The following is a 72,089-nucleotide window of genomic DNA, read 5'->3' on the forward strand; positions in this document are numbered from 1 at the left end:
CTAAAGTTCCAAAATCAACCAACTACTCCATCTATCTATCAAAACTGGGATACAATCTGGAAACTTCTATAAGTCCCAATATTTACAAGGTGAAAAATCAGGTTTCCTCAATAAATGAATAATTACAAAAAAATGATAATCCTCCAAGTAGTTAGTCTCCGTGGGGTTTTTTGTCCAGCTTCTAACACTCCCCCCCTCCTTGCTCATGTCGTCCCCGACATGGCCGCTGATCCGCTTCTTCATCGTATAGTTTCACGCATCTTGATTAGTGATTCGTATCTTGCATGCAGGTTCATCATTGTTGGGCCGAAAATATCTGTGTTTATTGTGAAGAAGCTTGTGTAGAACGCTTTTTCAAAGGCCTGGAGGTGATAGGATGGTAGAAACATTATCCTTTGATACAGTACGTGTATCACCTCCTTGTAAGGCTGACCAGACAGATCATAGGCACATCTATAAGTATCTTGGAAGAAAAAGATGTTTTCTGACACCTGGCCTGGCTTGAATGTCTCAAATACTGCTAAAAGTGTTTTGCAGATTTTCTTCATCATGATGCACGTAAGGTCAGGTGAGCCAGTGAACAATTTGATGGAGCCCGTTAGGGTTTTCACCATGTATTGGACACTTATTCTCTCACCTGCCTTCAAGCTCGACAGCTTAGGGTAATTCAGCCAAGTGGGTTGGCTCCTTTGCAAGATCTCCTAGGCTTTTCACGTCCTGATCCTTGGTAGAGGACAAAAGCTAAGGTTGTCTCTGATATTTTTTGGTGCCTCTACCAAGTGGATTAGGTATTGTGGGTACATTGTTAGCCAGGCCTTCCTCCATTTTGGCTGAGAGTCAACAATTAGCCTGACCCCTTCTGGTTGGGAGGTATCTGCATTGTAGAGAGGTACATTCGGCTCTTCTCTTATCCGCTTATTGATGGTGGCTGCTTCATATTTCAACAATGGATATGGGAGAGAGGGTTGAAGCCATTCGCGCCTGAGGTTGCTGGCATCGATCTTCTGGATGGTCATGGACTTGAAAACCCTCTGCTCCCACTCCAAGGATTCCTTTGTTGTCTCTCTGATCTCCACCTCTATTTCTTTACGCAACTTTTCTTCCTTTTCTTGTGTTAGATCCTTTGGCTCTTGAGAGGATCCTTCTAGGATTTCCTCTTGCATAGGCATGTCCACTGGATGTGCCACATTTTCTAAATCGATGCCCTCATTGGCTGCTGGCCCTGTGCCCTCTTGCTCTCCTGCTTGATGTCCTCTCAACTCCTCAATCTGCTTTATGATTTTCTGTTTTCCTGATTCAGCTTCTTCGCCCATATTCACGAGGAGGTCATTTAATTCGGCGTTTATCCTCTCCGCCTCCTCGAGCTTTCTTTTTATACTTTCTACTTCCTCTTGCAGGGCTTTTTGGTTGTCTTTCGTTCTTGTTTGCATGACAATAGACCCTTCTGCCATCATCAATCTTTGCTTTTTCTCTAGAGTCAGCTCCTTCTGAAGTTCTTGCATCTATTCTTCATAGAGTTGACTTTCCGTAGTGATGTGAGTCGAGCTAGTAGCTCTGACTCTAGAAGGGGATGCCCGCAGCCTCTGGATGGTATGATATTTCACTTTGAGCTGGTCCTTGAGCGCAAGGACCTCATTCTGGCTGGCTTCTTGATCTATCTCCGCCTTTTCTTTGGCGTTTCTCATGGCTTCAACTTCTTTAGATTCCTCAGCCAGCTGTAGGGTCAGGTTATCCCTTTCCCTCTCGGCATCTATCAGTGATTTGCTGAGTTGCTGACATTCCTCTTCAACTCTTTGCATTTTTTTGTGATGCTGCTTGATTTTCTTCCTCCATTGCCTGGCATCTTTGCAGAGCCCTTGCTAGGCTTGCCTTTAGCTCAGCTTGTCTCTCTTTTTGCCTTTGGCTTTGTCCTTGCAAAGTGTCTACTTCCATCCTAATCTTCACTTCAGTGGCCTTGAGAGCTGCCATCTCACTTTCTGAAGCCATGGACTCCGCTCTCAACCCGGTTAGCTTCGTCATCACCACATCCCAGTCATTGGAGGGTGGGTGCAGATCCACTATATTTGTGGCCATTTCTTTTAGTTCTATTAATCGGATGCCTTGCATTTGTTCTTTAGGCCCTGTGCTTGCCAAGTCGAATGCGACTGTGGCAGCTTCTTCCTTCATGTATCCTGCAGCTAGCAGGTCCAAAAATGTGTGATATGAATCATCTGACTCTTGTTGCTCACTTCGAGGCTTAGCCTCTTCCTTTGGCTCCGGCTCCTGGCTCTACTCTTGCTTAGCCTCTTCCCGTTCTTCCGGTTTGTCTTCAACCTCTTTATCTTCTTGTGGAGGGCTGTGAGGAGGTGGTGAGGGCGGTGGGCTGGGTTTGGGGCTGGCCGGTAGAGATGTAGGCTTTCCCTTTAAATCTCTGTCTGATTTAGTTTTTCTTTCTCTCTCTTGGCTCTCTTGGCTCATCTAGCAGTTTTTGCCGTATTTGCTCCACTTCCTCGTCTGTGAAAGGTACATGCGGTATATTCTCTGATGCGGCATCAAGAATCTCAAAATTCTTGATATAATCCTTGAATCTGTCCCTTTGCACTCTTCGGGATGATCCCGACATAGCTTCTAGAGAAGGCTTCCAGAGTTCACTTAAATCACCTTTAAGGGCTCTCTCTGCTCTGAAGCTCTCCATCAGCCTCTCTAATCTTGCCGCTTTTTGTGACTTTGTTTCTTTCATCGGCACTTGGACAAACTCTTTCTACCCCTTCTTTTGCTCGGGCTTCTCTTCTAGGACCAGCTCTAGCCGTCTTTTCAGTCTTGTGGCAACCATTGGTGCTCTTTGTGGCTCGTCCTCTTTGTCTTGTTTTAGCCTCAGCCAGTCAATTTGAGACGGGGGGTCAGGCCATCTTCCTTTTGCGTGCAGTGCCCCATAAATCACCTTAGTGATTAGTTCTCCCGGAACAATATATGTTGGCTTCTTGTTACCCATCTTTACTAGGTTGTCATGTATATACGCTGCATAATTGATTATCTTTGGGGTGCCCTTCGTCATTGCCCAAGTGAATGTGGTGGCAATTGCACCTGGCGGCATTCTGTACTTTTGTGGCCGCTTCGTGCACATATGGAAGTATTGGTTGTACAATTGGCTCATGATTGCCACTCTTGGGTTGGCAATATCTTCAAAGGTGTAGTTTCCTTTCTTTTCATTGTACACCTTGACCTCATCCCTTCTTTTAGTTACACTATCCCCCTTGTTGGAGAGGTCTAGTGCATCTGCTACAACTTGCTCAGTGATGATTATTTCTGTTTCTGGCTTGCCTTGTAGATCTGTTACTTTGGCCACTCCATCTTCTTTGATGGTTGTCACTGTTAACCCTCATGACTCAAGGACACCCTATCACCTACGACGGACATTGTAACCTACGACGGACATTGTATTATTTATTTGGTAGAGTCAGGTACCGAGCTTGTCGGTCCAATAGGAAAAGGGTAAGAGTGATCGCCGATGAGAGGCGCACTCTAAGTGGAACATTCAAGGGATTAGTTGGCTAAGCATGGGCGCCCAAGTGTGAATGGGGTAAGCTCATATAAAAGTCAACTAAACCTAAAATTCACTCATTCTCTCATTTGTGCAATAGAAGAGTGCTCTTGCTCCATCTCCATCTCCATCTTCTTCTTCTTCACCTCCTTGTGTATGTGTGTATGTGTGTGTGTGTGTGTGTGTGTGAGAGAGAGAGAGAGAGAGAGAGAGAGAGAGTGTGGGCGATCGAGCATTACGAAGGCACGACGACGGTGAAGCAGTTGAGCACGGCGTAGCGGCGTCTCCTTCTTCTTCGCGGCGAGGAATCCTCCATGAAGCAAGCGTAGAGCGGTGAGTGACACACCATCGCCTTCTTTGAGCTTACTAGTTTAGGATTGTTGTGTGCTTGGAGCCATTTGTGGCTCGCACACGGTGTATCGGCAAGTTCCTTGCATTGACATGTGCAACATACGCGCACATTTTTGGCACCGCTGCCGGGGATTGCCGTGCATTAAGCTCGAGTAGCACTCTGTGCTTCTCCGTGGTGCAATTTCAATTATAGGAAAGGTAGGGAAGGAGTGTGTGTGTGTTGAGAAGAGGGATTTGGTGTTGAACTGTGTATTTTTTTTATTAATGGAGTTTTCAAAGGTTCTGTAAACATTCTCTGTGTATTAAGGTAGTTAGTTTTCTTTGTTAATAGAGATTTCAAAGGTTCTGTAAACATTCTCTGTGTATTAAGGTAGTTAGTTTTCTGTGTACAGTAAGTAGGAAGTAGATTAGTGAGAGTTAATAGAGTTTGTTAGTGTGTAAGAGTAGGTGTATTAGTTAGAAGTAGGTAGAGAGAGTGTGTGTGCGCTCTCGCGCAGGCCGCGGTGGCCTTATCCTTTATTTTTTTATTTTTTAAAAAATTTAAAATTTTTTTAAAAAATTAAAAGGTAGGACCGGGATCGGGAATATCTTCCAGATCCAAGCCCAGACCTAAGCCCAAGCTCACGCTCAGGCCTAAGCCTCAGTCGCCTTTTAAAAAAATGAATTTTAGCTTCACACGTAGCTAAAAATTGATTTTTTGAGGACCAACGGAACGTCAGATGCCTGAAAATTGTGCTGTAAAGCACACAACGACCCTTTAAGTGATACGCTCGTTTCGAGCTATCACACACTTCAATCAAAAAAATCAAACATTAAAAAAACATTCAAAAAACATCAAAAAAAAGAAAAAATCAAGTAGAAAACGGGGTGCAAAACACCCACAAAACAAAGCAAGTAACCTTTGAGGGTACTTGCCGACAGTTGTAGGGCACCCAAAGCACATGTATCTACGCTCTGGTCGTGTGCTAGAGTCCGAACAACTAGCTAGTGCTTTGATTTACGGGGGTACTCACTATCCTTCCACGCTAGGGTCTACACCCTCAGCGGGGACCCAAGGTAGTGCAACCCAAGACCCAAATATAGTGGCTATCGACTCTTCCTCTGACTATGATATTATGGAAGAGCATCTTACACAATGCCCCGGGGGAACAAATGAAACCGTGCCTAGCTAGGCCCAACAACCTGAAACTAGTGTTTTTAGCCGTTTGATGGAAACTTTTAGTAGAGCTACGCGCTCTGAACATACGGCTAGTGAAGTAAACGAAGGGGGTGGGGAAGTAGAATCACCATTCACATCTCCTGTAGACCGCGCACTCCCTCAGAGTGTCCACATGGACATTCTACCTACCTCATTTAATGAGGGCCCTACCGAGCTACCACCTTCCAAAGTCGCCTCTAAGGTAGCGGTGACTAAAAGTCAAAACACGGGAAGCAACAGTGCATCCACCTCATGACAACACTCTAGTACACCAAGTTTGGACGGGGTATTTCTCAATGAAAATTGGGAATATGACCTACACACGGAGACTTTGACCAACCTATACATGGACTACACATACCATGTGGGTTGGTTAGAAGTTGTACAATCCACATCTAGTGCCACTAGTTTAGAGGAACAACAACACATGATCTCCAATGTCATCCATAGGATTATCCAGTCCGAGAGGCAAAATCGAGGAATAAACATACCTTTGACGGGTCCTATGCGATTTTTAGACACGGGAAAAGGGAAACAACCCACTCTATCACAAATGGAGACTCCCCCAGTGAGTCCCATCGATCCCCCATATGTTGTTTCGCCAGGGGTCTCAATGCAATCTGAGCCCACAAGTGATATCTTTACTTTTCCAAGTCTAGCTCATCTTTCCCTTGATGAAACCACGGCTACCATGCCTACCCCAATGATGGGCATGCCAAGAAACACGCCATGGACCTCGTTTGTTAGTAAAGCACCGCTACATGGTAGCTCAATGCCTGCAACAGTACCTAGAAGTGTGTACCAATCGCATGCACCTATGGCTCACACTCATGTCGTCCCTACCCCTCCCATTGTTTCAACTACCTATGCCCCACAACCACAACACCCAAGTTCTTATTTCCATGGGACTATACCGGCTAGCATTAGCATGTCACATCCGACGTCTGCTATGCCTAGGGCCACTCATATGAACTATGGACCACCACATGGCACAACATCGTACCCAACGTGGAACCCAAGGGCTTCCTATGCGCCAAGCCCAATGCCAATACCTACTCCACATGTAGTCTCTGGAGCGCCTTCACCCACGGTGCCTGCTCACTTAGGTGACTTGGCAACATTTTCTCAATCTATTGGTCGATCTATTGCTGAGAATATGTGTAACACGCCTGATAGAGAGCCTAGAAGTAAGGCAGTACAAATAGCCAAGCTCACACAAAAATTTAGTGGAGACGGGGATGTGAGAAAGCATATCGAAGTGTTTGAACAGATATGCGATTCTCTAGGAGAACACAATGACCTACATAAGAGCAATGCTTTAAGCCTAACCTTAAGTGGAAAGGCTGGGGATTGGTATAGAACCCTAAGGGTGGAATAAAAAACAATTTACCCTACTCTTAGGAGATTGTTCTTAAAAGAATACATACGAGAGGGAGTACTTTGGGGTGTAGCCTCTCAGCTCGAGAAAGCCCAACGAGAGGAAGGAGAGTCGGTGAGAGACTTTATAAGTCGCTTGAAGCATTTGAATTCTCGTTGTAATCCAAATGAGCGCTTCAACAATAACCAATTGCTGGATAGATTCATTAGGGGATTACGACATGAGGATATCTACAATGGCCTAGTCATTAGAGGTATCACCACTTGGGAAGCAGTCACCACCAATGCGATCCAATTGGAGGATAATTTAATGATTTAAGGAGAAAGAGTGTCTATTGAGTCTAAATCTATTAGCTCACAAGCATCGGGGCATCAACCAATGACCCTAAAGCCTATTGCTAAGGAGCCAAAGATATGAGATGACTTTAGCAGATCTCACCAAGGCTATTCAAGAGAGTCTTAGAGACAATCGTGCTCCACAAAACAATCATATGTATCCAAGAAGGGAGCAACAATGGTGCTCATTATTCTATGGACCGCATAGTACCAGTGAATGCCCTACTTTTAGAGTAAAATTCAATGGGAACTGCAATGCATGTGGGAGGTATGGTCATCAAGCTAAGGATTGCATAGTATTTAAGCATGCGATGGCCAATAGACCAACCTTAGCATGGACAGACACACCTCGAGTGCCTGCCTTGATGCCGGCCCCACCTCTTGAACAAAAAGCACAACACATGGTCCCTAGGGCCCAAAATGTTGTTCAAACAACACCCTTACCACCTCCAGTGCTAGGACCGCAACCACCACATCCGAGAATCACTTATGTGAATCAAGTGGGTTGTGAGTCATCTATTTCTTGTTTGGAAGGCTATGAGGAAGATATAGATCCTAATATCACCTATGGGATGGATGTGCTTGAAGAAATTCCACAATACTACATGGAGGACTATTGGGGACAAGTCAAACCTGTATATCAAGTAGCTGCTCTTGCGGCAAGAGGCCAAAATATCAATTACACCGCTAAGAGACCACCTCTTCAATGCTATGAGTGTGGAGGTCCACATCGTGTAGCTGAGTGTCCTATTAGGCTACAAAAGAATGCCACACTGATGCAAACCAATCAAGCGAGCACGTCTACAATGCCGATACTCATGTGTAATCGATGTGGCATAGATCATTTGATTGCCCAATGTCCAAATAATCCAAATGCACCAAAGATCACGCCATTAAACTTGATTGAAGTTACCGAGGAGCCATCACCAAGTACACCCATGGTACCAGTAAACGTACTCACACGATCGATGCTCCAAAAACAAAATTATATTCTTGAGGAAAGAGACACGGCATCAATTGCCCAATCTCTGAAAAAGAAGAAAACACGAAGAAAGAGATCGCAAAAAGCAACGAAGTCAGACCCCAGCTCAAAGACCAACATAGGGACTGGTGATGACCCCATATATATGAACGACGCTGAAGAAGATTCTGATTCAGGTGAAACCATGGAGACCAAAACGACCACTAACATAGAAACCAACAAGGAAGATCTTCATGAGCCACAATGGTCAGGATCCAAAAAGAAGATAGGAACTTACCCAAACCCTACAGAGGAGATTGAGCGAGTCAAGCAATTAAGGAGTTTGGTAGAAGATACCCAAAGGGATCTAGAACCAGCACCTAGGAAGATCCAGATTACAGACACCGTGTTCCCTACGCAACAACAACCTCACCAAGTCCATAGACCCTTGGACATACCTAGTGTCATCCAAGAAGAAAGTGACTTAAATTCATGGGAAAGTGGGCGTACTCACTTCTTGATGGAAAGAATGTTTACAGAGGGACTACCTGATCCTATCGAAGAAATGGAGATCCCCTCTTCCCCACGTCAAGGGACTCAAGGCCAAAAGGCGCCGTTAAACATTGCCAAATTGATGGATTTCATGTCTTCAGAAGTTAGAACCACCATCATGTCCAAACTATATAAAGACCCCGAGCTAGTCTCATCTCTTCGAGCCTTCCTCAATGGAGAACTGAAGTTTGGGCTACCACAATTTGCACAGATGGATGGAGCTGGGGATATGCCAACAGAGGAGGAACACTTAGATCCACAACCCAACCTATATGAGAACCTTGTTATAGAAATACCTCTTAACAAGCTGGGACTATACCAATGAATCCAATGATGAATCCAATGCGACTATACCAATCACTACTAAGGGATTAACTGTGAAGGGAATTCTTGATGGTGGCACTGGGGTTAGCATTGTGACTAAAAATTGCTGGGAAACTATGGGAAGACCTCACCTTGCGACCACAACCATAGTAGTGAAGATGGCCAATGGGTCTATTGTTAAACCTATTGGGATGCTAGAAGATCTCAAGATCAAGGTCTTTGGACATAAAATAAGGATTACCTTTATTGTTATGGATTTCTCCAAACACACTATGGCATCGGAGATGATCTTAAGACGTCCTTTCATGAGGGAAGCAAAAATGGTGCATGACTGGTCTAAAAACCATGTCTACTTGCAGTTCCAAGATTCTGTCATTCGAGTGGATCTTGTGACGGGTCGAGCACATCCTCTAGGAAACAGGTTTATAATTGATCATAGATCTGACACCACAGTTCACTCGGCCCCATTGCAGTATTGTTACACGTGTAAAGCGAACACTGATGTTGGGGAAGATTCTCCTTATATGGATGTACTACCTGGGATGACTGAGTCGGACAATGTGGATTGGGTCCACCTAGCAGCAACCATAGACACTTGGGGACATAGGGGGACGACCTGGGTAACACCTGAGGGGGATAAAATGCCCGTACCCTTAAATATGCTACAAGCAATGCATATAGCTTCTGACAAGACTCATCCTAATGTAACGAAGAAAACATTCAAGTGGGTCCCTAAATCTTCTTTAGCGACCATGGCTGATGCTAAAAAATAGAAGCCTTGTAAGAAACGTACCGCTCGCTCCAAGAAAAGTAAGAAAACGTGGCGTTGGATCCCTAAACGACTATTGGAAGCCCAAGGAACTATGAAGGATGTTACGAGATTGGGCACCCTCCTGTTGTAGTGGTTAACTGCAATTGGGATAGCTGGGCGTAATGGTTAATTATGTGCTGTCTATTTATTTTACTAATTGAGTTGATGATGATTTTGTAGAGTGGAATGCGGGGAGTTGATGAAGAGGCGACGGCAATTATTCTTGGCCATTTTATATTTGCACAGTATCTTAGAACATCATTTCAATAAGCCACTATGGCTCTGTAAATAGTTGTAGTGGGAACTCCCCTTATGGGTCATGCAAGAACTAATGAGCTTCACTCATTTGCAAAAGTAAAGTGGTTGTAAAAGAGGGGCCTCAATTTTTGGCACCTTAAACTCAAAGTAATATATTAAATACCAACTCCACAGGAGAGGTGCCATGGAGTTTGGGGCTAGATTTAGGCCTTTCTCTTGCAGATTCTCTTCTCTACTCTCTTAAGCTATGGTTATTTTGCTGTGTACTCTCTAATCTAGTCCCCATCTCTTACACATCTCTTACACCTCCTTACAAGCTTGTCTATATCAATTCTCTGTTTACTGTGTGTGTGTGTGTGTGTCATAGTCTAGGTGAGTGTGTGTGCTTGGAAATTGGAAGAAGAAGTGGACAGTTTGATGGTGATGGCTTGAAAGCTTATGTTGAGTACTTTAAGCGGTCGATCTCCCCCTCTTCACCCAACAGTGGTATCAGAGCCTCAGGTTCGAGGATTAATCGGCACCAGATTTCAGTTTTAAGAAGGAGTTTTCTCTAGTCGACAAAACCCCAATTGCAATTCATCGACTTTGCAATTCAAGGATTCAAGGGTTCGTGGAAATTCGAAGTATAATTGATCGAGTTCACAAAAGAAAAACTCGATTGTTAATTGGTGGCTAATCGGCAATCAATTTTCAAATTCGGCTTCAAGACGATCAAGAACGGGTATGTTCAGTGGTTAAATTTAAGCACTAGTTAACCTTGCGTATACATGAAGATATGGACAAGACAGTGAGCTGACGCATAATTGAAAGAAGTCGAAAAGCTTAATTACAACTTTGAAAGAGAAGTTGAAATTGGGAACGAGAAGGCGGATTATGGTTTACTAAAGGAAAGAGAGAGCAAGAGTCAAAGCAAGCAGGGAAATTTTAGTCACATCGATTCAGCTTGTCATTGGGAAGCGGCATCGGAAGGCATAAACGAAGAGAAGAAAGAAGGCGAGAAATTTATGTGGGAATCTTTGCTTACACACAAAAATTTTTTCTCGATCGACCTATTCGAAAAAGCTCGAAATTGCTATCAACATGGATGCCCAAGCTGTGTGAGTACTTTTGCCTTCTTGCACTCGGGCCGAAACCTCCTCCTTTAGTCACCATGTGCAATTCTTTAATGGCGCTGTCGTTCTTAGCTTGAGAGAGCTCGCTGTCTTCAACTTTTTCCATGCAATTGCAATTCACACCTTTTAAGTCAAAGTGTGGCCATTAAGAAAGCCTCAAAACTTTACGCGTTAAAAAGTGAGGCTATTAAGCTTCAAGCCTCAAAACTTTACCTCTTTAAAAAGTGAGGCCATTAAGCTCCAAAAAAAACAAAACAAAAAAAGAGTGCCATTGAACATTAAGCTTAGAAGACATTCCTTACAAAGTTGCTAGATGATGGTAGTAGCCATGATTTCATTTCCACACGATTGGCACAACAACTATCACTCTCTGAAATTTCATCACCCCACAAGGTCAAAACTGTTTTTAATAATCAACGTTTTAATTGTAAAACTCAAGTCACTGTTGAAGTTTGCATTGGTGAATTCACACAAGCACGTACATTTTTGGTAGCACCATTGCATGGACTCGATATGATTTTGGGAATGCCATTTCGTCATGAATTTGACCCGTTGATTAATTATAAAACACGTACAATGTCTCTCACTCATAATAATAAAAAATTCTCCATCCAAGCAACACTGGCACATCAAAAATTTCCACTCCTCTCTCACACTCAAGCCAAACGAGCAATTCGAAAACAGAGGAAAACATATCTAGTATTGGTAAATCAAATTTCTGTTGAAACTGAAACTTCACGTAACTCCACACACGATGAATTTCTCTCAGAATTTAAAGATTGTTTCATGCATGATCTCCCACCTGGAATTCCACCATCACGCCCAGAAGACCACCAAATTGACATCATACCGGGTAGTGAACCTCCTTGTAGAGCACCTTATCGTGTAAATCCTACCGCACACAGGGAAATACAAACTCAAATCACTGATTTACTTGACCGAGGCCTAATCCGACCTAGTAGTTCACCATACGGAGCTCCAGTACTTCTTGTCAAGAAGAAAAATGGAACCTTTCGTATGTGTATCGACTACAGGGCTTTAAACAAAATCACCATTAAGAATAGGTTTCCTATTCCTAGAGTGGATGATCTACTAGACAAACTGAAAGGGACAAACATCTTTAGCAAAATTGACCTTAAATCAGGATATCACCAAGTCAAAATGTTTGAACATGATGTCTACAAAACTGCTTTCAGAACACAAACTGGGCATTATGAATTTCTTGTCATGCCATTTGGTTTGATAAATGCACCAGCTACATTCACACGCATGATGAATCGAATTTTCATTGACCATCAAGATTTTGTGATTGTATTTTTTGATGAAATTTTGGTATTCAGTAAATCTGAAGAAGACCATAAGCAACATTTAACACGTGTATTTGATCTGCTTGCACAAAATCACTTGTATTTGAATCCTGAAAAGAGTTCATTTTTCCAATTTGAAATTGAATATTTGGGACATATTGTATCGGGTAAAGGAATTCATGTCGATCCAAAGAAAATTGAAGCCATTCAATCCTGACCTAGACCCAAAAACTTGCATGATCTACGATCTTTTCTTGGTCTTTGCAGCTATTACAGGAAATTTGTTCGTAATTTTGCTTACAAAGCACATTATTTGACTCTCTTGTTGAAGAAAAACACGCCTTATGAATGGACTGATTTGCAAGAAAGCTCATTTAATGCACTTAAACATGCTTTGACTAATGCACCTGTATTGCAATTGCCTGATTTTGAACGACCATTCTTTGTGGTAGTCACTGATGCTAGTGGTAAAGGTATCGGTGCAGTCCTTATGCAAGATAACCATCCCATTGCTTTCGAAAGTCGTAAATTCAAACCGTCTGAAATAAAGTTCAGTACTTATGATAAAGAATTGACTGCTGTGGTACATGCATTGAAAATCTGGAAACACTATGTAATGGGTACTGACTTGATCATTAAAACTGATCAACAAAGTATCAAATATTTACTTTCTCAGCCTTTAATAGATGATAGACATATTAAGTGGGCCGCTTTTATTCAAAGTTTTCAGCCCAACATTCAATACCAGCTTGGTAAAGAAAACGTTGTAGCTGATGCCTTGAGTAGAAGACCCTCACTTAATCATCTATCAACCATTGCGGGAACTTCATTTGACACTATGCCTGACACTTACGCACATGACGATGACTTCAAAACGACATGGTTGCACATGCTTGATAATTCTGTACACACATTTCTCGAATACACTATTCAAGAAAACTTCCTTTATTTCAAACAAAAATTGTGTGTGACTAAATCTTTTCGTACATTAATTATTGAAGAATTGCAAAAACCACCTTATGCTGGACATAGAGGATATTCTGCAACTTTTCAAAATTTATGTCGTGATTTCTATTGGCCTACTATGAGAATGGATGTTAAACAGTATGTGTCCACTTGTTTGATTTGTCAAAAAATCAAAGCAGCTACAGGTAAGAAATTGGGACTTTTACACCCTCTCCCCATTCCTGAAAGACCTTGGGAACATATTTCAATGGATTTTGTTACTGGTTTCCCACTCACAACGCACAAACATGACATGATATGGACTATTATTGATCGTTTCTCTAAACAAGCGTACTTCGTTCCATGTAAGAAAACACTCACATCACATCAAGCTGTACTTTTGTTTCTGAAGACTGTTTTTCCACATCATGGTTTGCCTAAAGTGATTATTTCCGATCGAGACTCAAAATTTTGTAGTGCTTTTTGGACTACTGTATTTGAAAATCTTGGCACTACACTTGACTTTACTTCTGCATTTCATCCTGAATCTAATGGTCAAACCGAAGTCACCAACCGCACTATTATTGACTTGTTGAAGGCTTATGTTTCCTCTCAACCTAAGAAATGGGATGACTACCTACATATTTTGCAATTTGCATACAACAACACCACTCACACTGCCACGGGTAAATCTCCCTTTGAAATTGTATACGGTCACTCACTTCCTACTCCTGCTTCACGTCTTTCTAATGTTGTGCCTGCCGCTGATGATTTCACTACTGACTTTCATGATATTTATGTAAGTGTGCATTCTGCCATTAAACACTCACAAGAACTTTACACCAAGCATGCTAACAAGCACCGCAAGGTACACCAATTCAAAGAAGTTGATCATGTTTTACTTCGCATCGAAAAACGAAGGATCAAAAGTGTTGATACTAATGTCTTTGTTAAGCTTGCTCCTCGTTTTTATGGACCTTTCAAAATTTCAGCTGTCATTAATGATGTTTCTTTTCGTTTAGAATTACCTGCACATTGGCACATTCACAATGCATTTCACATTAGTCTTTTACGACCATTCAGAGGACCCCTACCTACAAACCACATTTACGAAGACCCACCTTCACTTGTAGACCAAGAAGAGCAACTCATCCTTGACAAAATAGTTGACCATGAGACCACCACTACACGCACTGGAATGGTTTATAACCGTTACCTTTTAACTTTCAAGGGCCACCCTAGAGAGGATGCCAAATGGATGCCTGAAAGTTTTTTCGCAACTTTCCCAACCTTCTCCACACTTTCCATCACTCACGGTCCAGTTGATTTCTCTATTGAGCAACTGAGGACAGTTGCTATCCCTGGTGGGAGGGATGTTACGAGATTGGGCACCCTCCTGTTGTAGTGGTTAACTGCAATTGGGATAGCTGGGCGTAATGGTTAATTATGTGCTGTCTATTTATTTTACTAATTGAGTTGATGAGGATTTTGTAGAGTGGAATGCGGGGAGTTGATGAAGAGGCGACGGCAATTATTCTTGGCCATTTTATATTTGCACAGTATCTTAGAACATCATTTCAATAAGCCACTATGGCTCTGTAAATAGTTGTAGTGGGAACTCCCCTTATGGGTCATGCAAGAACTAATGAGCTTCACTCATTTGCAAAAGTAAAGTGGTTGTAAAAGAGGGGCCTCAATTTTTGGCACCTTAAACTCAAAGTAATATATTAAATACCAACTCCACAAGAGAGGTGCCGTGGAGTTTGGGGCTAGATTTAGGCCTTTCTCTTGCAGATTCTCTTCTCTACTCTCTTAAGCTATGGTTATTTTGCTGTGTACTCTCTAATCTAGTCCCCATCTCTTACACATCTCTTACACCTCCTTACAAGCTTGTCTATATCAATTCTCTGTTTACTGTGTGTGTGTGTGTGTGTCATAGTCTAGGTGAGTGTGTGTGCTTGGAAATTGGAAGAAGAAGTGGACAGTTTGATGGTGATGGCTTGAAAGCTTATGTTGAGTACTTTAAGCGGTCGATCTCCCCCTCTTCACCCAACAAAGGAAATGATCAAATTTGGGTGCCAAAACGTAGATTGTGTTCTTACTTGTCACCTGACCCATGTGAGCCCAATCCCGTAGCTCCAAAACAAATCAGCGATCGTGGAAAGAAAAAAATCATAGAATGCTACACACCCGCTCCAGAGCTAGTTTGGGTACCAAAGAAAGAACGATTTGTTCCACCTAGCTCAGGAAGGGGGGAGTCCCATGAAGCTTCTAGCTCCTCATGTAATGCATCCATAGAGGTAAAAGCTTCTCCACAACCTCCACCTACAATAGTGGACCTCCATAAAGCTACAAAGAAATCCACACCTCCCAGTGTTCAAGAATCACCTGAAGAACCACTTCAAGTTTGATCCTGGGAGAGTACCTTACCACCCTTGCAACTCGATGAGACACCTAAGGTAATAGAAAACTACTGGCAAAAATCCTCACCTATTATCGACTGGAACAATTGGTTTCAAAGGGTGACGAGCACATTTCAAACGATATGATCTACCCAAGGAAGGGGGGAATGTTTGTTGACAGTCATCATTTACTCACTCCCCTCTCAACCTTGTTTCCCTGACCTCTCAATCACCAATCTTAGGGAATGTATATATATAAAGCCTTATACTCACAAAAAAATAAAAAAATAAAGAGCAAGAGCAATAGGAAAATGAGTATGCACAATAAAAGTCAAAACATTTGACCTAGACCTACACATTCACATCCGGTACATTGAAACAGAAACCTATGTCATAAAATACCTTTGATCCCCATCACTCGAGTGATGGAGGGTAGGTAGAATTAGTACGATAGGAGTGTTTCTGGTTTAGAGTTGAGTGATTAGCAAAGTTCCTTTTTCCCACTAATGTGCCTCCTAGAGGTATTCTTTTTGTTTCTTAGTGTGTACAGGAACGTGTTGCTGTTGTTAGAATTTGGACCTTCATGGGATCTTTCTCTCATTCACACTTCAAATCAAGCGTGACCATCAACACAAAAAGGTGTTTCTTGTCCATTCTCATTGCCCCTTATCTTTTTGCATCCATGTTTGTCTGCTTTGATTGTGATTGGTAGCATAATATTCATCGCATTTGCTTAGTATCAAACATTAAATTCAATGTAATTTTGTCATAATCACTTGACTAGGTTTAAAAATCAAGCAATCCGACTAAGCTAGTTTGACCAAGTTAGGTGTTAGAGATCTTCTCTTAATACCATGGGGAATGCCTTCCTAATAATCAATGGTTACTTAGGTTCTTAATCCGATTTAGGCAGCATTGTGTGAAATGTACTACGGCTTTCTAGTGGGCTTGACCCTATTGACCTTTAGCTTAAGTATTATAAAGGGAGTTTACTAGTGTGATGAGCCTGGGGAGGTGTATCAGTGTTATATGACCCCCCAAAGTTACAAAATTAAAATGTTGAAAATGAACAAACAAAAAATCAAGTGCCATAATGTAAAATCTTAAGCTGAAAGAGAAATCTCAGCTTGATTGGGTACTTCACTCACATGTATCGCCTATGGTACTAGAGCCCTAGAGGTTCACAGTATGGGTGCTTTTCCTTGAAAAGCAAAAAACCCAAGGCATACAAAATAAGCACACACATCAAAATTGAATCACTGTGAAAAGACTTTGGGGGGTCAAAGAAAAGGTAATCAGTCAAGTAATGATTTCTTGAGAAATTCCTTTTATCGTAGCTTAACTACAAGGTCGTCTAAGTATAGCCTCTAGTCAGCCCTCGAACATGAAATACTTGGCTCTTGCGATTAAACAACTTAATTTACCAGAGAAAATTAAGAAGCTTACCCATGGTATTAATAGTCGATCTCTAGTGCCTTTCGATCGTTAAATTAGGGACCCCAGACTTGTTTAATTTTTTACCTTTACAACTGTTTATGCGTTTGATTATATTGCAATTTAATGTTTATTGCTGACAAATTGTTTAAAATTCTGTTACCAATCAATTTGTCTGCCTAAAACTACATATGCTTTTTAATCGCTTATGAGAATGCAATTACTGTGCCAATGTTGTTTGATTTTGCAGTGACTGAAGAAGGCTACGGACATTCATCTCAAATGCTCTTCCACCTCGACGAACGAGCTTCAACTCAATAGCTTCCGAGGACGGAATCTACATCAGGAAGGGGGGCATGTTAACCCTCATGACTCAAGGACACCCTATCACCTACGACGGACATTGTAACCTACGGCGGACATTGTATTATTTATTTGGTAGAGTCAGGTACCAGGCTTCTCGGTCCAATAGGAAAAGGGTAAGAGTGATCGCCAATGAGAGGCGCACTCTAACTGGAACATTCAAGGGATTAGTTGGCTAAGCATGGGCGCCCAAGTGTGAATGGGGTAAGCTCATATAAAAGTCAACTAAACCTAAAATTCACTCATTCTCTCATATGTGCAATAGAAGAGTGCTCTTGCTCCATCTCCATCTCCATCTTCTTCTTCTTCACCTCCTTGTGTGTGTGTGTATGTGTGAGAGAGAGAGAGAGAGAGAGTGTGTGGGCGATCGAGCATTACGAAGGCACGACGGCGGTGAAGCAGTTGAGCGCGGCGTAGTGGCATCTCCTTCTTCTTCGCGGCGAGGAATCCTCCACGAAGCAAGCGTAGAGCGGTGAGTGACACACCATCGCCTTCTTTGAGCTTACTAGTTTAGGCTTGCTGTGTGCTTGGAGCCATTTGTGGCTCGCACACGGTGTATCGGCAAGTTCCTTGCATTGACACGTAGGTCGTTGGACTCTAATAGACCTTCTTGGATCCATGTGCTGGTGGGCTTTAGTGTTCCTTCTGGTATGACGAAGGGCTCCACTTCTTCTAGGTAATCCGTGATGGTCATTCTTTTCTTCTTTGCTGGTGACTTCGCGGCTGCCATAGATCTTGTTGCACTCAGTAGTCCGAAGTTAGCGTTTTTTCCATATCAGTTGAGAAACTGAGTTTTAACTATCCAAATGACTTGAAATTTGAAAATAAAGCTTAAATGGAACTTGTGAAGCTGTGCATGTGCTCACAGTGCAAATCTGGCCAAAATTTTCCATTTAGACATCCTACGCGTAGGATGTCTTTTTCATCAGAATTGGTTCATACTTGGCATGCTGGTAGTGCATGGCTCATGGAACATGGCTATGTGCCTGGATATGGATTTGGATATCAAGAAGTGGATTTTTTGGCTGATTCACGCTTTAGGTCACAAATTGGGTAGAAAGTCCATAGTAGGTAGCAATTGATGTCCAAATGGGTTGAAAATTGGTATCTGGGCTCATTGCACCATGGTATTGGCTCCCATGATGTCAGTCTTTGCACAGAAGGTCCAAATTAAGCTGGAGACATCCTACACGTAGGATGTCTATTTCATCAAAATGAAACAAGATTTTTTCTGTGGGTAGTCCTTGGCCTATGGAACATGGCTATGCTCTTGGATTTGGATTTGGACAAGGATTGATGCTTGTAAGAGCCTGTGTGGTGTTTTTGGGCTCCAAAAGTATATCTTGAAGGTGTTGGGGGTCAAAAATGATAAGAATGGCTTCAAAATTGATATATAAGCTCTTGATGATGAGGTGATTGGATCTGGAATGAACAAACATCCTCTGCAGGCCAAAAAAGTCAAATAGACATCCTACGCGTAGGATGTCTACTTCACCAATTTTTGCTTCTGACCACACAGATTGGTTGGTGATGTGTTGGTGATTGTGTTGTGCAAGATTCATGTGATTTGGACAAGATTTGGTAGGTTTATGGCCCATTATTGCCTATATGCCCTAACTTTGCGTTTTTTCATGCATATGAGGTCAATTTTGGTCCAATTGTGATGAGACTTGGTGGATAGCATGTAAAGGTCATTCAGAAAATGTGTATGATGAAAAATGTTGGAGTCTGTGCCTAGAAATGCCCTTGAGACATCCTACGCGTAGGATGTCTCCTGATGATTTTTTCATGGATTGTGCTCCTAGTGTCTACCCTTGGTCCCCCTGAGTCCCTTTTAAGCCTAATTTCAACAAAAAGGTCAAATGGATAGAGAATAACTCCCTGTGTGGACTTCAGAGCCTCCGAGCCGTTTTCTGACTTTTGGAGTGCTTTTTGGCGATGAAATTTCTTGATGGTGGTCTCCATAGCTTCCCGATCCCCAGGGGATCCTTGCCGTATGGTTTTTGTCGACTTTGGCTTCACCGGAGCTTCATTTGGCAATTCGTCGCTCTAGAAGCACCCGTGGTTGCGTTTACATACCTTCGATGATTTGTGGTGGACTACCACCATAGAACTTGGTTGTTGATGGTCTAGGAAAGCCGCTCGTGAAGTTTGGTGGTAAACGGTGGTGGCAAACGGGCATGCGGTTTGGCCGCAAGAGCAATTTGACGCTTTGTGTATCTGATGCCGTTTCTGAAGTTTAGTGCCGCTTCGGGTCACTTTTTGGTTATGTGGGTCACATAGACTTGTCGAGCATGTCGAGATGCTCTACCTATGAATTTTGGTAGCATTTGGTCGCCTTTTCGCCGATTTCCCATTTGGTGGCCTCTTGCGGGATTCTAGGAATTAGGGTTTTTCCCGATGGTTTTCTACTGCCTTTGGACATCCAGAACTGGTCTCCTATGCTAGGGTAAGCTGCCGATGAAGTCTTGTTGCTTTTGGGTCAGCCATTAGGTCGCCGTCTCTACTTGTAGGTCTCTACCGTCTGCTTTGTGTGTGAACCCTAGGCTAGTTTTCGCGACAAAACAACAAACATGCGCGAAAAGCTCAAGGTGGTGAGCCTATCTCTCATGTCTGGAGCTCGTCGAGTAGTCGTGCGCGTCGTAGAAGCTGCTAGAAGGTCCGTCCGCTCTAGGTGGCAGAAGCTCTCTCCACAAAGTCAATAGTGAAAATGAGCTAAAAATGAGGTGAAAATTTCTTATAATGGAGGTCTCCGAACCACTTTTCATGAAATTTGACATGTGCTCCTATCTTCTTGTGAGATGCGGTTTAGGCTCAAAAATTTCTTGATTTGGACTCCATTTGCTCTGTTTACCAGAAATTTGGCATTTCGGTCAAAACCTGGCCAAAACACGCTTTCCGCTCCAGTCTCATAATTGCACCCCCACTGTACCATAGGTTATCCTATAGTCACTGATCATCCCCATATTTTTTTTTTCATTACGATCGTTTTTCACCTGCTTTTTGTATTTTTGAAGTTTTTTTGCCGAAAATTAGCAAAATTAAAAGGAAAATAGCAAATCAAATCCGAAAAATCCTCAAAAATCATAATAAATCACAAACATCACCGCAAAACATTATATACACTCACATGCAATTTTTATGGCCGGATTTCTCCATTTTACCAATATTTTTCCCGAAAAATGGCTATTTCTACTTATATACACACCTAGGGGTTTGATTTGGCGTTTGGCCCCATATACCTATAGATACATGCTGTATAAGGGAATATGTACTTGGGTTACTCCAGAAAATTTTGCATTCAAACAACAAACCTTAAAATAGTCAAAAATCATGCCCTTTTTTGCTCTTTCTGCATTTGAGAATGCCTCTCCCCCTCCTAGCCGGAGTCCTCCCTAACAACAATGTATCGCCTCGGAGTATGTACCGTGCATAGGTTGAAAAATTTGTGCTAATGCTTGGCCGATTAATGTGGCCCTATTTTATGCATACTCGGTCAATGCATGGAAAAATTAATGTTGTGCAAGAGAAGGGAATAAGCAAGATGCTTATTGGCATTCGCCATCGAGGTTTCCTGTTTTCTTTGCAAGTAACAGTTGTAACTCTACTGCTCTCTGTTTAATTGTCTTTTTTGCAAAAGGCAATCGCTTTGCCGCTTCTGTTGATATAGCCGTAGATGTTTCTAGGGAGAGGATTGGCTTCGTCGGAATGGCCGTGGGCCGTATTGCCTTTGCCTTCCATTGGTATTTTGTTTTTGCCGGTTTTTGTAGATGTTTGGCTACTTCCTTTGTTGCCATTGTTTTGTTGTTGATTGGCATCCACATAAGTCGGCTGTCCTTTTTCAAATGCAGCTGTCTGCCGTCCGTTGTTGCTTGTACTGAAGGGATTTCCTTTTGCTTTTGTTTTGGTATCCAAATGCGAGTGACATTTGGGTTATGGCTGAGAATTTTCTTTGGGATCTATATTTGTTTTATGACCCTGGTTTTTGGTTGAACTATCTGCTTCGGTTGAATTCTTTCGTTGCATTGTTGTTTGTCTGCCATGTCATTTCTATCCTTCCGCATCCATACTTGTTTCCCTTGTTTTGGTAACGTAGATCTTTGCATTGCGGCCGGTGACTTCGTATGTCTGTAATTAGCATGGTTGGCTTTTACCTGTTTGTTGGTCTTGGGTATCATGTTGTTCTTTGGTGGCATTCTTGCTTTTGGCCCTTTTTCTAGTGATTGCATGGCTTGCAGCTGATTATTCTGGTATTGCTGAGAAAAGTCTATCACCTATTGTTCATGTGCATGCTGAATTTTGACTGCCTTTGCATTCCAATCTATCTGCACATTGTACTCTTTTTGCCAAGGTTGTCCCAACATCATTGGGTGTTGTGTGCTTTCATCCTCCACCACATAGAATTTGTGTGGGTAAATATATTGATGTATTTGTATATGCAATATAGTCCATCCCAATGTTTTCAACGGGTGTGATGTACTACTTTCCAGACTCTTGAGGAGTAGAATGAAGTTGACCTGTGGATTTGAGCTGTTGGTATAATCTGTAAGAGATCAAATTTGCTTGAGCTCCAGAATCAAGCAATGTCGTCGATTCAACTTGATTGCTGCCCACTTTGATTGCAATTATTGGCTCCACTGTGTCTTCATCCAACTTCGTCAGTCGAATGGCATTGATTCGCAATGGTGCTCCACTTTGTTGTTGTTGTCGCAGAAGTCTTCTTTTTGCAATGCGTTCTTTTGCTTCTGCTTGAGCTTCCTCTCGTACTCTCTGTTTTTCCTTCATCCATTGTTTTCCTTGATGAATTTGTTGGAGCATCTCCTGTGTGAGTGGTAGATGATATTTCTTCAGTCGACATCCACTAATCTAGTTCGGCATTTCTTCACCTACTAATGTAGCAAGCTTGAGAGCTCCACTTTGTGATAGATCACTAATTACAAAGGGTCTCATCCCTCGCTTTTTAATTTTCTTGTCATGTTGCTTCAAAGTATAAACAAGTACATAATCACATGTTTTGAACTCTTTATTGCGCACATGCTTGTCAAAAAACTCTTTTTGTCTTCTCTTTTTAGCATAGATTGAAGCTACAGCCCTCAAGCAGAGTTCATGTCCTGTCCATTCCAAGTGTTTTGCTACACATAGAGTTGGAATTAAAAACTCTATGGGTAGTATAGCATTTAGACCAAACACCATGTTGTACGGTGTTGTTCCTATTGATGTTTTGTAAGCTACCATGTATGCCCATAGTGTTGAGTGTAGATCCCAATCTGTTCTTGACTCTGACACTATTTTAGTGAGAACCGTGCATAGTGTTTTATTTATGGCCTCAGCTTGTCCATTTGCCTGTGGATGGTATGGATCAGATTTCCTATGTATGACCATGAATTCCTCTAGCAGATATTCAATGCATTGAGAAAATGTGTCCCACGGTCACTGACAATTTCTATTGGTAATCTGTATCGTACAAAAACATTCTCATACAAAATTGTGCAGTGGTGCGTGCAACTGCTTTTTGTGTTGCTTTGGCTTCCACCCATTTTGTGAGATAGTCCGTAGCCACAATGATATATTGGGTATGGGTGCGATATGCAGGGGGTGAGATAGGTCCCACAAAATCAATGCCCCATTTTTCAAATGCTCTTGCTCCCATCATTGGCCGTAGTGGCATCTCATCTCTTTTTATTGGCACCTTGGTGCGCTGACACGCGTCACAACGCTTTACAAACTCTTCAGCATCCATGTGCAATGTAGCCACCATATACCTGCGGTTAGGACTATTTTTGCCGTCTTATCGCCTGAAAAATGGCCTCCACTTATTCCGCTATGTGCATGTTCTAGAATCAGCAGGTATTTGCTTTCACTTGCACAGATTCGTGTCCTTTCCTCGCTTATAGAGTTGGTTCCCAATCAACCGAAAGTCACGAGATTCCAGCTCTATAGCTTTTTTCCGTACTCTTGTGATGTTCTCAGGGAACGTCCTGGTGGTTAAGAAATCAATGATATATTGACTCCATGCAGGTGCAATGTTTACCTGGAATAATGTCGCGTGATCCAGTGGTTGTTTGGGACTACATATAGTACAATTGGTAACATAAGAATGTGAGTCCGCATACATAGTAGGCCAATAAACCCCTAACTGTTTCAATCTATGGTGTGTTTTCACTGTTGAACAATGAAATGCACAATCTTGGACATGTGCTTCTTCAAGGTAGCACTCGAATTCTTCCGGATTTATACATAATCGTAGGATTTGGTCCGATCCTAAATGATACAGCTGTCCTGATATCAACTGGAAGTTTTTTGTTTGTTGAATTGTTTGTTGTTTGGATCTATATTCCGTATTATTAAACCCACTTCCAAAGGAAAGAATGCTAACAATTTCCTGAGACCATTTGGGTACCATTTCAACATTGAAAAGATAAGCATCTGGTATGTCATCATCTACTCCTTCAGGAGCTTCCCCGTTGTGTATCCTTGAAAGATGATCCGCTCATAGATGGGTTTTACCCTTTTTGACCACCACTGTGAAGTCAAACTCTAGCAATATAATAAACCAGCGTACAATTCTCCCTATATTGCATGTTTTATTTACCCGATACAAAAGAGCTTGATGATCTGTGAAGAACACAAATTTGTTTGCGAGCAAATAATGCCGAAATTTCTTTACAACATAATCATTCCTAACCCTTCTTGTTCGGTAGTTGTGTAGTTATTTTCCGCATTGTTTAACTGTCGGCTTACATAACAAACTGGAAAATCCATTGTTCCGTCTCCAGGTTGAGCCAGTATACTTCCAATGGCATATGCAAAAGCATCAATGTGAACATGGAATATCCTTCCCCAATCTGATGCTTTAAGTACAGGTGCTGATATAAGGTTTTCCTTTAGCTTTTGGAATGAAGTTTCACACTCCTCGGTCCAATCGAAATTGACTAGCAGACGATACAGAGGTTGTGCGATAACTGCATACATGTATATGAATCTTCGATAATATCCACAGTGTCCCATGAAGGATTGCACTTGTTTCGCATTAGTAGGCCTGGGTAGGTCTACAATGACTTTGACTTTGTCTAGGTCAGTGGTTATGCAATTTCTTGAGACAATGTGTCCTAAGATGCGGCCTTGCTTAACCATGAATATACACTTTTCCGGGTTAAGACAGATTCGATATGTCCTACATTTTCAAAGACCTTTTGCAAATTTTCAATATGTTCCTCTTGTAGAAGAGAGTGTACACAAAGATCATCCATGTAAATTTCTAAGAATATTCTTAGGTATTCTTTGAACACGTGCGTCATTAACCTTTGGAAGGTAGCTGGGGCATTAGTTAAGCCAAACGACATAACTCGATATGCATAAATTCCCCATTCTGTGGCAAACGTTGTTTTGTGTTGATCCTCTCTTGCTATTGCCAGTTGGTTATATCCTAAAAACCCATCCAGAAAGGAATAATCTCGTTTCTCGGCTACCCGCTCAAGTACATGTTTTGTGATTGGCAAGGGATAATTATCCCTTATGGTGGCTGCATTTACCTTTTTGAGGTTTACACACACTCGCAGTTTTTCATTCTTTTTGGAAACTACCACAATGGGTGACACCCAATGTGTATGTTCGATTTCATAGATGAATTCAGCTTCCATCAGTTTATCAATCTCTTCTTTGATTCGTTTAGCAAATGTGTCATTATATGTATAAGGATGTTGTCTGCTAGGTTTTGCATCTGATTTCAAAGGAATTGTATGTTGGCATATCGATGGATCAACTCCTTTGAGGTCTTTATAGGACCATGCAAACACATCTTTATACTTCTTGAGAAGTTGTGTTAGCCGTTCTTCTTCTTCAGGCTCTAAATCGTTCGCTATATAGACCGGTTGAGGCTTTTCACCTGGTTCTGCAAGGTCTATCCTTTTTGCATTTTCTAGCCCGTCGTAAGATTCTTGGTTGGTTCTTTCCCTAACTGGTGGTGTCATGATGATTTTTCTATCCTGGATGGTAAATTTCCGATAGTGTGACGGTACATTCATGTTTCCCTTTTTTGACTCCCCTTTACCATCACTATCTTCTTCAGTAGTCCATATCTCTCATAAAGACCGTTTCAGTTCTTGGTATTTCTGTGTACGCTCCAATTTGATCCACTCTTGGTCTTTTGTTGTTTCTTTTTTTTATTTTTGTGATTTTGTTTCTGTTTTAGCTTTTCGTACCTGTTTTATTTCCTCTCGCGTTCTTTCCCTTCGATCTTTTGAGAACCTTCCTGATATTTGATCTTTTACACAATCCTCTGCTTTTACACGCATCAAATAGTGAGTTTTACCTTTTACCTTGGGCATCAGGTTCTCTCTCACTTTGTTTCCTGCTCGTTTCCTCCTATAGCGTTCTTGGCGTCTAGGGTGCTGATTAGCAAAATCATAAAACCTAATATTCTCGGGTTCCCTTCCACACTCACTTGAGGTGTCCGAACACTCATTATTTGCATCAGCATTTACTTCCAGGTATTCAGAGGAGTTATAAAACACTTCTTGTTCTGGTGGTTCTATTGTCTCATCTTCTCCTGGTATAATGCTTACCATGTAATAGGGTAGCACATCATAGCCATCTTTATCGCAAAATGTTGTTGTTGGACTATCTGTAATGGTACAGACATCCAATGTTGCTAGTATGTGTTCCCATTCTAGAGGTTCCAAGGCATCTTCAGGGAAAGGTTCCAGAATATACTCCTTGTCTTCTATCGCTCTTTCTAAGACGCATTCCTCTCTTCTTAAGCTTCCACAATGTGAAGCTCCACACATCCATAGCTCTTTTTGTTGCCCTAACCATGCTGGGAGTTCCGATCCTGCTACTGTAGCTGAATCAAACTCTTCCACAGGTGTTTGGTTCACATCTTTGTAACTATGGTCTTTCAGGTGTATTTTAGTTGTTGTCTCTCCATGTCTGAGGTATATGTGGTCGTAACCCCAATCTTGGACCATCTCCAATTGTCACATGAATGGTCTTCTTAATATGATCTCATAATTGTTCTTTTTGTTGAAATCAACTATTGCAAATGTATGCTCATACTCGATCCCGCACGAAGTGACAATCACTTTTTCTAAGAGTCCTAGAGGCTTCTCCATGAACCCGTCTGCCAATTGCAATTTCATTCTGGTAGCTCTTAAAGCTGGTTTTCTCCATTTTTTCCAGATTTCCTTGGTGGCGATAGCAACTCCCGCTCCACTGTCAAGAATATCTTTGGAAAATACTCCTTGGAATTCTACTGGTAGCATGGTGTTTCCATCTTCTCCCTCACAATACTCTCCAACCTTGTTTAATGGTACTGGCCTAGTGTTTAGTTGAGGTCTGTCCAACTCTCTGATCCCTTCCTGTAGCCTCAAGGTGGGGTCTTTCACTCCAAATTTTTCTAGGCATTTACCTACTGTGGTCCACATGTTTGGCCGTAACCTTAGGAGTTCTGCTAATGTGATTGTGCATGCCACCGGGGTGGACAATAACTCAATCAATCCTTGCGAATCCATTACTTTGTTAGAAGAAAGTCTTTGAGATGGGATTGCTCTCACTTTCGACTTGGCTTCATACTCTCCTAGGTAAGAGGGTAAAGTTCTCAGCCAGTCTCGTTGGCTGTGCCCCGAAATAATTGATCCTTGGTCTCTCCCTTGTGAATGTATCTCAAAGTTCATTTGTGACCTTGCCTCAAATTCTTCAGTAGGAGGTAAGGTCATATTCTTTTCTTTTCTCGTGCTATTCATGTGGTTACTCATCCTATTAACCTCGTTGGCCTCACGGATTTGCTTCCACATATCGTCTAGACCGTTACAGTCCTTACCCATTTCTGTCAATGTTTTAGGCTGGAACCCGTCACTTGCCTCATCTGTGGTATTTGTGTAAGGTCTCTACTTTCAAATTTCACACAAGTTCTATTACACATTTGAATTTTTTTTAACCATCACTCATTATTTAAGATATTCGAGTTCAAATTATGAATCATAGGTTGAGAAAACCTAGAATTTAAAATTTACTCTACAAAATTCTGACATGTTTAGCTATATGAATCACTAAGTAACTTATTATAAGACTTATTTATTGATTGTAGAATTTTCTTTTACTACTGTAAAGTTAATATAAGACTGTAAAGTTTAACTTAAAAATGTAAAGTAAATTATCATTAAGGAAATAAATAAAATAATTATAAAGACAAAAAAATGCACAGGGATGACAAATGAAGGCACATGGACTCACATAGGAGGGGACAAAGTGGGACACACTGTCACATGAAAAGGAGAGGGTAGTCTTGACTAATCTTAATGAGGGGGGGCTGTGTAGCCTTATCTTTTGATGATAATGACAAAGTGGTTAAGCTGATGGGTACCACAAGGGTACCAAAAATGCGGGTATGATTTTTTGGGAAAAAAAAATTTAAAATTTTTCTTTTAAAAAAATTATTTTAAAAAAAATTTTTTTTAAATTTTTTTTAAAAAAAAAAAATTTGGGGGAAAAAATGTTGGACGTTTTCTTTTCTGCTATAAATAGAGCATCCATGCTCACACTTTAGACATAGAGATTGCCTCTATAGTGTTCACGAAGTGCTGCCACTTCTCTTAGAGAGAAGACGTCCACAAATCACTAAGAGAGCAAAAACTCTAGTGGACTAATAAGGTGCGTATTAATTAAGCATTCAATTAACTTTAGGAATGATGTATGTGTGCTATCTCTTACTCTAATCTCTCTAATAGATTAGTAAGATTCAATTAGCTATGTGTGTGTGTGTGCTATCTCTTACTCTAATCTCTCTACTAGATTAGTAAGATTCAATTAGTTTAAGAAGGATATGTGTGTGTGTGTGTGTGTGTGTGTGCTATCTCTTACTCTAATCTCTCTAATAGATTAGTAAGATTCAATTAGCTATGTGTGTGTGTGTGTGTGCTATCTCTTACTCTAATCTCTCTAATAGATTAGTAAGATTCAATTAGTTTTAAGAAGGATATGTGTGTGTGTGTGTGCTATCTTTTACTCTAATCTCTCTAATAGAAGTAACATTCAATTAGTTTTAAGAAGGATATGTGTGTTTGTGTGCTATCTCTTACTCTAATTTCTCTAATAGATTAGTAAGATTCAATTAGCTTTAAAAAGGATATGTGTGTGTGCGTGCTATCTCTTACTCTAATTTCTCTAATAGATTAGTAAGATTCAATTAACTTTAGAAAAGATGTGTGTGTATGTTTTCTCTTACTCTAATCTCTCTAAGTATACATATTCTCTCTAGTTAGTACATCTTCACTATTAACTTATGTATAGTTAATTGAAAGTTAATACATAAGAGAACTCATCATATTCTTATTATACATGATGAAATTATCATTCAACAATTTTATTGTCAATTAGATTAAGTAGAATTTTGAATAATACTAAAAATTGATTTAGTTGAAGTATAGAAATGGAAGTTAGAATTGGATTAGAAATGTCATGCATAAAATTAATGCAGTCCTAAACTTTCACTCGTTGTTTACACACTTAATTTTTGATTAATTACGATTAGCAAATATTACTAGGGAAATTGACCAATTTAAAGTTTTGAAACAAGGAGATTACTAGGGAAATTGACCAATTTAAAGTTCTAAGTGTATAATATAAGTGTAGTACAAAAAAATGGCTCCAAAACGTGCTCGAACCCAAGGCACTAATGATCATGAAGTTGGTACAAGTAACGGTGGAACTCCTGCGGAACATGTTATGTCTCCACCAATCGGACCAATCGGAGCTATGGTACAGGTTAGTATTGCAGTTTCAAGTTATGCATCATTGCATATGCGAGACCATAGAAATATAATATTCACCTTATGAAAAGAAAACACGGACCAAAACCACGAGGCTTAACCCCAAGAAACTCGGTATATGTTTGACAAGTAGGAAAGATTGTCTGGTTAAATTGGTTGCTATAGGAAAGATTGTTTGTCCAAAACCTTCGGTATGGTTTCTCTCAAGTCTCTCTACTTATTAGCGCTGGCATTATGTGACAGTTGCCGAGGCGTGAGATGACGCCCAGGATGGCACCGCTGATGCTGTGGTGGGAGTACACCTAGATTAGCCCAGCTGGATACTGCAATTTTGTTTTACCGTGGCGTGAGGATGACGCCCAGATTGGCACCTTTGTTGCTATGGCGGGAGTACGTCCACATTAGCACAACGAGTACTTGTCGAGCGGTATGGGACGCTCATGAGGAAAAGGGTTTTTATAAATAATGTATATACCGATCGGACATAATAGCGCCAGTAGAGATTCTTGAGTGAACCTAATCCAAGGGTTGTTGGTTTAAAATTGGACGACTTCTTGTTTGACTATTGTTTATAATACTGTTTAAAGGGCTGTTTTAACGAACCAGTATCATAAATAAAGTAAACGAACATGTATGTTTAAACAGTGTGGTAGTAATTAGATAACAAAAGAAGGATGAGTGTGGTGTGGAAAGTGGGAGAATGATACCCCGACGGTATCATTCTATGGACGGGTGGACCCGATGAGTCGGGTAACTTTCCAATGCTAGAATTTTTTTTAAAGTCATAAATCTTAAAAGAGACAAACCTTGGCGCCTGTGCTTCTGAAACATGGGGAAAAAAGCGCATAGGTTGGTCACTTAAAGATTTATACTTTTAGGTAAAATTGATTATAGATAGGGTTATGGTGGTCATGCTCCGCCATAGCGAGATAGGACCAATCCTTCACTAACGGTTCATGCTCGTGGCTACGTAGTAGCTAAGGCAATGTCCGTTGGTTTTTCTTTTTCAGGATTGGAGACCTATCAAAGGTACTCCGCTCCTCTCAAAAAGGGGCAGGGATCTCACAATTTGGCACTATGATAGGCTCTCCTCTGGACTCATAGGCATTAGTGAGTATTTCTTTTGTTTCTACATGTTCCTCTAAAGTTGGTTGGATAGGGGTTGGAGTTGGTGCCTCATGCCAATTTGTAGGTTTACCCAGCGGGTCTTTCATCAATGATTGAGCTGTTTTGATCATCTTTTTACACATTTCCAACCTTTGTTTTTCTATTTCTGCATATGGATAAGTCATCCACCTTTGCTCCTGGGTTTGGTTCTTTTTTAGTCTAGCTTTATAAGCTTTTAGAAGCGCATCCAACTGCTCATTTACCTTGTCTGCCAGTACAGATCCTCCTGATCTTGCACTTTTGGACCCTGCTATTTTCTTGGGTGCTATGGTTGCCGTGGTGTGTGAGCTTAAGCTAGTTAGATCCTCTAACCGCTCTAATCTATCCTTTGTATGCTTCAACTCCTCGGATAGAGCTATTTGCTCTCATTCCTTCCTAGCTTTCATACGCGCCTTTTTAGCTTTCCAAGTGCTTCTCTGATCTTTCGTTTCTGAACTTTGGGCATCGGTTTTTGGCTCTTCAACTATGGGTTGGTCCATCATTCTTTGAGCTTAGGCTCGTGTTACTGCCTGAATAGGTATGATTGTTTCATTTTCCGACCCTCCACTGGAAGGTACTGTTTCTAGCATGTTCAAGGTTTGGGTTTTTAGGGAAATCGGGAATCAAATGAGTAACTCCACACTCAGTGCAATACGCGTTGACTCTAATGATTTCATCATGAGGACAGTCTCGTAGCCAATGGTCTCCACCACACTTGTAGCAGGGTCCCTTGGGTTGTTGAGGTGCTCCTTGAGCTCCCCTTTGTTGGTATGCATGTCTCTGTCTGCCCATGCCTCCGTTGGCTATGAACAACAATGTTCATTCATCTAAACTATATCTCCCTTCTCCTGCTGCTTGTGCAGCTGTTGGTGGTCCTGTACTTCCTATCATGCTCCATGGTTTTGGTGTCGAGGGTTCTTCCGATGGATAATAGACAGAGTTTGCCGCATATCCATTGGGATCTTCATAATATGCATGCATAGGCACCAAAGCGTTATCCTCTGATTTAGTTACGGTTGATGTGTATCTTATACTGACTGGTTGTAATCCTGGTAGGGGTGGTTGTTGCCCCAACACTGGTTGTGGTCTTTCTATACCTACAGGTCCTGGTAGATTGCCTGCTTGATACCTGGGAATTGGTGGAACTTGAGGAGAAGTTATCAGAGCTTGGGGAGCATAAGGTCTCTCTCTCACATATCCCTTGTTATAATAACATTCCTCGGTCCCATGGTTTGTCCATTTTTGTTCAATAGCACACCACTTGGGCTGTTTAACCTGGGGTTTGTTGGCGTACAATTTAATCTTTTTTAGCACTTCATCTACAAGCAGCTCTTGATTTACAGCTACTTCTCCTTTCGGTGTTGGCTTTGAAGACTTGCTTCCACTTTGTTGTGAAGATGAATCGTCGTCAAGGTCCTTGAACTCCCCCTCTTTGTAGACCGCACAATTGTCCACAAGGTAAAGAGCCTCCTTGGTCAACTCATTCAACGTTGTGCTTCTTTTCATATGTAAGTCTTTCTGGAGATCTGCATTCCTTAGTCCTTGGATGAATATCAGCATGCGTCTGGACTGAGTTAGCAGTTCTTCCAAAGGACAGAACTTAACATATCTTTTTAGTCTTAGGGCTGCCTTTCGTACAGATTCCCCATCTTTCTGTTTGAATTTATGGATTTGTGAGACGGTATTATGAGCTATCCCCCTTTGTGAGAATTCCTCGATAAACTCGTCAAACACTTCCTCCATAGACTCAAAGTCTCTACGCTCTACAGAGTCAAACCAAGTGGCAGCATCATCCTCTAGGGTCAATCCAAACCCTGCAAATTGGGTAGGAAAGTCTAACACCTCTTCGGCTCTAATTACATGCACAAAGGCTTCTACATGATCTCTTGGGTCTCTGCTTCCTGTGTATTTCTTGTTTACCCATTTTTGCACTTGAGAAGGTCTAATTCTCCGATGGTCTACAAACCTCATCATTGGATCTCCACGTCCTAATCGATATACCTCCTCAGGTCTTTTGTAATAGACTGGTTCCTCTCCCAGTGGTGCTCCTAAGCCATAATTTCTAACAGTTAGCCATAATTTCTAACAGTTCTCGCGAGAGATGGTTCATCTCTTCGAACTCGTTCTATGGGTGGCCCTCCCAGCTATGTTGACCCTTGAGTCTTTGGCTTACTCTCTCCTTGATACCTTGAATAGAGTGGTGGTTCTTGCAAATCCCTTAGCCCTCGTGTGGCTTGATAACCCTCTCGGCTTCGGTCTTGTTCCAATATTTCACTCTGTCAAAGCCATGCCTGCAATGATGGTGGTTTTTTGGTTGGTTTTGGTTGTTGAATGCTTGCGGTCGGGTGGAATGTGAGGTAGCGTCATACTCATCAGAAAAGGGATTTGTCGACTTACTTGGGGTGTAGGTGGCTCTTGGCACTTCTTTAGGGGCATATGTTGATGCTCCTGGACCTGTTGCCCTTTCTACCTCCTCTGGGAGAATACGTTGGTATTCTCGCTCGTATCTATCAACAAAAATTATACCCTTCCCCATGGCAGTTTCATAAGAGAATAAGTAAAGAACCTTGTCTTTGCTTAATTCATTTACGTATGGTTCTTTGCTGCGAAAGTAAGCGACTATACCCTCACTCTCATGCTTGTAGATTCCCACGTTCTCGTTATAAGTTGGAACCCTGGTTGTTTTCTTATCCTACATAAAAATAGCTCCGGGCCGATCAATGTTTGGTGGCTTCTTGAGCTTCTGAAACCATTTTCCCTTTCACCACATTATCTCCATATCTGTTGTAATCTTCAGGGTTACTAACTATCAGATAGTGGTTCCCCTTTTTGTCTCGGAATCGATCTCCATCATCATAGACTCGAATTATCTCCAATCTATATGCCGGCCTCTCTTCAATACAAATGCACTTGTGTCCTCGATAGTTAGAATAGACTAGGGCTCCCCTCGAGTTTGTTCCCTCTAAGAAGATCACAGTGAGCTTGGAATCATTCAAAGGGTTTAGGGAGGTGTTTCCTCCTGGCATTGGTCCGTCATAGGTGAAACCTCCTGGCTGTTGACTACCCATCATGAAGAAAGATTTGTCTGACAAAGTGTCAGTATCACTACCTTCCTCAATAATCGGTGCTAGCGGATCTAGCCTTGCCTGAGTTACACTCTCCTCGGTGGACACTAAGCTACCTTGGTCACCTGCCACCTTCTAGTCTTTAACAATGTATCTTCCTGATCTAAAATTCATCAAACTTATCAATGCAATTTATTCACAAACCCAACCACTCACCTGGCAAAGGATTAGTCTCTGCACAACTTCTTGCTTTGTTGTTGAATATACCTGTACACAAGCGTTGAAGTTCGGCAATCGAATCAAAGCATTTCTCTGCCAGAGGTTATCTTAGTAATGATTGGTATAATTGGAGAGTTAATCTCAACCACTATCGTATTTTATACACTGCTGATGTTCTAGATTAGGTCTGCTAATCTGGAACTGTACTTCCCTTGCACGTTGGTCAATTCACGCGAAAAAGTCTGAATTCAGTCTTTGCTCCATCAATTGGACAAACAAGGTCCAAATTCACTTCTGAAAGAAGTTCTGGAACCCTTAAGCCAAATGAATTCTCACTGTCTAAGCCCAGTCAAATTTTTTCTTCAGTAAGCCCCAATAGACATCCTACGCGTAGGATGTCTCCTGCTTTGTTTTGCCTGAATTTTTGCACTATGGTTTCCCCTTGATGTGCTGAGCCCACAGCTGCTTTTACTTTTTGATTTGGACACCTATTAGCTGGTCAATGAGTCAGAAATCTGTTCCGACAGCCTATTGTTGATCTTGATCAGTCTAATCAACTCCAATTTGGACCAAAATTGACTAGGAGGCTTGCCTTAGGCTATACAACACCTTGCTATGCCCACTGTCAATGTCTGGCTTCAATTTCTTGCTTTAGACATCCTACACGAAGGATGTATTTTTCATCATTATGGCTTCAAACTCAAAGCACAGGCTCCCCTTGAGTTGCTTATCACTTTGGTATACTCAAAATTTGGTTAAGAGTCCAAAATCACACAAAAGACATCATATGCGTAGGATGTCTTTTTGGCCTGTTTGACCCCAGACTTGACCCACAGTTTCCTCTTGATGTCAGTAGCTCAATGGTATGCTTAGATTTTGGTTTGGATTTCAAAAGTCCCCAATTTTAGCTGTTCTTGCCTTTTTCAGTCAAAAGGGCTAAAGTCTGCTTTGAACCCAATTTTCTCACCCAAATGAGATGAAACCCCTTTCAGTCACTCAATATATCATGCAAGACATGCTCATGTAGCCATCTTATGGTTTTGGTCTTAAAATAATGCTTTGGCACAATTTGGGTAGGATGTCTGGCAATTTTAGTCTATCTGGCTTTATCCCATCAAGATATGGTCAAATTTCCACTTTCCAGTTGAAATTAGGGTAAACCCCACCTTCTGAACACACTGGTCAACTCAAAATCCCGAAATTCCCACCAGATTAGCCTATAGACATCCTACGCATAGGATGTCTCCTGGCTTGAAATTAATTTTTTTCCTGACAGAAATGCTCATGATACTCTGTAGCTCTATCAGAAACACTCAAAGTAACTTTTGGACTTCTCTTATGCTTTCAAACACACTTTTGCGTCTTTTACAAACTTGTGATGACTTTACCAAGCAAGTATACATACATGAAATGCTCTACATCCTGAATCATGATGTCCTACTTACTCTACTCCTACTCATCATGTGAAATGGTGATAATGGTGTTTTGGTTGCTTTTTGGCCTCTCTGGACTCTCAAGCTCTCCTCTCACCGCTTCTACCACTCCAAATCCTACTTAAGAACTCGACTACTACCTAAAACTATCTTGGTCTACCTAATCTACCTAAGTCGAAGGATCTAGGCCAGACACACGCTTCCTAGACTCCCTCTAAGACCTAGAGAGTCCTCCACCCTCTGATCCTATCTAAATGTAAAACGAGACTCTTGGCAAGCCAAACATCCCAATCCTCAAGGATTAGTCTCGGTCACCTACCTAAGGTTTTCGTCCCCGGCAGCGGCACCAATGTTGGACGGATACGCAGTGACGGACGTCAGCACAGCGAGAACGCACCTAACATATAACATCAGCTAAGGACGAAGCTTGACCCGCAGGCGCATGGAAGCAAGCATAAGGTGTCAACCTACACTCGACCGACTCCTAACTAATTCCTACAGAGGTCTCTACCAATTGTCTAAGTCACAGCCTTCAAGAGTGCATAAGAGGAAACTTCCTACAATGCTTTCTAGAGCCGAACACCCATCAAACAATTTCGAAACACCATAGAACTTGAAGGAGACCCTACTAATACCAATAGGTCGCTCTCCCTAAGGTCTATGAACCAAAACCCCAACCCAAAACACCCGGTGCAAAATCACGTAGGATGTCTGGCCGAAATTTGCAGGTCTTCGTTTCCAAAATCTAAAGTGCCTAATGTGTAGTTCTACTCAATGTGAACCTGTGGATATGTTGCAATGCAACATCGGACAACGTATGCTCACCCAATCACCAGATGAAGCTCGTAGAAGGAGCTCACAAAAATGGATCGTAGGCGCGCAATGTAGATATCGACGCGTAGCTCTCGTCGGGGGCAACACGCTGCACTTCTTCGCACTCGATTCCGACCACCGGTGCACACGTAGCGTCAAGATGAAGCTCACACTCTCTCGCGTACACAGTACGCTCACTCACAGACTTCAAAACTTGTTTTAAAAATGACAAAAGGTCATTTATTAAAGTCAAAAAGTGGTATATATACCTTACAATTCTCAAACCCTAAAGTTCCAAAATCAACCAACTACTCCATCTATCTATCAAAACTGGGATACAATCTAGAAACTTCTGTAAGTTCCAATATTTACAAGGTGAAAATTTAGGTTTCCTCAATAAATGAATAATTACAAAAATGATAATCCTCCGAGTAGTTAGTCTCCGTGGGGTTTTTTGTACAGCTTCTAATATACATTGTCACATAGCTTCTTGAAGCTCATGGAATATGTTTTTGGTTTGGCATTGCACCATTGGAAGCTCATAGCTTCCAACAACCCTTCAAAATAAACTCAATGTTATTGTTCTATGCAAGGAAGTTTGCATTCAAATCAAGCACTAAAAATGCTTCAAGAAATGCCAAGCTCAAATTTTTAGTGCAATGTTTCAATCAATCATCAAATGAAGCCCATATGCATGCCCATTATAATTTGTCTTGTAGTGCAATGAAAATGTCAATCAAACCAAGCTCTAAACCATGAACAAGCCAAATAATTAGTGCAACTAAGGTCATTTGTGAGTAAAAACCATCACACAATCACAGCACACAACCGATGTCCACATGGTGCTCGTACCTAACACAAATTGCATAGATTGCAATGAGAGATATAGTGTACGATGAAGTGTAATTTTCATCTTCTTCAATTGGTAATCCAAGACCTAATTTGTTACATTGGAAATATCATTCAACAACAAGTGCATTAAAGCATTCAGCTATTGATATTAAACACAAGCTTAACAATGCAAATATTCTCTTCATTGGCTAATCTTGTTTTTGAGCTTCCCCTCATTCCTCTTGCAATCCATTATTCCTCCTCCCCTCCCCCTATTTCTGCATAAGTTCATTTTCTCCATTTTGACAGTGGAGGGTGAGAACACCCTTCTCTTCCATTGAAAACTAACCTTATTATGTTATTCATTTTTAAATGCTTTGTTTTTATTTTGATTTTTGATGGTGGAGGTCTTCAGCCTACATGACGATGAGCTTGAGCATAGGGGGGGGGGGGGGGAGGTCGAGGAGGTCACCTAAGAAAAATGTAACCTATCACATGAATTCAATAGAAGGGTATTTAAAGTTCTTGAAACTTACAGAAATATACATGCAAAACGATACTAGTTTTTCAAATTTGGAAAAACTTACAAATTTTAAAAGAAAAGGGTACATTAATTCCTTAAAAAATTCACAGATAAGGGGTTTTACAAACATGTCTTGAACGCATGTGATATGGTAGTTTTACACATAGTCAACCCCCCCGGGAGAGAGAGAGAGAGAGAGAGAGAGAGAGAGAGAGAGAGAGAGAGAGAGAGAGAGAGAGAGAGAGAGAGAGAGAGAGAGAGAGAGAGAAGGAAAGGCACATGGAGGAGTTTGTGTGTGTGTGTGTGTGTGTGTGTTGTGAGTGTGTTTATGTGTGTTTGTCTGCTTGCACCATTACTAGCAGATCACATGCAACGACATTGATGCCGTGGAAGTCAGTGGAGCCATAGAGCTGTGGTCGTGTACGGCAAGGAGCAACCCAAAAAATGTGTGAGAGTGAATTTGATTGGACAAAGGCAAATTGAGGCCAGCGTGGTGGTTCAGAAGGGAAGGGTGTGTGGGTCTCAAGCACAAGGTCAAAGCCCTTTTGGAGGGTGGTGTGTGTATGATTTTGCAACAGAGGTAGGGAGTCACGGACCTTCAAAATTGAAGCACTAATGAATGGCTTGTAATATTATGGGATTTGTGTGATAACAAGGCAAGCGCCTCAAGCGGGCAAGTGGGTAGTGTGAGAAAGGGGCCATGCCAGTTACATACAACAAAAGTGGGCAAAATTCAGAGTAGGAACTCGATATCGAGAGATTTGAGATGAGGATTGTGTGTGTTGCAAGGGTCAATACCCTACGAAGCGAGTGGTAGTCCATGTAGTAAGTTAGGGGAAATGGAAAAATGGGCCGAGAAGAAAGTGGAGGGATGCAAGTGGTAAGAACATGAGCTGGAGCAGGAGATTGCATGTGTGTGGGTTTGTGCTTTGAAAGCAGCAGCGGTGGCAGGTATGTGCCATCAATTGGAATAGCCAATTCAAGCCAAAGCTAGAGTGTGTGTGGGCTCCAAACTTTCTTTGAGCGTGGCACTTACAATCATGGGTCATCTTTGTTTTGATTATTTTCTTTAAAAAATTTAAGGTATTTTTCCCTGGTCAAAGAGCAACAGAAGGGGGATAATAATTTTGTAAGCTTTTAATTTAGAGCTTTTGGCACAAATTCAGATCTTTTTCAATTATGTGCTCAATTGGGCTTATTGTACACAGAAGGATTCTCCCAAACGTACAATCTTTTGACATTCTTTTAGTTCATAATGATGTTTTAAGTTGCGTGCAAAGTTTATGCAATAGGATGTTTTTTGGATTCTATCCCGCAAATCAGCTTTTTATGTACTTGTTTTTTATACACGAGTGTCTTTTCTAGGAAGATATCCTATACTTGGGAAGATGTCCTATATTTTTACCCAATAAAAAAAGATTCTAGAGATTTTTTTTCCCAACCCTTGCTGGCATATCCTTCTATAGGCCAGTCCATACACTTCATCTAGAAAGAAACCCTTGCTGTGCATCTCTCTCTCTCTCTCTCTCTCTCTCTCTCTCTCTCACACACACACACACACACACACACACACACACACACTCACTCAAGACTCCACCAAGAATTGAATTTAAAAATATAAAGCTATTGAAATATAGTAAATCTACCTGAGGATTTCACTTCAACCACTAGTCCTTGCTTTAGATACACTTGAGCACACTTATTGTTGTTGTTCCCAATCTATAAATTGTTGATCCCATCAAGCATTATGTTATAGAAGCCTCTTTATCCTCGCACCTATGAATGCTAAAAAAGGAGTAGCATAGAGAAAATGTGTCCATCATGTGCTTAGGGCTCCCCCTTCCCCCTATTAAGATTTTGAAGGCTACAAGATTTTGGGATGAAATACCCTAAATAAGCTTTTCAAGTATATATGACTAGGGTTGATATATGATAGGCATTTTCCTTGTTTTTGGGTATTTTTTCTTGTTTTTTTATGGGTCACGGATATTTCTATCTTTGATTGGGTATTCACACTACAAACTGGAACATGTAGGCACCCAACTACCGCAAGCATCAAACTTCAAAGATGGCATCGCTTATTTTTAAAGGATAATCCTAATCATTTTTTTCATTTTTATTTTTAGCTACATTATAACTAGGAAAACTCTATTGAAGTAACTAAATCCAAACAAAAAATTATGAGCATTGTATGTGACTATAAATAAGAACTTTGGATCCTCCAATTGAACTAATTTACTCTAAACTCAGATATCAAGCCACCAAAACAGATGTTGTGACACATGGCATGCTAAGAGCTTCGATTCATCACAATTTCTCTCGAAGGTATTCAATATTGTTGCATCCCACTCATTATGACCTAGGCACTACTATTTGAACACAAAGGTTGGAGTTCAAGGCACATGCATCCGGTAGGCACATCCACTGTTGTTGAGCGGATCATGGACAAAATGTGCTCCATGGTTCATTATCTTGGAGAATTATTTTTGGATGTGATGTGTTCACAATTCATGAATGGGGATTCTTGGATGTAGTGTGGTCTATAAGTTCCATCTTTCTAAAAGGCAACCAATGCTCAAGATGGAATTCTTCTAAGGTACAAAGTTGAGGGTAGCAAATTGGAGGAGTATCTAGCACGACTGGTGATGCTGGGGTGTCCATGGTAGCTTCTTCATTAGCTTGGTCTTACTATTTATGTCCTCTATGAGCTACAAAAAGGGTGTTAGAGTTTTGGCATCTCAAGTGAACTGCCTAATGTGATCCCATTATTTATTTTTGGCCTTTAGGTATTTATTTTACTTATTTTTCAAAGTCTGGCCGGTATGGCAGTTGACTGAGGTTGCTATATATGCATCCCCTTGCCTACATTGTATCACACACTTAGTTTTTTATTGCCAAGGCTGATTGGTTTAGGAGTCTCTCTCTCTCTCTCTCTCTCTCTCTCTCTCTCTCTCTCTCTCTCTCTCTCTCTCTCTCTCTCTCTCTCTCTCATGGGTCTCGACGCTTTCACATCATCGACTTTGGCATCTGCTAGTCAAATGAGGTTCTTGGTAGGAGCAGCTGAGGTAGACTAGAGTGAGATTTGGTAGACTTCGAAAAGGTTTATTATGCATCGATTGCATTTAGGTCTATAAATAGCTCAAATCTCTTACAAACCGTGTTTGGAAACACCTTTAATTTCTTTTCCTAAGTTCTCCAAAAGGATAATTTGAAAAAGTAAAGAGCTAATTTCATATATGTTTACACTATTTTTCTCAAAATCCAAACACAAATTGTCTCTTCCTCTTACTCTCAAGCAGAAATTTTCAATTTCAAAGCGACCCAATCGTAACTTAAGACGCATTTTTCCCAAACTCTACATGCAAATAATCAAAATTATATTAAAGAACCAAAGTGTAGTGTAATACCGGTACCACCTATAAATTTCAAAACTAATTTATGAATATTAAATTCAAAGGTGAGAATACAAACAAAATTAAGTGTAAAGACCTTCAAATATATCAATTTTTATCTAAAAATTTTCACATGGAGGTTTTTATTAACTTCACTGGCTAATAATGTTCATATAAAATTTAAAGAGTTTGTGTCTTCCAGTGTAAGTTTGGAGGGTCATCAAGCATTCCTACAAACCTCATCACCTCCTCTTCCCTCTCATAAGAAGTTTTGGACAAATTCTCACAATAATTCCCACATTGGGACTTACCTCAACATCATGAGCTTCTGTAAGGGAGGCACTGCATACCTAACTAGGTAAGATTGGGGGTTGGGGACCGCCGGTGGTCCCTTGCCCCCAATCGTACCTAGCTAGATACGTGGTGCCTCTCAAGCAGAAGCTCATGATGTTATGCATTGTATGAAAAACACTGAAAAAGACTCCGTTTTTCCTACATGAGAATATTTCTAAATCTTCTTGTTGAAGTGGCGTGATTGAAAAACAACCTGAATTAGGATTCCATACAACTTAGCATCAAAGTTGAACATAGAGCTTAAATCTAAGATCGCGACAATTAAGAGCTTACCTAATCACTCGAGAGGCAGGAGGAGTGACAATAGAACTCGAAGATTAAAAAATCCCTTTGAGATCAAATGGAAAGGAGGGGCGCCCAGCATACAACACAGAGGCATCGAGGTCTGAAACATGCTATTATTTGAGTAAGTTCAAACCACTTAGCCCTAGATGTGGGAAGTGATAGGTGCAGGGATGGAAGCAAGAAGCATTAATGAGGGGGTGTAAGATGAAGTAATCTGATATCAAAAGGTAAGCAGAATGCATGATATGAAAGTACATAGAGCATCTGATAAATAAATTTAGTGTGAACTTATAATCTTGTGTATGAAGAGATCCCTTAGCATCAATACGACATGTATAAGGCCCGTGTGAGACACATCCGAATGGACAAAGTTTTTGCTGAGGTGGGCGAATCAGTCTCACCACCTGATCTAGTGATCTTCCGCTCAATACTTTCATGGATGTAGTAGTTTGAACTGTCACAATCCGAGATGGCCACCTTAAGGTGCCTAACGATGCAAAATGGCTTGTTGGTTTTCGAGTCTATGAGCAGCTTCACGGTTGGCGACTGCATCCTCTCCAGTCCTTTCATCGAATTCTCCTCCTCTGCCTTGTCGTCATCCCCCCTCCGGCACTGGCAGCTCCATGGTGTTTTCTATGGCAGGATGAGCGGGCAAGGCGGCACCGTGGACCACTGTCCAGCTGCTCCCCTGCCCATTCACAATAAGTTTTGGACAAATTCTCACAATAATTCCCACATTGTGACTTACCTAAACATCATGAGCTTCTGTGAGGGAGACACTACATACCTAGCTAGGTATGATTGGGGGCAGGGGACCGCCGGCCCGGTGGGGGGGTCGGGGGTCCCCTGCCCCCAATCGTACCTAGCTAGGTATGTGGTGCCTCTCGAGCAGAAGCTCATGATGCTATGCATTGTATGAAAAACACTGAAAAAGTCTTCGTTTTCCTATATGAGAAAATTTCTAAATCTTCTTGTGAGGCCCGCGAGGACCACATTGGTGGATGGATAACCACCCATGCACATGGATGCCCAGCCCATAGGTCCATGGCCTGAAGCCTGACAAACGCCGCATTGGGCTATTTTTCAAGAACAATGTAGCTTCTTGGAAGCTCTCAAAATAGCTAAAAATTGTCCAAGCCTCAATCAATGAGCCAAGTCCAATCCATCAGTGCAAAGCTTAGAATCAGTTGCAGCACAAGCAAAAAGCCATAAAATTGAACTTGAAAACAACACATACACTGTCAATCACTTTAAGGCAAACAAGTCATAAACCAAATGTGAGAAGCGACTTCATATGTAGTAAAAACGACCAAAGCATTTGATAATTCTTCTAGATTAAGACAAAAATCAAAATCCGGGTCAAATTCAAAAGATGCAATAAAGATAACAAGGACTCCAAATATCATGACCAAACTTATACTAACCCACCACAGATATAGCCACTTGTACTTCAAACCCAAGTGGATGTTTTAGCAGCTTGCTTTAAAAACAACCACTCATTAGATAGATCCTGCAAAGAAGCATCGCTAGCCGAACAAAACATATGGGAACCCCACATCGAAAGTCGCACTAATTAGCATAACTATATCATGTGCACACACACATCTTTCTAACCTTATGAATTAATGTTTTGACCTTACTGAGAGCCTCTTTACCTTGATGAACACTAACTGTGTATGAAGAAAGTCCCATACAAATGGAGGCACACCGCTCTAGAATAGCAAGGGCATGTCTTCCCATGTATGTACACAATTAGAAAACGGCCAACATGTCGGTCGAGACTACTATCTGAACCAATAAGCAGTATCTCAAGAGCAAGCCCTGAAGGGATCTACCTTTTCCATTGAGTAAAACACCCTAGTGAGCTACTAGCTCGTGCTAGGCAAGAAGATTACAAATCTCTATCAGCAACAAGAACATTGAAAATTCAATGAAGTAACCCATTCAAATGCTTAAAATAAAATACAAAATCTAGACCTCAAGAATATCCTTTTGCAAAAGTAGTTCTTGAATCATCATAGTAGCCACCCGTTTCTTTTGCATTTTCAATTTTCATGCACGAATTAAAATTGTTGGTCTATATGAGATTGGATGTGATCATATGGTCACGCGACTCTACTTGTAAGAGTCCGATCAATTGTGTATATAGTAAGAAACTATTTGATATAGAGGAAGATCCTCTTGTAATTCCGAGGCTATTTTGGTGGCAGTGAGCATCCAATTACATAATTTTCCCATCTTCTCTAAAGCCTGCCTTCTATCAATCATGTCTTGCACGGATATCGACAGAGAGGAAACATTGAGGTGGAAGGTGTGGGTGATGCAAGGGTGGTTGATGAGGGAGGCAGCGATGCTGGAGAAGGTTCGTGGTCAAAATTGGTTTTTCTGTGGAGGTGGGCTTAACCGGGAGGAGAGAGTGGAATCTCAAAAGATTCCTACTAATAAAATTGAAATCGATCAAGTATTTTCTTCAGTTTTTGAGTTGGCAATACAAAATTAATGCAAAGGTTATCTCCCCAAAAGCTAGTAGCCCTTTCTTAATCAATCACAATTTCTGACACACACATCCATTTTGCTAAGGTTTGATGAGAGAGAGAATTAGAACAAATTACTTACACATGATAAACATGATTGGGATGTAATTTTTTTGTAGGCTGATAAGGAAAATGTCTTTGAACTCAATAGAAAGGTAGGTTTTTAGCCCTTTTTCCTACCATGGGATCAAATGGTTTCACATGTACAAGAAAAAAGGTTAGTTTTTTTTATAACATTAATTTCTCCCAAGTTGATAATATGTTTTTTTAAACTCAATATGCTCTTGCTACCTGCCTTCATGTTTAAGTTGTTGGCCACATTAGCCACAATATAGTAGAAATGTTTGAAATGAAGAGATCAATCAAGCAAGGTTGCCTACTTATCCCTACTACCCTTTGCATCTAGTTCACATCCACTCGTATCTTTATATCTTTGTCTCACCTATTTTGAAAATGGCCAAATGTGATTGGAAAGAATTTTTACAGCTTATTAAGTAGCTCCTATGAAAAAATAACACAAGAAACACAGCTTGATGGTAGTGGGTTGAAATGGGAATGGGTGGTAAGACCCTATGACCTATGTGGCATTGTGATATTGAACTCAAAACTACACGCAAATTAAGTCATGTGTGCAAAGCTAGTAGTATCCTTAGCAAATCAAAGGCAAGATAAAGTAGAACCCTTCTCTCAGGGATGCTAAAATTTATGAGAAAATTCTAGCTCCAAATAGGACTTTTTGAAAGCTAGGGGGGTTGCATGGGAGGGACGCTCAGAAAAAGCAACAAAGTGGTATCATCACCAGAATGGAGAGAAACCTTCAAATACTTCAAGTGCTCCATCTTACATAGGTCCCTTGGATCTCTAAGTTATGAGGAGGAGCCTTGAATACCTTTTGGAGGAAACTTGGTGAGTAACAAAGGTATCTCCAAGCTGCAACATTTCTCGAATGACAACAACTGATGGTTGAAGGATGTCAACTAATTTGTGGTGCAACGTATTTTGAATCTAAAGTGAAAGGATAATGATTAGTAAAGTCTTAGAAATTATGTGCAATTCATAATGTGGATTGGATTACTCCACTCATCAAATCGTGGAGGGTTAATTGGTCAAAAGAGAAGTGGCTAAAAAGTATAAACAACATTTGGAAAGTAAAATATGGTCAAGTTTAATATAGATAATCACTTTAAAGGTGTTGTGGAGCCTAGCCCTATTATGAATATTATTTCTACCAAAGGGATTGGCACAAACACTTTTCTCTGGGTGGAAAGTAGCTTTGGAGGATCCCTTACATCTATTTAAAGATTGTCCTTCCTCACATGGTCAATCTGCAAATGGGTATAAAGGACATGGTAGTTACTCTTCTTTAGGAATGGTTTGGTTTTGAGAGGGAGACGATTTCAGCACCAAGCAATTCTTGTGTGCACACAAATAGCTAGATACTGTTATCTGAACCTTTGTGTCTTTGGGAGAATCCTTGTGGTAGCTCAATTCAATGATATCATGCATGAAAGCAATGTGATTATATATTTAATAGGGCCAAGATAAGGGACAGTTTTGCAAGTCAAAGAATGGAAACATGCACTACATCAATTGCTTTGGTGGTGCTATCTAGGGGAAAAATAGACCGCTACCTTTGGATGAATCTGCTAGATAAAGATAAACAGGGGCTTTTGCTTATGAACTGTACACCGCCCTTTGGGGAGTTTTTTCTCCTCAAAGTCACATGTAGTACTTAAGGCTTGTTGTTCATTATTTGTAGAGTCAATATAATATGTCCAAAACACTTGTTAGTATGGCTTTAAAAAGTGAGTTGTTGATAGCTGCAATGAAAATGACATTGCATGCCACTCTAGCCTACTGATTGTTTTGATCACCTGATGTAGTTCTAAAAAAATTAAAAACAAAACATTTAATACATACATACTGTAATAGAACTTGAATGCCGAGATAAAAAAAGCTATGATTACAATCATTTCATACATATGAAAGGAGATGTAGACATGTAAGACAAGTGTAAGACATGGACTTGGGACTTTAGTTCAAAAAGCTTAGGCTTTGACTTTGTGCCATCTTTATGTGTTGTCCTACGTAATAAATTCTCATCTAATTTTATACCCTGTATGGTGGGTGGTTTGCCCTAACAAACAATCAAAATACACCAACAAATAAGAAATGTCCAAGAAATGCCAGAAAGTATTTGGAACTAACCTGCCTCAATTAAGCTTTAAATGTGGGTTACTAGCATTCATAAAAAAAAATTGTTTTAATAGTTTCTTTTCACCTCGAGGAAGGAAGAATCTAGACATTCACTGGCATTGAGTATCCCTTAAACATCTACCACAATAAGACTTTTTTTAAATAAGTTTAAGGTCCCCTCTAAAAGAGAAATCAATTTGCCTTCAACTATCTAAATGAGGGCTTTTCTCATGCCCTTGCCTTTCAAAGTAGAGAAAGACTCGTGTTCAAGTGCATCCCATAGTGAATTTACATGGTGAATCTTGAAATGGAATTCAAATCTCACTCCATACCTATCTCCTCAATAGATTTTTGTGCATACTCTGGACACTGCTCACCCCTTGTTTGCCACCTTAACACGATAGATCTCCATTTTTTTGATTTGCGACCTACACGAGAATTTATTTCCTAAATTTTGTGTCTTTAGAGGTGAAAAGACCTACATTGTAGCCACCCTATACTACATATTATGGATGAAAAACTAAGCATATTAATGATGATGACTCCAACCTTGGTGATTACGTTTCCTCTTAAAACAAAGAGCATCTGAAGCTATGGTTGTGTAAGTACTCATACAAATTTTCTCTTTGTAATCAAGGTTACTATCAAGCCATGGCTTCTTTGGATTTTTTTACCCAATTCCATGCTACCAACTTTGATGCATATGTTCCACTAGATCAACATGTATATCTTAAAGAGATGCATTTATTATTGGGTAACCTATAGCTTGAAAATCTATTCTGCGAAACTATGGACTATATTGTTTGTTTTTAGAGTTGATCAAGTCACCACAATTTGGGAAAGAAAAAAATTTCATTACGTTAGGCTAAAACACTCAGAGGTGCAATGGGAAATTGGTGGAAATTGGATGGCTATGGAAATTGGAAGTTTGAACATGAATTAGAAGAGTGAAGATTAATAATATAAGAAATGAAAAGTCGTCTCATGAAATTGAAAAGTTAAAAAAAATTGTACAAGAATTTTCCAAATTCTGCCCACAACTTGAAAAGACCTAAATCTTTTAAAAAAAGATCTAAATTAGAAGCTCCCAAAAATTAAGTACTCCAATAGGATTAAGGGTGAGATTGGTGGGAGAGGGGGAATGTGAGTGAGGTTAGTGTATGCATGGATTTTAACTTGCATTGAGAGCAAAAGAAGAAGGCAAAGTGTGTGATCCAAAGATGAACCTACAACACCTATCTTAATCGATGCTCGTACACAAATTCAAATGAATGCTATGCACACAATTCAATGTAGAAATCCCCATGGATATTACATTCAATCTCCATATTTCAATGGAGTTATCAAAAATTCCTTTGAGCCATTTGATAATGCACGTGCACACACTATTTCAAAAAGAAAAAAATTGTCCAAAGTCCTATGCACATTCCTTTAAATCTCTCATTTCTCTATCCAAATTTTACATTTATTTGCACACATATCTCATTCCTTGAAGCAACATAATGAGAATTAAAGCCAATTCTTCATCAAAATTTCAAATATTCTCATTACTTTGTGCACCATTAATCTGCTTTTCCTTCACATTGTCCCCAATTGTGGTAGACTTGGGTATACACTTTGGATTGAAAATAATTTCATGCACTAACGTCGATCTCAAATCCATCAATTGAAAATGCATACACGTCAATAGGGTGATCAATTTTTTTATTGTCCAATTCAATCCAATTTTCTATCATTGCAACCTTGAGTTGCTCATATCCCATACAAAAATCATCCAAACCTAATTAGGTTTGTCTTTACATTGCTACAGACTTTTGATTTATATGGCATGCACAAATTATTGAAATATTTACCATATCCAATTGGCATATATAACAATGGTAACTTATAAAATTATTTTCAAATTGGGTACCAATTGAATCATCCATCCAATCAATTATTCACAAACCAATTTTTTAGGTCTTTTAATCATCATAATCGGAAACCAAGACCAATAATTCATCCCCTATTTGGATATCAAATGCCATTGAGTAGGCACACACACCCAAATTTAAACCAAAAATCTATGCAATTAATCCATCAACTTCACATTGCAATGCTCAAATTTCACACTTGATCAAGCATTAACAAATGCATGCATGCTCAATTTATCAAAAATTGATCCTAATTAGACCTTCTCAAGCAATGCACACACTCCAAAATCAAGCACAAAAATTCAATTTTGGCTCAATTGGCAATGCAATTAGGCCTATCCCTAATGCTTGCAAACATAGTTGATGTACATTTCACAATCAAAAATCAATTTAGTGTCTCAATTGACCATCAATCATTGAATCAAGTGCTCTTCAATTGGGCACACACACTCAAATTTTACCCAATTTTTTGGCAAAGAGGCATATCCAAATATTCAAATTGCCTAACATTCACCTCCATTACATAATTTCACATTCACATATTATCAATTTCTATGCATGCACACACTCAAGATTAGGTGCACACACACTTGAATTTTATGGCAATTTTTTTCCTTTTTGGTGCATTACACACACAATGATCTTTATGCACACATTTGAATTCTTGATGAGAATTAAGCATTATCCTTATACACACAAGGTTCATTACTCAAAATTGACCATCAATTTCATTTCAAGTGAATCAAATTAGGTGCAAAGTGTAGGTCAATTGATTTACACACCTAGTTTTTGCAAGTGATTAGCACACATTGAACCACATTAATCAACCAAGAATTGAAATGAGCAAGTGAGTGCACTTACATTGTAATCACACTCCAAGCTATTTAATTTCTCCATGCAAAGAAACATTATTACACATACAAGTGTGTGTACAACCAAATCAGCTCCAAAATTGATCAATGTAGGTCAAAAATCAAACACTCAAATGATCAAATTATACACAAATTTGCACAACTAACTTGATTAGAGTGATGATTCCATCTCTTATAAAGGGATTAAACGTAACATTACACATCAAAGGTTAGTACTTAGGTTAGCAAAATTAGTCAAATGTTAGTGAAAACTAGCATGAAATTAGTAAGATTAGCATGGATATGCAGCAAAATTAGTAATGGTTAGTAGTTTATGGGTTGAAGTAGTCTTTGGATTGACGGCTGGCGAGGTGGTCTTTAAGCACATCGAGTGCCTTTTGGTATCTGATCTTTCGCTCTTTATCAGGCACTTGCAAAAACTGCATGGTGACTTTTTTCTTCATCTCCACTACTGAGTAACCTACAAACCTTGATGTCAGGTTGTTGATCCAAATATTTTTGTTTGCCAAGTGAAGAATCCCATGTAGAATGCTTCCTCAAATGCTAGCATATTGTGAGAAGGTAGAAACATACACCTGGCGTAGAAGCCATAGAGGACTTCTTCGGAAGGTTGGCCACTGAGATCATAGCACAATCCTTCGTTACCCTCAGGGAATGACATCCAAAGGGTGTCTGCTTGCTCTAGCTCATGAAACACTTCGATGCAAGTGAGCAGCATTCGATAGATTTTTTATAACATTGCACATGACAAATCTGGTAGACTTTTGAAGAATGACATGGCGCCCTTGAGGGTTTTCACCATGTATTCTTCAGTCGGTGGTTCCTTTTTTGGAGCAAGTAATCTGGGGTAATTCAGCCAAGTTGTCCGCTTCTTCAGTAGTGCCTCATGTGCTATCCAGGTCCTTACTCTTGGTAGAGGACAAAAGGTAGGATCTTTTTGCAGGGCTACAGGTGCTCTTGTGAGCAGAATCAAGTACCTTAGATTCTTGTTCAACCAGCTCAACCTCCACTTCGGGTGGCCTTGATATGTTCCCTTGACTTTCATGTCGGTGTAAAGCCTTTCTTTCACTTGTAGCAGATCCACTTAAATCAAAGGGTAGGGCACGGATTGTTGCTGCCATTGTGCATTGATTTGATTGGGAGTGAGTTGTGTAACATTGACAGAATGAAGTACTCTCAGCTCCCAATCCATTGCTACCTTCCACTGCTCATCTACCTCTTGTGTATTTTTTTCTTCAGTGCATCTTTCTCAGTCTTTGATAGCTGGACCATCGGCACTGTGTCTGCTTCGGTAATGGGTACTTGAAACTCCTCCTCGCCACTTAGCTCTACTACTCATTGTGTCTCCATTTTAGCAAATGAAACTGAGGGGATTTCTATTTGAAGTTTCTCTGAAGTGCCTGCCTCTTTTTGTGTTTCTGGTTGTCCCTCTCTCAGTAGGCTGGTTTACTCTTTTGAGTTCAGTTATTTCCTTTAGCAACTCTTCTTCTCTTTGGACTGCATTAGAGCCAGCTCTCTGCACTGAGACTGCTCTAACTTAAGCTCCAGCTTGAGGTCTTTGTTTTTCTTCTCTCATGCCTTGTAGACCTCGTCTGTTCCTTTGATCAAGGTGACGACTGGATTCTCTTGTATTTGCCGCAAGAATGTTGCCTGATCATTTATCCTTTATTCTGAGTACTGTAGAGAGGCATTGGCTACATCTAGCTGTACCTGAATTTTCTGAACTAAGAGGGTTGTAGTTAGAAGTTCATTTGTAACTTCTATCAGTTGCTCATCCTTTGATTTGCATGCATCTGACATTTTAGTAAGCAATTCACCCAGTTCTTCCATTTCTTTCTGATGCTTATCCCTCGCGAGTTGATGTTGTTCATCTTTCTCTTTCATCTCCTGCACTTGCCTCTGTAGATCAATGATGACATTGAGTCGGTCATCTAACTCCCCTTGGAGTGCGTCAATCACCATCTCTAACTCTTTGGCCCTTGTGCTACGGCCAAGTGCTGCTGAGCAAAGTCGTTCAGTCATGTCCTGCATTTGCTTAGCATATTCGTTAACTTACAGGATGACTTCATCATTTGATTTCTAGTCTTCATTTCGTGCCAACTGACTTGATGTCTCTGTAGCTTCTTGTGTATCCGTTGGTTGAGTCATGGCGGCTGGTTGCTGATGCCATTGTGGCTGATCTTCTTCTGTCTTATCATCCTAAGTCTTCGTGGATGCCTCGGCCTTTGCATGTTGTGTTGAGGTAGAGGGTGTTTCCTCGACCTCCTGTTCTCTTGTGTGCTCAAACTTTGGGGTGTCCTCTTCTGGTGCAGGACTGGTTGTCCTTTCTGGCTCTTTATCGTGCTCTTTTTCCTGTTCTTGTGTAGACTCTGTTGCCTTTCTTTTGATTTAGCTGCCTCTTTTTGTTCAAGTTCTTGTGTAGATTCAGCTACCTTTTGTTGTTTATGCTTTGTTTGTTCACTCTCTCTGGTTTTAATTGCTGGTGATGGTGGTGGGCTCGGCATGGGGTGATCTTGGTGTTCAGAAACACGAGAAGAGATGCGGGGAGACACATCACCTTGAGCATGTTGTGCTTCTCCTTGTGCACTGGCTTCCTCTGCTTGCTTTTGTTGTTCTGTCGCCACTTTAGCTTTTCTCTTCGCTTCTTGGGCTTCCTTTAGCTTCAAAGCTTCTGCTTCTTGGTACATCTTTTCTCGTAATTCGGTGCAATCTTCAACTTGTTTCCTGGTATGATGCTTTGTTCTGGCACCTTTAAGCTCGGTGGGTATCCACTTTATCGTGTCTTTCCCTTGTGATTGGCGGTTGCATTGGTAAGAATGCTTTTCTCATTCAAACCGGGCTTGCTTTTGTACGGGTTCCTCCTGGTATGCTGCCACGGCTTTTCTCTTCATTTCTTCAATCCGCGCTCTCCTTTCTTCGTTATCCGAGCTTTCACTGTTGTGCCGTTCTCGCGAGCTCTCAGCAGATTCTTCAGCTGACTTGTACAATTTCTTGGCAGATCTTGTAGCTCGAGGAGAAGGTTGTGCTGATACTATCCACCTGTTCTGATTTGGGGCAGGCACCAAGTTGTCGGCCATGTCGATGGCATGGTAAGAAATCCTTGTCAAAACCTCTGGTGCACCCAGGTATGTGATTTTTCCTTCTTTCTTTGTCCCTTTCAATGTGGACAAAACATATTGTGCATGGTCAATTGGCTGCCTGGTTGTTGATTTGACAACTTGCATGAAGGTTGTGGCAACCGCATGATTGGGCATTGTATACCTTAGCAGCCACTTAGCAAGGAAATGGAAGTGCTAATGGTATAATCTTGTGGGCTCTTCCACTTGTTTGTGAATGAGGTCTACAAATGTGGCCACAGTGGTCTGTTTGGTGAAATTTCCAGCCATCTTCCTATCTCTTGCCCTCATTGTCATTCCTTCTGTGGGCAGATTGAGTGCTTCTGCCACTATCTCCTTGGTAATTACCACTTCAACTTTATTTCCTTTTGGGTCAGAGATCTGCGTAGTTCCATCTCCTATGATTGTGAACAAAAGCTCATAAGCTTTTTGGAAGTCCACCCCACACGGATCTTTTTCATAGAAATCTTTGAGTCCTAGCCTTCTGTTGGCTTCTTTGGTTTTGGGCTTTGTGGTGACATCATATACTTCTTTGGGTAGAAGTTGCAACTCTACCTGATGTCCTTCCTCGCTCTTGAATCTGCCGGTGAACACTATGGTGTTGTACTCCTCAAGCTATTCCTTTGAGAGATAGGTCGCTTCTGCATTCTTGACTGAATCAGTGTCTAGTTGATATGCTGGTAACTCTTGCAACTTTTCTTTTTGGTTGAGCTTCTTCTTGGCCCTCTCTACTACTTGCATAGCTCCTATTTAGTGAATAGAGTGTCAAAGTTAGCATTTGATAGATTTTTCTCTGAAATGTTCTTCAGTCTGAAATGCCGATGATTTTGGTCCAATTTTCTTCAAATCAATTTTTGAACAAGCATCGATGCATAAAAACATGTAAGGAACAAAATTATAAAGTCCAAACAAAAATTTGCAACAAAAGTAAATAATTGCGAGTATTTATAGCTGAGTAAATTTTTCAACTTTTTGCAAATTTGGCATTACAGGCTTGAAGTATATGCCAAATAGATACTGTGAGTGAAATATGAGCTTATTTGAATGGTTAGGATGAAAATGGTACCAGATTTTGGCTTTAGGTCTCTGAAACAGTAGATATAAAGGAAATTTGAGATTTTGAGCTCCAAATTGGTTCAAACTTGGCTAGTGAGCTTAGGTCATCATGTACTTTGGATGTATGGTGGGAAAATACCAAAATTCGCTCATTTTGGCATGAAAGTAAATAATCACGATTATTGACTTTTCTACCAAAATCAACATTTTTTGACACAACTTGGTTCTAGGCATTGTATAGACCTTGTGTATGGGATATGAGGTGATTTGGATCAAGAAATGTGGTCCATAACTCAGAAATTGGCTTGCAAAGACTTCTTTGTGTTTTTTGGGCAGTTTTCCAAGTTATATGTGATCATTTTTGCTCATACTTGATTTTTGGCATGTATTAGGTGTGTACAAATGATATGTGAGGTGATGATGGAACTTTAAGCAAAAATAGTGCAAAAGTAACCTAAACACATTCTATACACCTAAAACAAGTCCTAAATTGAAATTGGTTAAGTTTGGTCTTGCCGACATCACTTTGTGCTTTGTCGACTCTGAAATCAACGATTCATGTGACTACACTGCCTTTTGAGTTGGTCAGTCACTTTTGAGGCTTTGGACTTGTCCGCAACATAGTTGTGAAGCAGCTCATCCAATTTTGGCTCATTTGGAGTCAATTTGACCTCATATGTCGAATTTGACGCTTTGTAGCCTTCGAGCCGTTTTCTTCTTTTTGAGGGCTTTGCTTGATCGATTTCACGAAACCAATCATATACATTGTATATAAACCTCATAGACAAGCTGTCTATGGAGTCACGACCGAATTCTGTACTCTCAGTTTGTTGCAGTCTGCTCTCAGTTTGTGCCTATTGATCAAGAGTTGGAAGGCTTGGAGAACAGTGTTGTCATAGATGTGGAGGCAATGGACAAAGAGCTCAATCGTGCGATGGTGATCACAATAAGGGAGCAATGCAACATTCTTCAAGTCTGGCATGACATAGTGGAGGAGGCTACGGACAACGAGCCCTCATAGTTCTACTTCTTACTAGGTGGATATAAAGTAATGCAATGAAGGGAAAGAGACTGTCTCTAGAGAGCTAAGTAGCTTTCCAATGTAACTTGGATGAATATTGTTGGGTTGTAACTTTTCCTTCAGCTGAAATCTATATTGATGAGTTCCATTGTAACGTTTATTTTAGTTGAATTCTTCTATTTCAATAGTGAGATGATTTTGACCATTTGGTTGTATCTTTATTTCAGGAGTAAGATGAATCTCTCTCTCTCTCTCTCTCTCTCTCTCTCTCTCTCTCTCTCTCTCTCTGAGTGGCACGGTATCGATGCAAATATAGTATTGTGTACTTCTCCAATGCACTCTACAAAATAAAAATGAAAACGAAAAGGAGTTGAGAGAGACTTTTATTGCAATATACACCATGTTGTAGAAATGATTTTCAAAATGCCTATCTTTGACATGAATGGCTCTAGTGCCAAGAAGTTCTGTAGCATGTACTCACTATGTAGGAGGCATCTCCATCCACACGAGTTGGCATCCATTTCTTTCAAAACTGTGACTTTTTTTATGGCTTCCTTCTTGTACATTCCATAGCTTCCACACAACTTGCCATATGCATGCAACAATCTTTTTATGCAGCTGCAAGCAAACAAATTTGGTATTAAATCAAAAAAATCATTACATGCAGACCTTATCCACACCAATCCAAATTCAAAATCTGAATACTCTGAGTCTTAATTATGGATGGGTTCCTTGAATTTAGTTGAGAGTCCAAACAACTAGCTTGTCAAGATCAATGCAAACCAGGATCCAGCGGTGGTTTCTCTCGTATGAAAAAATTATTGTTGTGGCTTGTAGCATCGGCCAGTGGGCAAACCACTTCTCTAATGTGCAATGAGGGGTTTTTTCATTCTGAGAAGGATAGGCAATTCCATTTTATTTATTTTTTATTGACTTTGTTCATGAAGATGACTTTTGATCAAACTACAAAATAGTTAATGGAAGTTATTCTCTAATTTAAAGCCTGAAGCCAAGTATGTTGGAGCTAGTGAATGTGTATTACTTTAGGCATATATAGATAATTGAATCTATTATTTGAGCATTTGGATCTTGCAATATATTAATGTCAACATAATCAATTGCAAGTCTCCTTGAACCATTTTCTAGTGGTAAATTTTCTATCAGTCCATCTTTCATTGATGATAAAATTTCATTGTTCCTCAGATCGATTTCATGTGATCTCTTCTTCAAAAACAAATGGTTCATTTTCTTTCTCTTTTAGTTTCTTCCTCTCCTCTGCACGTCGATTTTCCTGCTCAGCATTGGCCCTGGTATTGACATCATTGGTGACCTCCACAATCTTCACCTCTGACTGTGGCCTTGATGGAGGTATAAGCAAAATGTCCATCATTTTCTTCTCTATAAATTTGTTCGATACAAGCAATTTATCATATCTCCATCTTAGTCTCTTCAAGGTTTCATTGTTCTTGTCCATAATGGTTATCCTATTTGCATGTGATGCAACAATAGTTATATCATTGAAGTATTCAAGAAAAAAATCTTCTGCCACCTCTTGAAGTGCCAACAATGCAATATGCTTCCACCTCATTGTGCTAAAACATGCCTCTTCACATATTGACTTGACCAGCCTATGAAAGGGAGGATTTGGTACAATAAGCTCAATGCATTTTTGAGCCTTCCTGATTTCCTTGAATAGCTTTAGGTTTCTTTGTATCCTCTTCATCCTTGGAGACTTCAAAATATTCATAGGCTTTCTAGGTCTCTTCTTCTTGCTAGCCAACCTTCCTCGTGCTTTATCAGCTAAACCTGGACTTTTGCAAGTCTTCCTAGCAGTCGGCTTTGTTCTTGCCATTGCCCTGTAAGCCTACAATCTCTCTCTCTCTCTCTCTCTCTCTCTCTCTCTCTCTCTCTCTCTCTCTCTCTCTCTCTCTCTCTCTCTCTCTCTCTCTCTCTCTCTCTCTCTCTCTCTCTCAAGTTCTGAAGGTCGCGTGTTAGCTCTCTCTACCATTCCCTCTGCGTCTACGTTTGTGAGCCTCCCCCCAAGCAAAGTGCAGCTTTGTGGGGAGGGGGGGGGGGGGGGGGAGTCAAGCTCATGATTGCTCTACTATAGCCCATCCTCTCAGTCTACTCACCACCACACAAGCAGCTTGCTTTTCTCTGCTCATCGCGTCTCCTCACTCTGCTCGTCACTGTTCATCACGCCCTCTTGCCCTTTTGCACGGCACAGTTTCTCTCGTGCCCAAATGGGGTCACGCCATTGCGCCCTAATCAACCTCGCCTTGCCTGTTGTGTTGTCTGCAGAGCCTCCTTATTAACCTAAAAGGTTATTAAACCTTAAGAACCTGGTCACACTGTCAAGTCAAGGATGTATACCCCGAAGCTCACCGCAAGGGTCCGACCAAGTTTTGCAACAATCGTAGCAGCCCCGAGCAAGCTCACTCAGATTGAACAACTTCAAATGGCCCTTTATCGGGTTATCGAGGAAAATCACAACCTCAAAGCTCATATTAGCAAGCTTGAGGCATGCTTTGACTCCATTGTTCATCTCGCCACTGACAAAGTAAAAGAAGTTAAAACAAAGGTCACTCGAGCCGAGTCGGCCGCCTTTGCCAAATCACAGACCTGCATGACAGCGGAGTTGTGTGAACAGAGACCTTAAGAAGAAAACGAACTCAAGGTTTGCATTGGTGGGCTTCCTTTGCCATGGTGCACCACCGAGGACACTCTCAAAGAAGCGATCACAAAGGTCAAGATGTCCTTCAACCAATTTATATCAAACCAGAAACGGTTTCTTGGATCAACGACACACATAGGCAAGTGCCACCCAAGCATTGTCTTCTCACTTTCAAGGACAAAGAGCATAAGATGCAGCTGCTACGGCAATGTCAACTCCTCAAAGGGACAAAGGTTTGGATTAGCAAGGAGCTGACAACAAGTCAACTAAAGATAAAAAATAATGAGCTGAAGAAGGTGCACGAAGCCCGCAAGAGAGGTAAATGGGTAGTATATCGGGGTGGTAAAGCCATCATCCAAGAGTTTTGAGCCCCTAAAAAGGCTCTACCCAACCCTCCTTAGGTTTTGTTTCTTCTTTTTACCCTGACGATTGGACCCTTAGTCCTTAACTGCCATGTATCCTATGGCTTCACTTAAAATCAATGAGCCATTGTAATGCTTTAGTGATGGTCCCATAGGTTATATATGGCCTCTCTCTCTCTCTCTCTCTCTCTCTCTCTCTCTCTCTCTCTCTCTCTCTCTCTCTCTCTCTCTGTGTGTGTTGACCGCTGGGTCAACAACACGACATAACTCAAGTTTCGAACCAAAGTCTTATCTTTTGCAAGTTATGAAATGCTGCGGATTATGGCTATAAACATCATTTGTAATGAGTAGTTATTCTAGTTTCAGAAGCCGGGGTGCAATGGCACTTCCAGATTGTAAATACAAAGCCATTTGACCCTTTCAACCCCATTTTTGGTTAAACCTAAGGTAGCCTTAGTATATAAGGTACCTAGGTCATTTTGTAAAAAGACAAGACTTTAATCATAATCAAAACTTAGCGTTGTTGTCTATTGTGTGAGAGAGAGAAAGAGAGTGAGCGTGAGCTTTATCCTCTCGCTACGTGCGGCTCGCTCAAAACACATTGGAGATCCGACTGCACCATTGCTGTAGGCTCGAGGAGAGCTCCGCGACAACGCCAAGCATTCCACGCAAGACGAAGCGCACACGCCGATGCATCTACGAGCTATTTGTGGCCGTAAGTGTATCAAACGATGTCTGTTTTCTGCGTGCTAGTAGTCTATAGAATCATGGCGACGTAAGCTAAGCATAGGTACTCATAAATTTCAGTTTTGGGCACTTTCAAAATTCTGTTCTGTCATCCTACGCGTTTTCCGCAAATGGGTTTAGAGTGAGGGTTTTGAGTGTAGAAGCTTAGGGACAGGTGTATCCTAGTGAGGGGATGGTGTTCCTTAAGTTTCATACGAATCTGGCATGATTAGGTGAGTTACCTTCCGTATGTGTGTATGTGGCTAGGTGGTGTAGTTGAGAGCAGTGAGGTTCTTGATTGTGGTTTAGTTGGCCTTCCAGAGTGTTGTAAGTGTAGGATAGTCTCAGCCTGACAAGCTAAAGAGATTTCCTCCGTGTGCCTATCGTGTCATCTGTGTCCTCCATTGACATTATGTTGATCTAGGTAGTGTTTGCATGCACTTCATGGGTGTGTGAGTCGCTCCCCATCCAACATTGGCGCCACTGTCGGGGACACAAGGACCTAAGTAGGTTTCCTACTATCACTCGTGTGATGGTTGCTTGATTTAGTTTCGGCTAAAAAAAGCGTTTTTCTTAAGTGGATCCGGAAGACGATATTCCGCGATCAAGTGGATAGCCAGGAAGCGTGTGTGTTAGGATAGATTTAGTTAGGATCTGTGGATTAGAGTAGTTGTTGGTGGTCGAGTGATTTGTGAGGTGATAAAAGCGTTTACTAGTCCGTGTGTGGCAGTGAAGCATTTTTCTACTCATAGATGCAAAACCCCATATGATTTGTAGGAGTAGCTTTAGGTAAGTGATCCGATTCTGATCTAGAGCTATTCAGCACTGAATTATTTGCTAAAGTGCTTGATTGCATTTGAAATCACGAAAAAGTGTGCTTTTGAGGGTAAAAATGCATTAAACAAGCTTTTGTGGATACTTTTGCATGACTAACTGATGATGTGCATATAAAAGAGCATTTGCTAGGGTTCTGTGAAGAAAACTTGCAATTCTGTAAACATAGACGTCCTACACGTAGGATGTCTCAAGGGCGTTCTGGAGACCAAATTTGAAAATTATGACTGAACCAGTGGGTTCAGAGGGTGGTTTTTACCCTAGTAATATATTGACTTGGGTGTTTTTCCCTATTTTTGTTGACCAAAAGCTAAAAGGCGGAGTCAGAAAATGTAAAATTTCAGAAAAGGCTTAAATTGAGTGATTTTTGTATGTTTTTGCAATTGTGAAGCATACTTGCACTTGCTGAGAGCATAAGGAAGCATCAGGGACACTTCAGTCTCAAAAAATCAGCAGTAGACATCCTACGGGTAGGATGTCTACAGGGTGATCTTGTGGAAATTTTGAAATTCTAAGTTGACCAGTGTGTTCAGAAGGTAGGTTTTACCCTATTTTCACTTGGAAAGTGGAAATTTGACCATATCTTGACAGGATAAGGCCAGATAGACTGAAATTGCCAAACATCCTACCCAATTTGTGCCAAAGCATTATTTTGAGACCAAAACCATAATATGGTTGCATGAACATGTCTTGAATGACATATTGAGTGACTGAAAGGGGTTTCACCTCATTTGGGTGAGAAAATTGGGTTTAAAGCGGACTTTAGCACTTTTGACTGAAAAAAAGGCAAGAACAGCTAAAATTTGGGACTTTTGAAATCCAAACCAAAATCTAAGCATAGCATTGGATTGCTGACATCAAGGGGAAGCTGTGGGACAAGTCTGGGGTCAAACAGGCCAAAAAGACATCCTACGTGTAGGATGTCTTCTGTGTGATTTTGGACTCTAAACAAAATTCTGAGCATACCACAGTGATCAACACCTTAAGGAGAGTCTGTGGTTCAAATTTGGGGCAATTCTGAGCACTTAGACATCCTACGTGTAGGATGTCTAAGGCATGATTTAGAGGCCAAATTCAAACTGTGGACATAGCAGGGTGTTGTATAGCCTTAGGCAAGCCTCCTAGTCAGATTTGGTCCAATTTGGAGTTGATTTGACTTGGGAATTCATCAAAACAGACATCAGGCTTTTGGAACAGATTCTTGATCATTTGACCAACCTATAGGTGTCAGAATCAAAAAGTAAAATTAGCTGTGAGTTTAGCACATCAAGGGGAAGCTACAGTGCAACTTTGAGCTGAAACAGAGCAAAGAGACATCCTATGCGTAGGATGTCTCCAGGGTCATAAAGTGGTCAAAATTCTACTTTGGCCATATAGGGAGGTTCTAAGTGTCTTAAGGATTCTAGAACTTTTTTCAAAAGTGAATTTGGACCTTGTTTGGCCTATTTACCAAGCAAAGACAAGAATTGTCAGACATCCTACTCTTGGAGTGCACTAGAAGCTTATGCAGACTAAATCTTGACCTATTGGCATCCAAATTCAATTTTGAGCATACCATTGGGTTGCTGAGCACTAGGAGAATCTTGGGATCAAGTTTGGACAAAATCTAAGCAGTTAGACATCCTACGCGTAGGATGTCTCCAGCTTGATTTAGGACTCCAAACCAACTTATAAGCACACCATTGTGATCAGCACATCAAGGAGAAGCTGGGGTGAAAATTTCAAGTCATTCTGAGCAAAAAAACATCCTACGTGTAGGATGTCTCAAGGCCATTTTTAGGTCCAAATGAAATTCTGAGCATACCATTGTGTTGCTGGACTAAAGGGGAGTCTCTGGACCAAATTTTGTTAAATTCTGAGCATATAGACATCCTATGCGTAGTATGTCTCTAGGCCAGTTTTAGGGTCCAACTGTACTTTTGACCATACAGGAGTGTTCACAGTGTCACACAGATCCCAAATCTTCTTTTAAAATTGAATTTGGACTCATTTTGACGAGTCTAAACTGCATTTCACTATTTTGGCCATAACTTTCACAATCGGTATCGGATCGGAAAATTTTTTATATCAAAACGTAGCCTGAGAGCGGCTCTACAGATCTTAGAGCAAAACTTGAACTAAATGCGTGCCTATGGCAACCGTTTAGGTCAACTTTGAAAAAAACGTCATTTGAGGCCTCAAAATTCATCCGCAAGTTAGGGGTGTCAAAAGCGACAATTTGCGAGAATTGTGACGAAACGGTTGCGGTTTTGGACATAGTTTCAACTTTTCCCTAACCAAAGCACTTGAACACAGTGGACTAAGTCTACTTGAACCAAGCAAAATCTCTTAAGCTCAGAAATCATGTCTACCCTAGATTCAAACACAGCTTACACAAGCTTGGAGATCCCGACGATAGAGGAATATCCTCCCACAATGGATCTTCCAAACTTGCAATTGATAAAGACCCATCTTGTTGAGAGAGTTTGGATGATTGGTCATGAGAGTGAAGGACTATATAGATACATTGACGACAATGAGGTCAATCTTTATAGGTGTTCAGATCTATACCTAGAAGAGATAACGGATTACAAGCTCTTATATATCTACACATACGGAGTCGACTATCAATGGAGATCTATAGTTGTCGACAAGTATGGACGAGAATACAGAGTTGTAGAAAGCACAAATCCACAGACTGTACTAGAAAGAGGTGGATATTTGGTCAATGAAGGACCACAAATGCCTCCGCCAAACACGAGAATTCCTACAGGAATTCCAAGAAGGGAGCCACCAGGATTCCCTTCAAGAGCGATAACGAGAGAAGAATTGGGAGAGTCTCTGGTTAGACTTGTAGACAATCGACGAGTTAGACCATCCCAAGTCCAGAAATGGGTAAACATAAAATACTCCGGAGATAAAGATCCAAGAGATCACGTAGCGGCTTTTAGAAGAGTGATTAGAGCAGAGGAAGTTTCAGATTTTGTGACACAGTTTGCGGGATTTGGATTGACTCTAGAAGATGATGCAGCTACATCGTTCGACTCGGTGGAAAAATGGGATTTTGAGACCCTAGATGAGCTCTTTGAGGAGTTTATTGAAGAATTCTCGCCAAAAGGCATTGCTCACAACACGGTCTCACAAATCCATAGATTCAAACATAAAGAGAATGAATCAATACGCAAAGCATCATTACGGCTCAAGAGATATGTTAAGCTTTGTCCGAGAGCGGAATTAGCTACGCAAGCACGACTGATGCTGATCTTTATCCAGGGAATGAGACATGCGGGCCTTCAGAAGGATCTGCATATGATAAGGAGGATGACGCTAAACGAGTTGATCAAAGAAGCTCTTTATCTAGTGGATAATTGTGAGGCATACAAAGAAAAGGACTTAAAGAGTCAAGGAGATGACACATCCTCTCAGCACAGTGTTTCACAGATAAGTGAGTCCATTGCCAAGCCAAACAACGGCACCTATTGATCAAGAAAAGCTTATGGACGACTTGGTCAAGAGGTTGATTCCTCTTGTAAGGTCTGATTCGGGAGAGCTGAAGTGGTGTGAAATTGAGAGAAAATGGACGAACCATACGGGGGAAGAGTGCTATTATAGCATGGAAAATGCTAGGGAGAGGTATGTACAACCTGTTCCAGAAGCACCTACTCCACCTAGATACATTACGGGGAATGCGCCAGGACCAGTAGGAGTTTTAAGGCCATAGCTTGTCTTAGGACAACAACCTCCGCTGCCAGGTGCTAGAATGCCTGTAGACATGAGATACATGCCAATGATGGAAGCATCAAATAAACCAATGCCAGTACCAGCTACAATGTGGTATAGCAACCAAAGTGAGTACTACCCTTCGGAGCAACAAAATGTGAGAGAAACACATGGAGTGGTGAGGCCGGTACAACCTCCACCTCCTGGGTTTCAGTCAAAAGAAAGAAGGTATGAAATGGACAAAAGGACATTGCGACTCATTGCAAATAGCGGCTTATCTAGGTCAAAGCTTGCTTATAGCCAAGAGGAAATGCTAAAAGAATCTCCTCAACCAGAGATAGATTGTCACAAAAGTCGTGACAACCACTTGGTCAAACAATGTCCTCATACGGAGATAACTGAAGTAAATTCATATTGTCTTGAGTGTGGCATCACTCACTTGATCCCCGATTGCCCGAAAAACCCAAACCAAATCAGGAAAATCACGACAAATGTATCAGGGATTGTTCAGCTCCCTAGTAGCTCAGAAAATGAAAATGTTGTACCATTTCAAGTGGTTACGAGAGCACAAGCTCAAAGGAAAGCTGATGAGAATCCAGAGACAAAGAACACGGAAAGTGACACGAGTCCAAAGACAGATGATGGACCAAAGACAGGCGCACCTAGTCAGAAAACCAAGAGCAAACAAAATAGTTGGAAAGCTAGAAAGACTAGGATGAAAGCACGCAGGGAACGAGAGCAAAAATCCCTAGCTGAGAAGCTTACCGAAGCTGAGGAGAAGATAAAACAACATGAGGAAAAGGAGGCACCTTCTCTTACACAGATGGTTAAACCTCTAGAAGAACCATCCACGGATGAGAAACAAAGAAGAGCTAGTTCAAGAGTATCTCTGTTGGCAGAGAAGGTTAATGAGACATTAGATACCCTCTTGAAATCCTATGATGTGAGGTTCAAAAACAACCAAACCCAAGAACACAGGTGGATGACATATCCCTATGCGGAACTAGAAAAGCAAAGGTTTGAAATATGCCAGAAAATGATTCAAACAGCCCAAGCTTTACTAGAACCACCAGTTGTAAAACCTGAGGATGTGATCCGTGTCATGCCTACACATGTAATCCCACCAAACCAGGAACTAAAAGAGCCAGATTCTAGTCATGAGCACATACCAAACCTCAAAGACCCAGCACTAGAACCAAGGATAGTACTGAATACCATGGATAACTCTTTCGAGGGATTTCACCAAGCTATACCTGAGGATTGTAAAGAGATAGATGGTCTTGACTAATTGTGGAAACAAGTCAGAGAGTCCAATGAAGCCGATGACCTAAGAAGACGAGTAGACAAGACTGGTGATGAACGAGGAGTGTTTCTACCACCAATAGAGGAATTTGAGACTAGATCTCAAATGAATCTAGACGTGAGATCGTATTGGGGCGACAAAGGATCTGTACAATCTATGGATAAGCAACCCCATTCACTAAGAACACTATCGTCCTACATGGGAGAGTGCGAGACTAAGTCAGATGTGGTTGCAGTCCCATCACAGAGACTGTCTCCCAACAAGGCCATCGATTCAAAGGGGCTAGTAGATATTCTATCTACCCCAGTCACCTGTACAATAATGTTAGCCGAGTTGCTCAGAATAAGACCAAACATGTGGGCTAATGTGGGTAAATGTCTAGAGAAATTTGGTGTAAAAACCCCAATGACTTGTATCGAGGAAGGCATCAAAGATCTTGAAATGCCTCAACTAAATACTAGGCCAGTTCCATTAAACAAGGTAGGAGAGTATTATGAGGGAGAAGATGGAAACACCACCCTTTCTGTGGAATTCAATGGTGTAGAAACCATGGCAATCCTTGACAGTGGAGCTGGCGTGGCCATTGCAACCAAAGAAGTTTGGAAAAAATGGGGAAAACCTGCCTTGATATCCACACGAATGACCCTGCAGCTTGCAGACGGACACAAAGAAAAGCCCCTAGGACTGCTAGAAAAAGTACTTGTTACTTCTTGTGGCATTGAATATGAACATACTTTTGCTGTTGTTGACTTTGGCAAGAAGAACAACTATGACATCATTCTGGAAGACCATTCATGCGACAATTAAAAATGGTCCAATATTGGGGTTATGACCATATATACCTGAGACATATGGAAACCATAACAAAGATAAACTTGAGGGACCATAGCTATAGGGATGTGACGAGAACACCGGTTGAGGAGTTTGATTCCGCCACAATAGCTTGGTTAGGTAAGCCTAAAGACCTGTGGATGTGTGGAGCTTCACAAGGTGGTAGCTTGAAACTTGAGGAATGTATCCTAGAACGGGTTATAGAGGATAAGGACTATATCCCAGAACCATTTCCTGAAGAAGAGTTAGAGCCTTTTGGATGGGAACATATCTTGGCTACTCTCGACGTCTGCACCGTGGAGGATGCTCCCACAACAAAGTTTTGTGATGAAAATGGCTATGATGTCGTTCCTTATTTTGCAGTGAGTGTAATCCAGGAAAACGAAGAGATCCAAACATAAACAAGCTCTCGAAATAAGGAGCAAACAAAGAAATGTGTAGAATCAAAAGATGAAGAAGACGACGAGTTCTATGACTCTGTAGAACACTTCGAGCTTCAAGAAGATCAACGACCCGGGAATCAATGTCGTCGCTACACGAATAAAGTGCATCAAAAGTGGATTCCAAAGTCCTCCGGGAAGACACAGCCACCACAAGCATCCTCATACATGGCTCCGAATAAGGATGCAAAGACTCAGCTAGGAGGAATACGACCAGAGCAACGAGCTAACAATGCTCTAATCAATGGGCTAGAAAAGTCCTCCAAGAAACTACCACCCACGAGCAAACAGACATAACTTTCCACTACCAGCGAAAAAATCAAGGGAAAGTACAAGAAGTCAACCTTGCTGAGGATAGTAGCGATAGTGATGAATCTTACGACATCCCCTATCATCAACTCAAGCCATCACTATCACGAACCCCTTCAACAACAACCATGGCAGGTCAAAAGAACAAGACAACAAGTCAAAGCCAAAAAGCTCAACAAATTTGGATACCAAAAAGCCAGATTGGCCAAAAACAGATATGGATCAAGAAGACAAATATCTCTAATGACAAATCCCAAGATCCAACACCAAAACAAGGAAAGCGTGCACGAACGGGTAACAATATCACAAAGTCGCAAGCTTTCACAACTCAGGTTTGGGCTCCAAAGAAGTTGATTCAAGCACCAAAAAGTCAGGAATTCATTTGGATTCCAAAACAACCACAGTATCAACTTTCAAAGCCTGAATCCTGTCACCAACCAAGCGTACAAGGGCTGAAGCAAAGACCACTGTTGACTCAAACAACAAAAAGGTGGATCCCAAAGAAATATCTTCAAACACAAACGAAGCACAGGCAAGTATGGGTTCCCAAACGAGAGCCAGCAACAAAACAGCCAATAATCGCAAAGAAATGGGTCCCAAAGAAGAAAAACAAAACTGCTGTCAGTGCATCGCCACTTGAATTCTTACAATTCTTCCTACGATTACAGTATAGTTAGAAGAGAGCAAGTGGCTTCAATCAAGCAACGATACAGGAGCTTCAAAGACCATTACATTTCTTAGAATAGGAAGCCTCGCCAACAAATGCCAATAAGCAAATTGCTTATACCCACATGTTGCACAACATAAATCTTTTCCATGCATTGACTGTGTATGCATAATAGGGCTACATTACAAGGCCTGCATAGGCACAACTTTTAATTGCCCAAGCACAACACATACCCTTTGCGATACCCTGTCGTAAAGGATGACTCCAAATAGGAAGGGGGGAGGCATTCTGAATGCGGACCTAACATTATGACTATTAGAGGGCAATGTTTTGTGAGATGCATTGAATTTTTGCGTTTTATTGTGATAATTTTTTGACGAAATTTAGAGTATATGCCCTCATAGTAGTGTTACAGAGGAGTATGGGGACAAAATCCATATATGAGCCCCTAGGGACATGTGTATAGTGTACATAGCATTTAGATTTCTCTTTGAATGATTTTTCTTTTGTTAAGTTTTTTTAAAGATTTTCTTTGTTTATTATTAAGAAAAAAAAAATCCAAAATCCTCATGAAGAAAAGATTGACAAGAGGCCTGAGCACTACAAAGAGAAGAAGGTACAGGGAAACGATGAAACTTCACGAAGTATGTCTCAGCAGCCACTACAACAGTCGAAGAACTTGTCACAAAGCAGTGTCAACATGCAACCGACAAGTCATACAAGTCAGAGTCGAGTAGCTAAGCCACAAAATGAGTGAGGTGTTAGTCCCAAAGCTTCAAGTAATATTCTCTGTGGTCTAAGCGTCTTAGCTATTCTAGGTATTGCTCAAGCTGGAAGAGTTGAGCATATTTACATTGTGTCGCTCATGCTGGTATAGGTGAGCAAAAGAGTCGAAGTATAAGTACTTAAGTCTGGTGAAGTGAAGGAGAAGGTCCAAAAGACACTCACGTACTGAGCACAGTGAGATACGAGTGGAGAAACTTCTACATTGAAAACCCTTCTTGGAAAGGTGGAAGCTATTGAGACATCTTTTGATGTCACATGTGCTACATTTATTCCTCGAAACACCCATCATTTCCTTCATTCACATGGCATTCTTTTGTTGAAAAATTTCTCATGTGCATATAGAGTGTCCCATAATTGGCACTTGCATCAGGCACTCTTTCCGTGTTTCACCCAAGCACTCACCTTTCATGAACATGTACTTCACGTTCAACTGCTCAACTCCAATAAGAGCGTATACCAAAGGCATTTTTTTTCCCACCGGGTTTTTTCCCTTTGGTCATCCAGGTTTTAGACCCTAATCTAAAGACACCTATCACCATCCTCTTGTACATATTCCTTCTACATTAACAATAAGGAAATGCTACTCAAATCAATTGACAAATGAATTGGAGCACCAATTTCAGATCATAGCATACTTCTCCTCAATGGCGAGTCGAAGAATGGACTACAATAACAAAGCTGCAGACAACACTAACAACATGATAACTCAAGAACAAAGAAGTCCTCAATGATAAAGAGCAGACATAAGGGTAATCAGAGGATCTCAAAAGCTTGTCCTTCATAATGTGCATCGAATGCTCGGCAGGGTTTTGAACCTCAAATTAGAATAATTAAGTCCTGGATTCGGCCTGACAGACAGACTTTGCATTGGAGTGCAACTTGGCCTAAAGAAGTTAAGGGTTTAGCCATACAATTTCTACAAAATCCTTACAAAGTTGTCATTGGCTCACAAGATCAGAAAGCCAATCACTCAATTCTACAGATTGTAGAAGTTGTTTCTGAGAATCACAAATACTCCGAATTGACAGATTTGCTGGAGCAAGTGATGGATGGAGCTTTCTCTATCCATGATGATAAGAGTCAAGTTAAACAACATTGGGTTCTTTTTGAATTTAGATCTGGAAGTAGACCTATAATGACAAAAACAGATGCTACAGCTCGGAGCGTGGATGTGAAAGACATAAAGTTCATCATCAATTATGATTTTCCTGAATCATGTGAAGACTATGTACATCGGATTGGACGAACAAGACAAGCTACTGCAAAGTCTATAGTCTATACTTTCTTTACAACAACAAAACGACAGCAAAGACCTCATCTCCATCCACAATCAGGTCATGTCGAGGACGACATGAACGCGGAAGGGGGGAATGTTGACCGCTGGGTCAACAACACGACATAACTCAAGTTTCGTACCAAAGTCTTATCTTTTGCGAGTTATAAAATGCTGCGGATTATGGCTATAAATGTCATTTGTAATGAGTAGTTATTCTAGTTTCAGAAGCCGGGGTGCAATGGCACTTCCAGATTGTAAATACAAAGCCATTTGACCCTTTCAACCCCATTTTTGGTTAAACCTAAGGTAGCCTTAGTATATAAGGTACCTAGGTCATTTTGTAAAAAGACAAGACTTTAATCATAATCAAAACTTAGCGCTGTCGTCTGCTGTGTGTAAGAGAGAAAGAGAGTGAGTGTGAGCTTTATCCTCTCGCTACACCCGGCTCGCTCAACACATTGGAGATCCGACTGCACCATTGTTGTAGGCTCGAGCAGAGCTACGCGACAACACCAAGCATTCCACGCGAGACGAAGCGCACACGCCGACGCATCTACGAGCTATTTATGGCCGTAAGTGTATCAAACGATGTCTGTTTTCTGTGTGCTAGTAGTCTATAGAATCGTGGCGACGTAAGCTACGCATAGGTACTCATAAATTTCAGTTTTGGGCACTTTCAAAATTTTGTTCTGTCATCCTACGCGTTTTTCACAGATGGGTATAGAGTGAGGGTTTTGAGTGTAGAAGCTTAGGGACAGGTGTATCCTAGTGAGGGTATGGTGTTCCTTAAGTTTCGTATGAATCTGGCATGATTAGGTGAGTTACCTTCCGTATGTGTGTATGTGGCTAGGTGGTGTAGTTGAGAGCAGTGAGGTTCTTGATTGTGGTTTAGTTGGCCTTCCAGAGTGTTGTAAGTGTAGGATGGTCTCATCCTGATAAGCTAAAGAGATTTCCTCTGTGTGCTTATCGTGTCATATGTGTCCTCGATTGACATTATGTTGATCTAGGTAGTGTTTGCATGCACTTCATGAGTGTGTGAGTCACTCCCCATCCAACACTCTCTCTCTCTCTCTCTCTCTCTCTCTCTCTCTCTCTCTCTCTCTCTCTCTCTCTCTCTCTCTCTCTCTCTCTCTCTGTGTGTGTGTGTGTGTGTGTGTGTGTGTGTGTGAGAAGGCTGAACCTAATATTGCACTTTGGTGTGCGAGGGTGCTTTAAGAATAAGATACGTAGCACCCGTGCATTGTTAGCAGAGAACTATCTAGGGTTCTCTCTCTCTCTCTCTCTCTCTCTCTCTCTCTCTCTCTATGTGTGTGTGTGTGTGTGCACGTGCACGTGTGTGTGTGTGTGTGGAACCAACAAGCTTGGATTAATATCCACCTCTCTCTTTCTCTCTCTCTCTCTCTCTCTCTCTCTCTCTCTCTCTCTCTCTCTCTATATATATATATATATATATATATATATATATATATATATATATATATATATATATATATTTATATCACTACAACAAAAACAGGTGCCTTCGACACAGATTTCGACAAGAACCTTCGAAAACTGCGTCGAAATCTTCGTCCCTATGAAACAATCGAAATATGCGTCGATATCTACGTCAAACGAACCTGTTTTTGACGCGTATTTTGACACCTATATCGACGCATATTTCGATGACCATATCAGAAAAAAAAAGTCTTGGGCAGAGGACAGGTAGCCTGGCCTGTGCCCAGTGAAAAGATAGACATGGCCACAGCCAGACTGCCTGTCCTCTGCCCAAGAAAGCGAGCAGCACCAAAATCAACCGTGCTCCTGCAAAAATTTTGGCAGAGTTCCCTTCGTTTTAACATAAACTTTTCACAAAAAACCATATGTATATGCCTCCTACATGATATCCATGTAGGATCTCGCATGAGATTTAAGGCATAACTTGATGGAAGAAATGAAACAAACTTTGTGCAAAACCAAAACCAAATTAAAATCATAACCATAACGAACTTCATATATAACGAACTTTGTGCAAAACCATAACCATAAACATATTGATCAAAACCATAACGATAACCATAACCATAAACAAAACAATAACCATAACCATAACGTCCATAAACAATAACCATAACCATGTCTATACAAGAAAGAAACACAGAGATTTGTCTGTGTTTCACAAAACATATATGGAAATCCACTGATGACTCACGTGTCACAACCTGCACATAAAGGGACAAGTCACAAAATTAATATGATATTACTTCACATTCTCCTCCTGACGTGCCGGGGCTCGATGTATTGCAAGATTTTGCATTTATACAAAAACCAAAGTAAATAAGAATACATGATTCATTGCTCTTGAAAAAAAAACGCCATAGCTAGGATTGGATTGGAAACTCACAAACTCATAGCGAAAGGTGTCAAAGCCTCGGTTGCCAAGATGATATGTGCCCCTGGTCGTCCTACGTACCTCCGCGGCGAGACGCTGCTGTCTGAACCTCGTGTCGGCTATCTGCTCATCCTCCCTGATCTGCTGCCACGACTCGTATGAGATGCCCGAAGGCTTCCGCGAGCCCTATCTGAAAGCCTGACGATCTGCATCTCGACGATGTTTCATGGTGTCCCGTGCAACATTGGTGATCCACCTCCTCAGAAGCTCCTCTGAACCCAGAGCAGGCTGATAGTCTCTCATGATGATCTCAACTATATAATTTATTTTGTTGCGATCCTGATGAGACCAAGACGTTCTTATGGTGCTAGAAAACTGCAGCTCCATGAGCTGGCGAACCCACTGTCTCATCTCAGTACCGACACTATCCATGTCAACATGTCCATCTGGCCGTACAGTATAGACCTTGGAGGCACTAGGATCGTGTGTCCCCCAAGGTGTTCGAGGTGTGCTAAGAGGTGTGTCGAGAGGTGTACCTGGGTAGGACGGGGGTCGTGAGCAAGGAGGAGTCGAAGCATCTATGGAACCTCCTCCATAGCACAACCACCACCTCCACCTGACGATTGCTGAGATCGACGAGTGCAAGTGTGCTACGGAGATGCTGATGTACCCGCCTCTGCCGTACCCCTAGGTGTCGAAGCGGCCATGATGGGAGACCTCGTAGGCGTCGTACCCATAGGTGTCCCCCCTCCCCCCCCATAGGCGGCGGACCCTCGGATGTGAAGCCCGGAGGCGTGGTACCCGTACCTCTAGCTATCCAATACTCAGATGCATCTGCCATCTGAGTGGGCGTCATCCGTGTGATGAAGCCCATAAATGCATCCACACTCATAGAAGCGGGATTTGGCGACTGGTCTTCCATACTAAAGTCCTGCACAAAGAAAATAAAAGAAAGCATGAGAACACCTTTGTTTAAATAAAGAAAGAGCTTAATTTTAAATCAATGTCTTCACATAAACACTTACAGGCCTCGACTAGTGAGGCATCATCGATAAGATCTTGCACCATATCATCGTCTATCTCTAACTGCAGACATAACTCTATCCCAACTCCTTCTGGCGACTGGTCTTCCATACTAAAGTCCTGCACAAAGAAAATAAAAGAAAGCATGAGAACACCTTTGTTTAAATAAAGAATGAGCTTAATTTTAAATCAACGTCTTCACATAAACACTTACAGGCCTCGACTAGTGAGGCATCATCGATAAGATCTTGCACCATATCATCGTCTATCTCTAACTGCAGACATAACTCTATCCCAACTCCTTCTGGCGGATTGTCTTCATCCATTGCATCTTCATCTACAAGTGTCATATCTACCTCATATGCATCATCCCTCGTATATATGTCAGCTTCCTCTGCCATACCTTTGTCCATCTCATCTAATGTCACAGTAGTATCTATGTCGTCTGGCCGAGTTTCCTCCAAGAGCTCTTGCTCTTCAAATACTTGTTTATTTCTTGGAGCAACGTGAACCACAAACCACCATTGTCGCTCTCGAGGGTCCGGTACAAAGACCACTTGCTCGCAATGTTGGGGAGAGCAAACGTGTCGCTCGCATCTGTCCAAACCTTTGTAGAATCTATTTGCACAAGCTTGTTTCCATCTTTGCGTACTGTTGCATTGCAACCAGAAGTAATCACCTTGAACCACTTCACATACAACAAAAACATCTCAAACCGTCTGAAGCTGACTTTCAAGATATCTGACACCAGACCACAGTAATCCAAGTTTCTAGTGCTCTCATTCGTGTCTCTTGCACTGGCCCTGCTCTTTTGCATGAAACTAACCATTACCCCACTGTCAAACATGTTTATTCTGCTCTCAATTTATTGTGTCCTGAAATGATTTCCATGCGACCACAGTTCTATGTATGTATGATACCTCCAGTCACATCCAATAGCCAGCTCTTCCTCTTCTGGAGATATGGGTTCTCCGATCTGTTGAGCTGCTCTCACTCTCTTGTC

Source organism: Adiantum capillus-veneris, chromosome 12 (genome assembly GCF_014529385.1).
Source record: "Adiantum capillus-veneris isolate H3 chromosome 12, ASM1452938v2, whole genome shotgun sequence".
Lineage (NCBI taxonomy): Eukaryota > Viridiplantae > Streptophyta > Polypodiopsida > Polypodiales > Pteridaceae > Adiantum > Adiantum capillus-veneris.